Source organism: Ambystoma mexicanum, chromosome 11, assembly GCF_040938575.1.
Source record: "Ambystoma mexicanum isolate Mex_15411 chromosome 11, UKY_AmexF1_1, whole genome shotgun sequence".
Taxonomy (NCBI): domain Eukaryota; kingdom Metazoa; phylum Chordata; class Amphibia; order Caudata; family Ambystomatidae; genus Ambystoma; species Ambystoma mexicanum.
The window spans coordinates 130,307,177-130,379,265 of record NC_090934.1 but is presented as its reverse complement, the minus strand read 5'-3'; positions in this window follow the sequence as shown (position 1 = coordinate 130,379,265).

Sequence of the window (72,089 nt, the reverse complement as noted above, 5' to 3'; positions counted from 1 at the left end):
CAGAGTGCTGATTTGGACCGGGGGCTTCAGGTGGGAAAGGCAGCCCTCATGTACCTGGAAAATCACCTCATCCCTCCTGAAGTCACAAGTCACATCTTCCTTACCATAGGGGCAGGAAGTGTACACCAGGAAGTTCCCCCCATGCCGGGTAAAAATCCTGTCTGGTGTTGCGTTGTCATCACTGTCACTGTCAAAACAGTCCTTGGGGATTGGTCCTAACAGTTCATTTCTAAGATCAATGGAGAAATGTCGGTCATCAACCGCCATTCCAATAATGGTGCCTGCGGCTAGAGAAATACTCTTTAAGTCGCTGTTATCCACCTCTATTGGAATGGTGTCATGTTCTATGTTGACTAATGGAGTTGGGTTTACCCCCAACCCTTGCTGTTGGAGAGAAGCATTTAGATGTATGTAAGCATCAGGGTTTTTCAACTCGTGTCCCCTTTTAACTTTCACTTCCAGGGAGAATTGTCGGGTCCTTTCTGGGATGGTGACTTTCTCTTTAACCTGAATTTCAACTGCATAAGGTAGCAATTGAGCTGACCTAAATGCTTTTTCTGGATCATCAAAGCCCATGGGATTATCCGCTAATCGGGACCAAGCTTTGAAGTTTATTAGGTCCAAACTAATGGCAAAGCGATTGAGAATGTCACTGCCTAAGTAAAAGGCGGCAGTGACGTCTCGCACGACCCAACAATTATGGACTATGCTCTTGTTGCCAATGGAGATTTTGAGCATACACCTGCTTGGCAGGAGATGTTTGGAATTAGGTGCTTCCAGGTCCATTTCCCATTTGTCTATCAGGTTGAAGGTGGGAATGGCTGGATATTTTGGGAGTTGGCGAAACATGGCTTCGCTGATGAAGCTCTTACCGTTGTTCACGCACACTCGAGCGAGAACAGAGTCCTTCCCATCATTTAACTGAACAGGGATGAACAACTGCTCTCCAATTTGCTGAATCTCAGCCAGGCTCTGAGCTGATTTCACATCTTTCTGGACTATAGGAGTGGGAGTTTCAGATTGTGGATTGGTATAGAATTTCAGAGTGTTTCCTTCCAGCGTGGAATACCACCTTAGACTGGAAGGAAGGTTGATTTTCAGAAATAGAGAGGACCCCCCATCACCAGTCTGTTGTCCTACTGCTATTACTGTCACGTCTGGAATTTGGTTGTTCTGGAAGTGAAATTCTACTTGGTCAGATTTTTGTTCAACCATGTGGCATGTGCCGTTTAAACTAACATGGTTGACACTCTGTTTTAATTTTATGGGTCGGCTAGTCTGAGTCCAGAGGACCTTGTTTACGCAGTCTATTAGGGGTGACAACCTTCTCAGGAGGTCATTCCCTAGTAAACAAGGGGTGCCCTCTGGGGTCACAACTATGACCGGGTGTTTCAACTTATGTCGCCCGATCTTAATGTCCAAGTCTGCAGTCCCCTCAACGGGAATTTCCTTCCCGTCAAAGTTCTGCAGTTGTCCAGGAAGAGAGGTGAGAGGAATTTGGTAATTCTCTCCCCTTCCTGCATTCAGTTTGTCAAAGGCCCTTCTGGACAGAAGGGTAGCTTGAGATCCAGTGTCCACCAGTGCCGAGATTGTACCCTGCCCCTGTACTTGTACCGGGGCATAATATCTTCTCCTCCAGGGGGCACAGATAATGTACATTTTTGGACAACTGGTGGGCTAATTTTCTGGTTTTGGACATCACGAGAGAAGAATTTTGGGCAGAATTCTGTGGAGAGCCTTGGGAATCTGAAAGAAAAATTTGGCAACGGGAGATCAGAGCCATTGTGGGTTCCCCTGGTTCCGGTTCTGGGCCGCCCCCCCCTTTTTGGAGGCAGTCACCAGGATGAGTTTGAACCAGGGGATTTTCTTGCTGTTGGTTCTGGGATGAGATGGTGGGCGGCGGTAGCTCAGTCTCCACATCTCCCCAGTCTGGATTTGCATCCCTAGGGACCCATTTTTCTTTGGGAGGAGTTCCCCCCTCTCTGAAGGAGAAGATCCTTTTCCCAGGATCCTCTGAGGATCCCTCTCCCTCAAATTGGAAGATCTGTACCTCCTCCTCAAACTGAGTCTGTTTGGGTCTTTTGTTTCTCCTACCCCCCCTCTGCTCCTTAGGAGGCAGACTTTCAGGGGCAAGAGATTTTGTTTCCGGTTCCTGGGTTTCCAGGGGCTGTTTACAAGTGAGGAAGGAAGCTTCCTCCAAGGCTTTACACCCCCTTTCCCCTTGTGCCTCCTCCCTGGGAACCAGTGAGTTATCGGGGTGCTGCCCCCGTCATTGTTCTGGAGCACCAGGTCCAGAGTTGGGTGCGTTCTGCGCCGGCACGCCCATCTGAGGGTTCTGCTGAGCCCTCAGTATGTGACCCAGATCCCGCGCCATGTTTTGAACCTGGCGCTCTATTTGGGAAACCCGCTCAGGCTGATACGGGGCCCTGTTTTCTCCCCTGGGCTGATCCCGGGAAGGGTAGCTGTCCCTCCTCTGGTAGTACCCCTGGTTGGGAAGATTTGGGTACCCCTCCACCCTTGGCCTCCCCTCTCCCGGATTCAGTGGTCTGGGCTCAGGGAATTGGGGAAAGAAGGATGGATGGTTTTGGGGCTGAAAGTCGGGAGGATATCTGGGGAAAAAGTTCTGCCCAGGGTTTGGTAAATTTCTGCCCTCCTGTGGGAAGTTTGGTGGGAAGTTCCCTGGGTTAGGTGCTTGGCTGGATCCCCCCCCTTGGGCTGGAGGAGTCCACACATAACCCAGGATGGGTCGATATCCCTTGTAACGGGGACTTACATAATCAGGAGAGCGAGGGACCCCATTTGTGGGGCTGCCTCCCTGGCTCCCTGTCTGTGACTGGCCCGAGGACCTTCTGGGCCTAGCATTATTAGGTGCAGGTAGGTTTTTAGGCCCCCCCCATCTCCAAATCCAAAACGGGGGTGACCTTTACCTCTGCCACCTTGGCAGCAGCAGGGGTGCTGTTGGCTTTGGGGTTTTTCTGGGCATTACTTTTGCTATCTATCGGTTTCTGCACCTCATAGATCCGGGTAGCCTGTTCAATGACCCAGTCTAAAGATCTTTTTTCTCGTGAAAATCCCTCACGAGCTGGGTCATGATATATTTGGGCAAGGCATGGAAAAACGTATTAATAAACTCTCTACTATCTGTGCGCACCCTTCTTGTGGTCTGTGCAAAAGCACGCTTTAACTCCTGCACAAATTCTTGTGGGGCCTGATCCTCCCCACATTGCAAATTGTAGGCTGCCTTGCGAGCCTCTTGAGGATTTCTGTGAACAGAAAAATGTTTCAGGATGGCCGCCTTATAGGTGGACCATCTTAAATGATTTTGGTCCTCCAGCCCCGCAAAGAAACTGGAGTATTCCGGGGAGAAGGTCCACTTTACATATTGAATACAGCTTTGGCTGTCCTTCAAATGGAAAGTCTCCATCATTTGTTCAAACAACTCTAAGTGCTCCCAAACAGAATACTTAGCGTTCTTATGGTAAGGCGTGATGACGCTCCTGATCGCCTTAATCTGCTTTAAGGGGTCCTTAAGCAAGGCCCTTTTTGCCTTATTGGCCTTTTTGGTTCGGGTAACCCTTGTCCATTCTTCCTCGGACTCAGAGGCACTGCTCCCAGAGGTTCCCGTCTGTTCTTCCAGGATTTCTTGGATTCTGCGAGCCTGGGAATGGCTGGCAGAATGTGGGGACCTGGTCTCCTGTGTCCTGCGCAGTTCAGAGGAGTCTTCAGATTCCTCCTTGCTGCCAGGATTTGATGGGTACCCCCTCCACTGACCTAACTGGGCAGAGGTTTTCAGGATGCCCTTAATGGGCCTACTCTCCTGGGGTTCCCCATTGAACTGTACTGTACTTGGGTGCCCATACCCGGATGCCCACCCCTCCATTCCTGAGTGGTACTGGCCTATGAGCCCCATACTCTTAGCTGGATAGTAATCTGCCATCCCTGTGGCCCTGTGCTCATGTGCGCCAGGGGACATGGGGGTGGTAGAGTCCAGGGACTGGGGGAGATGAAGGCCCCTGGTGTTAGGGCTCCTGCGGTTATGGTCAGGAGTCTCTCTTTCCCAGCGGACTTCATCTCTATCCGCCCCTGCTCCCTGTTGCAATGCAAGAGCCTGCATTTGTGCTTTCAGTTCCTCTGTTAAGGCCTTACTCGACTCTATCAGTTTCTCCTGCATCGCTACCTGTTGCTGGAGCCTCTCATTGTGCTGGCAGAGAGCCTCATTTTCCCTCTGTGCTTCCTGGTTGGTCCTGGAGAACTGGGCCAGTCTTTGCTGCAGGAGGGTTACCTCCTGGGCAATGTCCCTATTGGCCTGCTCCTTTCTTGCTAGAGCATCCTCCACCCTTCTGGTGTGCTCTACCAAGTTCTGGTTTTCTTTTTGGAGGTCACCCAGCCCCTGGTGGGCCAGGTGATTTTCTTCCATTTTTCTTTTTAAGTGGCAGACTTCCTGGCCTAAGGTATCCCTTTCCTGACTAAGAGCCTGCATCTGTGCCACCAGGTCGTCCCTTTGCCTTTGGAAGGCACCAGCTTTCTGGCGCTCCTGGTCAAACTCTGCCTGGGTATCCAGGTCTTTCAGAATTAGTTTGTTGCTCTCTGCCTTCTCCCTATCTAGGTGGCTTTGCAGGGTGACTACCTGCTCAGCACATGCCCTATTGAAGTCTAGCTGTTGCTCCAGCTTTTTCTGGCTCTGCCGTAGGGAGTCCAAACCTTCTTGGTACTCCTTCTGCAAGGCCAGAAATCTGGTATCCTGTTCTGACTTTTCCTTTTGCAGCACATCCATATCCTCCTTTATTTTAGTGATGTACTGTCTGCTGTCATTTTCTGACTCCTGGCTCCTCTGCAGCCTCTGCTCAGAAGAGACCAGGTCAGATTGGACCTTCTCTAACGCCATCTGTTGCCTATTTGCCAGATTTTGGCTTTCAGCACATCTATCCTGCATGTCTCCCATATATAGGTACAGGTATGCTGCTATCCTGGCAATCTTATTGTGTTCCTCTTTGGCTTTAGGAGCCATATATAGTTCACTCAGGGCCACATGTAATGGACCCTGATCTCTCCATAAGTCTGACCCTGTTTCAGTGACCTGTCGCGTGATGGCCTGCAACCAGGCATCCTGGCCCTGCTCAGCCCATTCACCTCTCACAAATAGTTTGTGTAAGAAGTGCTCTCTGGCTATTTTCATATCTACCAAGGTCGTCATTCTAGAGATTGGTCTCTGTCCTGACTTACAGAAGTTAGTATTTTATTTTTGCAGAACAGAACTTTTCTTGGAGTGTCCCTTTTGAGGAATGCTTCACAGCGTAATGCAGCGTGGTGATCCGACCGGATGTATGTATCCCGTCAGTTAGCACACTGTATTAAGCTGCACAAGTGGTAAATCTAACCCAACATCCCGGACGAGCCCCCAATTTGTAAGAGGATTCAATTCAGCACTACAGCTAAGTCTATGCCTAGTCTAGAATACAGAATGAAAACCCTTATTGATATCTTTATGTCCAGTTCATGCGTTCTGGATGACTACCCCCATATAACACCCCTCTCTTGGAATCCCCCTGACCCCACTGAGCCAAGAAGTAGTTCTGTTTTGCAAGTTAAAAGGTTTATTTGATAATTTAAACAATAGATATATATATCACACTTTTAATAAATTAATAATTGAATATCACACTTAATCTGATATGATAAATATTAACAACGGAGAATCTGGCACTAGCACACTTCTTTATAATCACTAAGGAGTTGACACGAAATGGATAAGATAGCACACTGGTAAATAGGAACAAAAGAAGAAGGTGGTACAGAATGCTTTATGTAAGCTCAGGTGGATGCACTATTCAATGAATGCAGTACAGAAAATAATCAATATGATTTCAACCAAACAATGTAATCACTTTTCTCTGGCTATTCACTCCCCCCTCTTTATGCAATGCAAGGAAATGGGAGGAAATCACACAGTTCTCAGAAATGCAATCAATGTAATTCAGTTCAACCCCCCAGCAAGCTTACACTACAGAAGTTTAAAACACAGGCCCAAATTGCTTTGATATGTGCTGGCAATGGATGAGAAATATGCTGGAAATGCGTTTAATTCCCTTTCAGAGGTTCAGGGTGAGTGATAGCTACTCTCTATGAATTCAGGATCACCTTAACAATGCTTTAGTAGTAACTAGCAGGTAAACAAAGTTTTTGGCAAGGAAAAACAGAACTGCTGTCTTTTTACACGTGAAGAAATTTGCAAATCGCGGCAAAATTCGCGGATGCGCCGAGCGCTATTACAGAGGAACCGCAAGGACTATCTCTACCGTTTTGGGGTCCTAGGAAAGCCTAGGATCTCAGCTTCCAAATGAAAGTTACTGCAAGTCTCTAGCCCAAACGGTCGCGGAGATATGAGCGATTTTGTGATGGTCGTTTTTGGTTTTGCAAATTTTAAAAGCTCAAAATGACAAGTGACAGTTTTACTAGAAATGACAGGTGACAGATTTGGATCTATCAGGCAGTTCTACTTAGGTTAAATAGATTGAATTGGATGAATTTAAACTAAGAGATTGGTTCTACACAGTTCTGCTGGGTACTCACACTATATTCTTGAATTAAATGGGCCTCGTCACGGATCTGGTCAGGGTTTTAGACTGGGCTCTGGTCTCTCTCTGGGCACAGCACTGCTTTCTCTCTGGGTACAGCACTGCTTTCTCTCTGGTCTGGTCTCTTAGTTCTGGATAGATTGAAGTCTCTAGTTTGGCTTTCTGGAGTTTGATGGAGGTAAAGTATGGATCTCTGGATGATGTAGCGTCCGGCAGAGTGCGTTGCAGCAAATGGAATTGAAGGTCTCTACCTAAGTTTCAGTGGTCCATTTATATGTTCTGCAAGTGGGTGGGTGTGTTGGTCATAACTAAACTCGCCCCTCTCACTTATCATTGGTCCAGCTTTCATTCCTTACTTGATTGGCGAATGAACTGTGAGTCAGGGTGATGTCATTTTATGGCTTGCCAAGAGGGCACTCCCCTGTCAGATTGCACACATTCTATATTTGATAATAAAAGACATATTTCACAGTTACACAGTTGCTTGAAATTACATATACATGGTGTGGCTGAATTTAGCCATGTCTCTGTCCAAATCTGCTCTTTCTAGGAGCTTGCATTCAGAGATGGCACATAATTGACTTTTTAACTGATTTTTCAATTTCTGACATGGACCCAACTTTACATACATGTGCGCAGGGAGTATGGACATTAACTGATGAAGTTTCAGATTTTTAACATGCACACATTTAGAGTAATATCCACTTTTCCGCTAACACCCCCCTGAACATACCACCGGTTCCTACCACGTCTTAAACTGTGGGCAGAGAAATCACAAGAATTATGGTATCATTTATAACATTTTCACATGTCCGCTCTATGAATGATCCATCTTTTTAAAGTTATGTTCTGGCTCCAAAGGGGTGTGGTTTCCTCTCAGCACAAGGTAGAAATACTGGTTTATCCAGTTCTGCCAAGCCAGCTTGCTCTCACAGGCAGTGCCCCTCCCAGCTTCTGCCAAGAGGAAGCTACATTTTACGATCGCTGTAATAAAACCTTTGCCTGAGTGAAGAGGGCTTTGTTCAGGGCTCCTGTAGAGCACAGGTAATTCAATTATCAGATAGATGGCATATCCTTAGTGTGGCCAGCAAAAGGCAGATTGTCCTGGGACCACAGTTGTGACTCAAGTTTCACTCCTGATGGGGTAGCTGTCAAGCAAAATCAAGTTCCTTAAACCAGACTTTAGCTAACTGTCATGTTTTTTTTGTTGCTTTTTAAATTAACTTGCAGTTTTACATATGCAGCTAGAATGCTAATTCTAAGTGCAAAACTATGACATTTCAACAGTTACAAAGGCATGTGACACCAAACATAGGTCACACATTTAATCTAAACATTTTCGATTTTAGTGTCTTTAAATCCAGTGCAACTTAAACTGCTGCAATCCACAGCTCAGCCAGTCTTGTTATAAACCTTCAAGTCACTTCAGAATATCACTTTACATTGTACCCACCTCTCAGTAAGTCTTTCTTTGGCCTGTTTTGGGTTCATTCAGTTTTACACAAAAAAGTAAAATCTGTTGTGGTTTTAAAATGCCGGCTTTTGGATAGTGGTGAGTACTGGTACTGCGCCCATTTTTGGGATTTAAGAACTGAATTCCTCACAATTCTAGGTTGCATTTGGCAATCAGCATTGCCATTCCCAATGGTTTCAGACTACTGTGCGGGTAGTCCAATGGTGGTTTAAAGCGCTTTGAAGCTAACCGGCGCTACTGTTTTTCCTTTGGCAACCCATTTCCCTCATGGCAACCCGGCCTTTCATTCTCGCACTGGTGGGTGGCAAGTGAGGCAACCATTTTAGTGTGCGCACAAACTGCGCAGCTTTCCTGGATTTCGGCGCACATGTGGGTTTTCCGCCATCTTGAATTTTCTAGCCCACAGCACCAAATGTTGTGGCATGATAGCTTAAACGTGGGTCAGGACACCCAACACAATATTATGAAGCGTGCGATTTATGTTTCGTCAAAAATGGGCCCCAACTTCCATCAACCATGCTAGACCCTCTGAGGGTGAGGGCCTGGCCATGTGCCCAGCTTGCCTGCCAGTGAAATATCTCTGCTCCTGCTGTGCATCACTCTTACCTAAGTTCATAGAGCGTTGATTGTTGTGCGGGGTCTTCTGAGCCAGTGTTCTGATAGTGAACCGGTGTGCACGTCAGGAATAAGCAGGGAGCTAGCATCAGGTGTACCTCAACGGCTGCAAAACTAAAAGCTTTCCATGTCAGATGTCCTTTCTGCGTTCCTTGAAGAAACAGCAGCAGACTAGCAAATATGCCTCAAAGCAGAACAGAACTACACTACCCAGAAGGCTTGGTGCTCTCAGTGTGGGCTCCTGCAACGTGCCAGTACACACCCAACCAAACGCGTGGGCACGCGCAGCATCCGCGAGAAGGTCTGTTTGGGTTGAAGTGACAGTCCGGCTGGGATGGCATGCTCTCACCGGGTGCAAGCCTGCGTTCACTTTGCTTTAGTATGGAATTTCACTCTAGCTGGCATCAGGTTTACTCTAGTTTGAGTCACTTTACCTTCTGGTAACGAGTCTGTCTGTTTAAGAGGTTGCTGCTTCTCTATGTCAATAGGTTTCTGCATGTGAGCAGTCTGGGGCCAGGTCCCACTCTAGTCAGGGGTCCACTAGGATTATGGCTGGCTTAGTTTCACTCTGAATGGGACAGAAGTGCTGCTATGACCAGATGAGGAGGGCCACTCGAGGCTTCAGTGCAGTTTCACTCCAGTCAGCAGTGCAGTTTCACTCTAGCTTCGACTGTTGATTACTATGCAGGTTGCTATGGCCGAGGGTCTGTGTTAACCCTGTGGTACATTTACAATGGCTTTGGGTGTAGTAGCACTCTGGACTCGGTGCAGCGTCGGTGTGTCTGGGCTATGCAAGCTTGAGTCTCATTTCACTATGCCCAATCACTGATTCCTTAGGTGGGGGGCAGAGCATGATTGCGCCGCATCCGAGTTGCCGTTTTTGTGTGCATGCAGCTGGATAGCAATTGGGTCCATTTTTACAATGGCTGTACTGATTTATTTAGTGTGACGGGCGGCTGGGGGTCTGCAACCTGTGGCTCTCCAGATTTGTTGGACTATGACTCCCATGATCCCTCGCCATTGAGTATGTTGGAGAGACCTGATGGAAGTTGTAGTTCAAAACATTGGGAGAGCCAAAGGTTGCAGACCACTTTCCCATGAAAAAGACTTCAGTTTGGGTGTGAATGCGGTTGGCTTCTCGGAGGCTAGGATTCTGAATTATCACTGTTGGCATCAGAGTTTTTCTATCTATGAATGTACTATCACCCTGGTAGTATTCATCTTGGCGCAATCAATGTTGCACCCATTCTTGCCTCGTTTTTTAAAGCACCTGTTTTCCTTGTTTCTGACATTAATTTCCAAGCCTCTTTTATCCAAAAGCCAAGGGGGGCAGTAAAGTGCTCTACTAGGCTTTTTTGTAAGGGATATGCATTGCTGATCTGACGTGCACCTAGTTGCAATAATCCGGCTTGGTGCGCTATATAAAAGCATCAAATCAATTCATAACCTTGAAAAGATTGATCAGCACCACTTTGTATTCAACACTCCTTCTCAGTTGCTTTTCTGTGATTTCTTTCAATGGGAAATGTAAAAATAACACTGGCCTGCTCGCTCACCATCTTTACACCTCGAGTTACAGGCACAATGGGCCTAAGGCATGCCGCTGGGTTCTCACACAGTCCCGGAAACATACACATAAAAGAATGCAGACACACTGCCTCACACATTCAACTCCTCACAAAACACATACACATATTCTCTTTGCATCACACATGTATACACATTTAAACCAGGGCGCACCGAGACATGGGCAATCTGTGTGGTTGCCCAGGGCCGCGCTTTCGAGGGGGCCTACAGGTGCCTGCCTCAACTATGACAAGTAATATTGTTTTAAATAGGAACGGCGCTGCTTCCATGCGTAATGCCCGCTTTTGTGTTTGTCCGAGTAAGGATAGGTGTCGCCTCCCAACTTCTGGTGATGCTTCCGGTGATGTTCTAGAGAAAAATTACCCCCTCCAATCGGCCAATTAGGCGCTGCAGGCCCCACCCATAACTACTTTAGTGCAGCTTTTGAAGTAGGAGCGATTTATAAATCATGGTTCATTTAAGAGACCATCGTTTTGGACTGGATCTTCTTAATATTTCAATGTTAAGAAATTCAGAGGTGCATTTTTATTCTGAAAGCACACACAATGTTAAGCTAACTACATTATTTCCAGATGTTCATATTTAACGCATCAAAAAGTGTTCATTGTAAGATTTTCATCACATCATAAAGGATGCCTAATTTGTCAAACAGGTAACCTTCTTACACACTACCTTTTGTTATGAGTCTTTAAGTATTGAACGTACATTTTCAAAACCCAAAGGCCATTGATGCCTTCTGCTGAATTGCATTCTGGTATTTGTAGTCTCCCATTCTAGATGGGGTGAATAATGTTGCAACCGTCCACTTTTTGTCTATTCTATAAAGATGTATATATTTCTGTGAGTACCTTTCAGTGTTTGTGTACCTTTTAAGTCATCTTTCAAAGACAGAGGGCCTGATTCACGGAAGTGTTTTATAATGGCGCAATCCCATACAAAAACGTTCCATGAATCAGGCACAGAGTAGGGAAAAGATGAGGGGGCAAATAGTCATGAATATTTGCCCCCGATGAGACAAGAGAGCCTGCAATCATGCTGAGAGGAGAGGTTATCTTCCGAGTTGTGGCTATGTCCCACGTTTCAGGGTACAAGTGGAGGATGCATGTGGAGGGGGGGCGGCGTTGCCCACTTTTTTCAGTGTGCAGACGCCACCTCCACTGGGTATTTATGAGGCTAGCAAGCTTGCTCAAGTTTTTGGCTAGCAGAATTTCACCCAGCTTGTCATGTTCCCAGTGCAGATGCTTACTCACAAGACCAAATACAAGTTTTATAAAACCACATATCTTGTATTGGGCAACATCTCAGCAAAGGTCACCTAACCTGCTGAGTTGCCTTTGCAACATTCTGCTATGGAACGAACGCCCTGCTACTCCCTGCTGCTCCTGCACCCGCCACACAGCTTTGGACTGTGCACACCCTGCAATCAAGGTTCAGAGAGTACATTCATGAGGCTACCCTTCCCATTTTGAAGGGCACAACACTTGATAGTTTTGCAAGATGTGTACTAACATGTCACCAAGCCTTAACCCAGCAGGAGAGATGACAGAAATCCTGCAAAAGTTGGGAGTCTCTCCAAGGTATTGAGCTTACATTGCCTGCTAGTTAAAAAAAAAGCCCCACTTATGATATTGACAGCTAGGTAAATATTACCAGTGACAATGTAGGTACTGGTCGTCACAGTTTACTTGTCTTCGACCTTGCTCATGGCAACACGTTTTTTAAATGTTTCTTCCCATGATACCTTTGAGTATGAAAGACTCATTCTGTTTCATCATTTTCTGTAATATCACTGATTTCATTCTATATGTAAATACTGGGGCTCCACACATCTTCTGCCTAGTACCCAGCAAATCCTAGAGCCGGCCCTGATTCAAACACATCTTACTGGTCCAGAGGGTCAAGGGGCAATAGGACTCGACTGACCAACATACTATCACGCCGCATGAAGTGGAAGCATGAACATGCATAGTGCGCCACATGGGTGGGGATATACTTAGTTCTCTAGCAACTAACCTACAGGCTACAGCGCGCAGCAACAGTATGCCGCATGCTCAGCTCACTCCTATGCATTATTTAAAAATAAAAAAAAATCATCAAGGCAGTGCCAGCCCAATAGGAGAGTTCTTCAGTTGGGTAGTTGCCCACTCTGTACCCCTCCAGCACCACCACTATGTGTGGCATCTGATTTCACCCTGTCTGGAGTGCAGTTGTACTTTGGGTGTTACATTCTCCATTTGGTGTGCAGTTTCACTCTGGTGAAGGCGCAGCTATACGCCTCTTCAGTTGCAGTCATGTGTGGTTCCAGCCATGGGACCACAGTAGTCTCTATTCACGAGTCTGTTGACTCTTCATATCATGGTATGCTCGATATCTAGGTGACCTGCACCTGAGGTTACTTTGTCTCAGTTTAGCTGTGTAGTTCACGCTTTATGAAATCTCTGGTTCAGCTCCACGGGGAGCCACCCATTCTTTATCGTTGTTTGGGAAGTTTCTGTCCTACAAGGGTGCAGGTCTCATCTGTCTAGGCTGTGGTGCTCTAGTTCACTCTGATAAGGGAATCCGTTTCATCCTGATCAGTGTGGAAGTTCACTCGTTAGAGGCTAGCTTCTCTCTGGGCGTCTTTGAGTGCAGTTTACCTTCAGTTGATGAAAAGGTTTATTGTTTGAGGCTATGTAGAACGTTCGGTTTCACTCTGAATGAGACCACAGTCTATTTTTGACCGGGGCAATAGTGGCAATCCGGTCATTCAGCAATTCACTCTCACCAGAGGTAAGTTAAAACTCTGATTGAAAGTGCAGTTTCACTCTGGTTGGGGTTGCAGTTGCACTCTGGTACATGTTGCAGTTTTACTGGTGTTGGGGTTGCAGTTACACTGTGATTGGTGTTGCAGCTGCATTTTGGTTGGGGCTGCATTTGCACTCTGGTTGGCGTGCAGTTAGACTGTGCTTGGCGTCTCAGTTGCATTTTGGTTGTGGATGCAGTTACGCTGTGATTGGTTTCTCATTTGATCTGTAGTTCGGGTTGAAGTTTCACTCTACTTGGGGTTGCAATTACACTGTGTTTGGTGTTGAAGTTGCACTTTGGCTGGAAATGCATGTTGACTCTGGTTGGGGTTGCAGTTGCACTCTGGTTCGTGTTGTAGTTTCACTGTGATTGGGGTCGCAGTTACACTGTGGTTGGTGTTGCAGCTGCATTCTGGTCGGGGTGGCAGTTGCACTCTGATTGGGCTGCAGTTGCACTCTGGGTGGTGTTGCAGCTGCACTCTGGTTGGGGATGCAGTTTCACTCGGAATGGGGCGCAGTGACACTGTGCTTGGTGTCTCAGATGCACGCTCATCAGGGTTTCAGTTACACTCTGATTGGGGTTGCAGCAGTTACACTCTTGTTGGGTTGCTGTTAAAGTGTACTGGGAGTATCAGTTACACTCTGGTTGGGGGTGCAGTTACGCTGTGATTGGTGTCTCAGTTGCACTCTGGTTGGATTTGCAATTACGTTGTGATTGGTGCCTCAGTTGCACTCTGGTTGGGGATGCAGTTACGCTGTGATGGGTATTTGATATTTGATATTTGATATTTGTTTTATTTATATAGTGCACCGAACCCTGAGGTATCTAGGTGCATTTCTTACAGATACAAGTGTTGCAAATTGCATACAGTTGAGATATTAGAAATTTAAAAAATGCACAAAATACAGATACATATATTGCACATTTACATACAATTGAGGCAGTAAGAATTAAATAGGATGCATAGGAGGTGGGTGCAGAAAATGATCACCAGTGTGCAAGTTATTACAACTCCTGTGGATTGAGCCATCTTTTTCCGTTGCTCCTAAAGTTGGAGTAGGAAGGTTCTGCTCTGATGGTTAGAGGCAATGTGTTCCACCTTTCAGCTGCTGTAACCAGGAAGCTGCAGCCCTCTGCCTTCTGCAGCTTAAACATAGGGATCTTCAGACAGTGCAGTTGTAAAGATCTAGTTGGTCTGTCAGAGAGGTTTTGTGAGAATGTGTGCATCAGGCATTTTGGAACTAGGTTTGTGAGACATTTGTGCATTTGTGGGTAAGAGATAAGGTTTTGAACGTTATTCGTTGATTGATAGATAGTCAATGTACACTACATCTCAGCTCTGATATGTGGTGGGAACTGCAGATCTGAGCGCATTGTTGGTTCCTAGATAAAGGGCATTACAATAGTCTAATTTAGATAAGACCAGGGCTCTGGCTATGGTCATGCAATTAGTCGTGGACAAGAACAGTCTACATGCATTTATTAATTTATTAATCTACAGCTGTAGGATGTACTCGAGAATGTCACACTGATTTGTTTAGTCAAGAGGTGTCAAGGTAAATGCCTAGTGTTTTCACTTCCTTAGATACTTTTATAATGTTGCCGTCGTACTTGATGAGTTGGACTGTTTGTCAAGTTTGTTTAGTCCGATTTGGGATCCTATGAGAAGTAACTCTGTTTTGTCATCATTGAGAAAGAGTCTGTGTTTAGCCACCCAGGCTTGAATGACTAGGTATATATCATTTAGATGTTTTGAGTCAATGTTATAGTCGTGATGGGGATGAGAATGTGGGTGTCCTCTGCATAGTTAGTGTAGGAGACACCCAAACGGCCTAAGTCATCAAAGAGGGGCTTCGTGAAAATGTTGTAAAGCGCCGGGGATACACAGGAGCCCTGGGGACTCTGCGTGTGACTGGTGCTGGTTCTGCTGATGCAGTAGGTGTGAAAACTCGGGTAGATCCTTTGTCCAGGAATGACTGCATCCAGGCGGTCGCTTTTATCAGAAAAGTGGGATGCAGTCGAGAGGTGGTGTGTAGCATTTTATGGTCAACTAAATCATAGGCAGCCGATATAAGAGGGCGAGCTTGCCATTTGTTTTTATGTTGTCCATTTGTGTTTTTAAATTAATTAGAGCTGTTTCTGTACCATGTCTGGGTCTAAAGCCAGATTGTCTGAGTCCCAGGAGGTTATTACTTTCCAAATGTTCCTGAATGTGGATGTAGACTGCCTGGTGTATCAGCTGCACTGTGGTTGGGGTTGCAGTTACACTGTGATTGGTGTCTCAGTTGCACTCTGGTTGGGGTTGCAGTTACACTGTGATTGGTGTCTCAGTTGCACTCTGGTTGGGGTTGCAGTTTCACTCTGCATGGGGATGAGGTTTCACTATGATAGGGATGCAGTTTGTCTCTGGTGGTAGGTGCAGTTTCACTATTAGTGGATGCCGATTTTCCCTGTTGTAAGTGGATGCAGTTTCACTTTCATTGAAGGCTCAGTTTCACTCGGATTAATGGATACAGTTTGACTTTGGTTAGGGCTGCAGTTTCACTCTAAATGAGGTTGCAGTCTAGGGTTGGGGATCCAGTTTCATGCTGATTAGTATTGTTGAATAGATGAGATATATAAAGTGCCAACCTTGCTGGGAAGCAACAGAGCAGTCTTCATAGGATAAGGCCCTGGGGGGTAGCCGTAAAGGTGCAGACGTTGCTGAGGGTCTATGATGTATGGGGAACCTTCCCGGGGATAATTAGGTTTGAGTGGAACAGTCTGCGATTGGTGTGATGCTCTTTGTAGAGTAGGCTCTTGAGGTACTTCCTTGAGTGGAGGATGGATGGGGAAGTCTTCTTCCTTCTGATTAGTGAATATATTCCTTCTGGTTGAAGATGCAGTTTACCTCTAGTTGGGGATGCACTTTTTCTTGCACGTTCATTTTGATTAGAGCAGGCAGTTTCAGTCCGATTGTGGATTCATTTGCACTCTAATCTCTCTGGTCAGCAGTGGTGTTGCACACTCTTTAGAAATGCACTTTCACTATAGTTTCTCTAACTTGGGCATGCCATGTCACTGTTAGGCAGAATCCTGTGCAGTTCCCTTGGGGACCACTGCAAGACGATTAAGACTACAGGAGTAAGCAGCAAACCCAATTGGTAGCAGTCTGTACCACCCGGATTTACCTGGTAGCTGTGGCTGAGCAGTCAGACTTCTCTCAAGAAGAGTAGGGCAGTATACAAAGGATACACAATAGGGCTAAAAACACATTTAGAGCAAGCAAACACTGACCAGAGCTTGGTATCAAAAGTATATAATTATTTATTTAGCACACACTTAAGGCAATACACTAGCACTATAAATCAAAGCAAGTTCAAACACACTCAGAAAAGTATACACACCTCTCTTAAGAATTATTAGACAAGTTTAACTCAAAACACCACTATTTGTAAAAACAGATGTGAGCCGTAACTTAGATGGCACTCCAATAATTCAGTTAAAGGGAGAGAAAAAGGCAGGTCATAAAGATAAAACAGTCCCAACACTTTTCTAAGACCAAAACAAGTTAGTGAAGGCAGAGTCTACTGTAGAGCCAAAGTTCATAGGCCAGGTCCATTTTAAATGGAGCAAGGTGAAATGTGCCCAAGATCACACAGTTTAGAAATGCATTCAAGTCTTTGTAAAAATGTTCAAAAGAGGTTGGGTTGATTCAGAAGGTAAAGTTAGAAGGTCTGGGGGCCAACCCAGTTGGAAAGCCAAGGATTTAAGGGTCACCTTTAGCAAACCGTAGAAATGGAGGCCAAGTGGAACACAGTACCTTTAAAGTTGAGGAAGTTCCAGCGGTGGCAGTTGTTCCTGGCAGCAGGTGCAGTTTGTGGTTTCGACCAGGGGAAGAGATGATCTCATCGAGGAGGAAACTTGGAGTCGTTGCACTGCCCAGAGAAGAGACCAGCCGCCGAGTTTGTTCGGTGAAAATGGTGCTTGCCTGTTATTCGCGGTCACAGTGGTGAAGCTTGGCTATCCGGCCGCCAGGGTGCTTGGCACGGGCGTTTCGACCAAGAGACGTCCTGGAAGGTGAAATGGTGAACTGGTTGATCCCACCAGCTCAGAGGAAGAAGACTCTTTCAGCAGAAGATCTTTTCTTGTCGTCGGGAAAGTGATGAGGTCGTTGCAGCAGGGCTCCACCGGTGGTGTCGTCGTTGCAGATGGCTCAGCTTCTCCCCTCTTCGTATTTCTTAGGTCCTGTGGCGACTTCTGAAGTTCCAGTCCCAAAAGCCCTGCTTTTATGCAGAAAAACCCCCATTGAACACCCTCGCTGTCACTAATACACGCTAAGAGGTGAGCCGGGCGGATCACCACTGGGCCAATCAGAACAGAGTGCGACTTGAGTTGCTAAGGCAACACAGTCCAGGGTGCCAATTCCCCCACCCACACATCCTGTGGAACCCAGACAGAGTGGCACCAGTTGGAGGGCTTCTGTGGAGAAGCCCACCAAAAAGTGGAACAAAGGGCCCGACCTTGGTTGGAGTTACAGAGACAGACACGAACGCCATTTTAGAAAAGAGTTCTGGTGAAAAGACCCAACCAGTGATTTAATATTAAATAAATAAACCGGCAGTATCTTTAACATTGCACCAAAAAGTGGTGCATTTAAAATCAATGGGAAAATCCCATAGGAAATATTCCAGTGGAATATTTTGCGTGGTAACCACTGCCACCAGCCAGAAACTCGACAAGGGGGAACTGGACAGTGCCCCCTTGGTAACAGACCCAGGGGCAATCTAATTAACCCCTTCGAGTACTTCCACAATATAATGGTTGGTACTGGTTCTGTTCACAATTTTGGACTAGTAAAGTCAATGATGACTTTACATGCCCTGGGAGACAGTAGTCAGTCCCAGGGTATGGAGTCTATGTCTGAGGGTCACTATGACACCCCTGTGTTACTGCACTGAGGGTGCTGTGTAACACATACACTAAAACATATGATACCCTATGGAGTAAAGAGACCCCATAGCCCATAAGCACACAAAAAGTCAAAGACATACCTCAAATCATGCCTAAGGGTGGGAGGAAAAGAGTCTCACTCTTAGCAGGAGAAAAAAACAAACCCCAAAAATCCAGAAAAGCTGCTGGGGGACTCACTAGGTTTGGGAAATTAGCCTTAGAAGAGAATTCTCCCTAACAGTCACTCTGGCTGGTGTTTGCTGTTTCACTCTGATTAAGGGATATGGATTCACGCTGCTGGAATCCGCAGTTTCGCTCTGCCTGGGAATGCCAGTTCACGCTGTCTGGTGTGGCAGTGCCATTCTGATTAGGGTATACAGTTCCACTCTGGTCATAGATGCAGTTTTGTTTCATTAGGGACCACCATGACTGGGTGTGCCGCTCTGATCAAACATCAGTGATGTGATTTCATTTTGCCTAGGAGTCTCAAGTCACAAATGGCACCTGAAATACATCGAAAACAAGAAACACGATTTAATTAGGAATGGTAATTATTTTTTAGCGTGGTCACATCAAACAGAACTTTGAAAACATGTATTTTTCTTTAAGCGTGCCATCAAAATAATTCTGCCTTTTCTGATTTTTATTACCCAGGAATAGTGTATACCTCCTGTCATGTTAAGTGAGAGGTTCAGCCTTTTTCTGCAGTCAGCGGGAATTGTCTTCATTCCAAAATCCTGTGGGCCCTTTTAGTCTATGGCACACAGGCATGGTTGGGGCAATCGTTAGGCAAATTGCCCAATTTCGTGTCAGGCAGCTCAATTGTGCTATGACCAAAATGGTGTCTCCATGTGTCTCTCTGCTGGTTGCGTCCGAGGCAGTGTCCGAAAACTGTATTCCTGTAGCGTGGTGGTAGACCGAATTCTTCCCCCGTTCTGTCACACTGATAACCAGTGGTCAAAGTGAGCCGGAACGGTCAGGAGCAGTGTTCCACTACTTTTATTTTTTACTGTTAACAGGTCCACTACTTTTTTGCATTAATTTCCACCATTCCGGAACTGTTTTTTATGAACTTAAAGCACACTTCATCACTTTACTATGTCAGTTACAGCTAAACTGAAATCTAGTTAAACTCAATTGACTGTCAACCAGCATGACTGCAACCATTGAACAATGGGTTCTGAGTTGCTTCTTTCCTTCCTACTCTGTCCCCCGCTGGAGTCACAGTTCCACCACTTTTTGGGTACACCTCTATCACTGCTGATGACAGTGCTCTGCAAGCTATGACGCTACAAATGTGTTGGGCTATGACCCCCGTGATCCCTTACCATTGGTTTTGATGGTCATGGTTCATGGGAGTTGTAGTCCAATGCATCCAGAGAGCCAAAGGTTGTGGGCCCTGAACTACAGAGTTTAGTTGATACTGGCCTCTACACATATCCTACGTGCTTTTAAGAAGGCAGGTTTGCCCAGGGTCACAATTAATGAGTGACTACACATAATATGGGTCTGTAAGAATTGAGTCATTAACAATAATATTTTTATGGATCCTTGTTAGGTTTGTGGTTAGGGGGACCACTCTGGCTCGACCCATTGCTGTTTCCAGATTAAAGTAGCTGGTTGTGTGCATTGATAACACATGCAGAAAGTATTTTCAGGCTTTCTAGGTCCCTTTCAAGCTCTGACTGGCGATATTCATGGATTAGCTTTGTCGCCTTGCTAGTTGCTATGCACAAGGTTCCACCAGACACGACCAGGATTCCCCAGAAGCAAACTCTTCCTACACAGCCTGACAGGTCTAGCTTGTGTTTGCATCAATTGTGAGTCACCCCCTTTAACATTCTCAAATCTCTGCTCCATCTCCACTCCCAGCTAATGAGCGGCGTCAGTGTACTTTACTGGGGCTTTATTTAGAGGACAGACTTCCACGCTGTGTGCTCGATGAGAATGCTGTATGCTGACGCAGACCCTTCGACCCTGCAATGACGTTCAATGGATCTGTAAAGTACATTGATGACAGACGGCAAGGCGGATGTAGACTGACGCTTTTCAGGCAGCGCTTTAACAGACTTGGGGGTAGAGTGAAATAGACGGATACATGCAGTGACAGCGGTCTGTCGAGATGACGTCTTGTGAGACGCTAATTCTCGCGAGAGAATGAAAGGGAGAGATTGCAAAGCACGTGCAAGGTTGAGGAAAGACTACTCCTGGCTGCTGCATATAACTGTATAATACAATACCAATATTTGCATGTATATCACAGGGCCTGCAGTAGCCCTGTAGTTATGGTTAAGTTGCTCAACTGAAAGAAAGAGCATTTTTTGGGCAGTTTATAACTTTTCCCCCATCAGACAAATCTTCATCAAACTTTGCAAAAAAAGTATATGGCACCCTCAGCATGATTTTACAAATTTTGGTGTGGTTATGTCCGTGGGGCGGAAGTTATAGGGGGTCCCACATTTTGTGGAAATTCTCATAAGTGCAATGGAAAAGAAATGTGTGCGCCTACAGCCCAAGCTGCTGACAGATTTTTACCAAAATTGCGCTTGGTCGCGAAAGCATGCTTTTGTAAATTTCGTATTAATCAATCCAGTCTTTTTTTAGAAAATGGCCAAAAAGACAAGATTGTAAGCTAGACAGCTGTACTAATCCACAAGTCTGTAACCAATCTCTTAAGAACAATCTGAAACACATGTTTGTAACCAATATCTTAAGTATAAATGCCTACATACCTCTAGCTTTTGTGCGCTCTACAAATGGCTAAATAAGTAAAATAAATAAATAAGTAGGTACAAACAATGTGTGATATCTGGATTCAGTCCGTGGACTGATTTCCGGATTTGGAGTCTGTGGCAGCCTCCAGACCAAACAGGGTCTGGCGTGATGTCCACGGTTGCACCCGCCGATTGGTCAATTAAAAACGAGAGGTGCGTCAAAACTTTTGAAACCAATGCCATGTTGGATTTGCAAACAGCGCCCCGTAGTCCTAGGACATCGCTGTGAACAAATATTACAAAAACACAATATTGCACTCGTCAAACAAATGAAACTATCTCAGGTGAGTTGAGGGTTGATGAGGATGGAATAGGATATCACCATAAAAAGCCAAAAATCAGGTGTTTTGTCTTGTACGAAGTTTGTGAATATCTCAGATGTTTGTAGACATCCATGCATATTTCTGCATTACACGGTCGGTGAAAAGCAGTTTTTGGATGGCTTATAACTTTGGTGCCATTCTTTGAAACTGCATGAGATTCTGCAATGTTTTTTAAACCTGACCTTGAATGGTTTTGCAAGCTTTGGTGCTGTTTCTCCAAGAAGGGTCAAAATTAGAGGGGGGTCCCAAAATATTTGAAAGGCTTATACATTTGGTGCCGTTTTACGAATCTGCACAAATGTTTGCAAACAGATTTTAGACCCTGATTTAGATGATTTTGCAAAGTTTGGTGGGATTTTGGCAAGAGGAGGCAAAATTAGAGGTGGGTCTTAACATTTGTAGATTGCTTATAACTTTGTTGCTGTTTGACAAATATTTTCTGAAAGATCATAGACCCAGTTATGAATGTTTGGGCAAAGCCTGAATGGATTTTTGTCAAGTGGGGTTTAAGTTATGTGACTATTTTCGGTATGTACATTTTGACACTTTTCAAAAAGTAATACATGGATGGATTTGCAGCAAACACGTGCAAGGAGCATTGGCAAGGACCTGAAAGCATGATTTTGCAAATGTGTCAGTGAGTTTATTTTTTGAAAAGTGTCAAAAATAATTATATATCTTTGGTGACTGAGGTATAGCCTGTGGCCATGGGCAGTGGCCAGAATATCTGGGTCAAGGGCTAAGGCTACTGGCCATGACCATGAGGGACATGCAATGGGGTTAAAGTGGGCATTGCCATCAGGGACCGGCTATGTGGTAAAGATTTTCAAAATCAGGATAGGTTTGAATGGGAAAATAAATTCTGCTTGTGGCTACAGCTGGCCAAATTGCTGGACAGGATTGCAGCAAACATTCATGAAGACCACACAGCATGGTTTTGCAAATCTGTCCTGTGTTTTATTGTTTCAAATTTGTCAACATGTAAGTACAAGAAATTGTGATATAACTTTGGTGCCTTGGCAATCGGCCTGGCCCTGAGCAAAGACAAATGTGTACTCTGATTTGCTTATTGGGGGTGTGCAGAATAGCTGCAGCCCTAGGTTTCATTGGTAAAAACCAATTCTACTTGTGACTACATCGTTAAGTGCTGGACTGGATTACAACAAACCTGTGCGAGGACCATCAACAAGGACCTGAAAGCAGCTTTCGCAATGTTGCTTATTTATTTATTTTTTGATCACTTATTAGGCACGTATACAATTAGCAAACCTGTATCAAAGCGCCCACAGGGCAAACGGAGGGGGGACAGGAGAAGGTAGACAATGAATTACAGAAGGATAAATAATTGCATTAATAGTACAAAGAAATAATGAGAATAGAGGGAAGGGGAGACAAACCTACTATGCCTTGTGAGTGTTCAGAATGTGTAAGTATAGAGGCGGAGGGGTGAGAGATAAGGTGCTCATGGAGAAATGCTCAGGTTAAGTCCTGAGAGGAGAAGAATGTAAGTGCAATGATCGATGAGTGGGTGAGCCAAGTAAGTACAGTAGAACAACAGGGGTTGGGGTGAGAGATGCTGTGGGGGGGGGGGGGGTCTTGTCTGAAATCTGTCTTGTGTTTTATTTTTTTCAAATGTCAAATTTTAAGTACAAACAATTGGGATATAACTTTGGTGGGACTGTTGGCCTACACCATGGCAAGGACGAAGGCCTACTGTGATTTACTTATTGTGGCATGTGGCATGCGGAATGGCCAAAGCCCTCGGTTTAAATGGCTTGCCGAAGTGCTGCCGAAGTGCTGGAAGGGATTGCAGCAAACTAGCTCCAGGAGCATCAGAAAGGACCTGAAAGCCTGCCTTTGCAAATCTGCCCCGTGTTTTACTTTGTTTAAAGTGTCAAAAGTTAAGTACAAACAATGGTGATAAAACTTTGTTGCCTGGGAAGTCGGCATGGCCCTCGACAAGGACAATTGTCTACTCAGGTTTGTCTGTTGGGGAATGCGGCATGGCTGAAGCCCAAGCCCCATGGATTGTGATGTCTAGCCACGGCTGCAAGCCATGAGCACTGGCCATTGGTCACATTATGAGGGTATAGTGGACACTCAACTAGGGTGCAGGGTAGGTGCAGTGGATAACGGGGTTGGTTTGGTGGGGCTGGAGTCATGGTCGAACGTCATGCCCTAGGCAATCCAACCATGACTTGCATCCCTAGCATGCAGTGCTGATAATGACACCCATTAGTATGTATTGCAAAAAAGATGTTTATTAAAGGAGGTTTGAAGTTCTTTCATACATGTTAAAAGAGGAATTATTAATAACTCATATACAGTGATGTAACATCATGACTGGTCAAGTGGCACAGCGAGTAGAGTGCTCGCTTTGACATCCATGCAGAGCTTGCTAACGCAGGTTTGAATCCGGGCGGGGCCAAACTCAGCCTTTCATCCTTCTGAGGTCGATAAATGAGCACCACACACCGTGGGTAATAATAAGCAGCGCTCAGATACCTGAGGGTTCGTAGCACTATATAAATGCCAAATTATTATTATTATTATGAAACATTTTCAATTATAAAAACCTATGAAATTCATTGAAAAAATAATGTTAAAGGGGCATTATGGTTAATTTGCACTAATAAAAACCTATGAAATTCAGTGAAAAAAACATTGTTAAATGAATGTTGTGGTTAAGTTTCATTAATAAAAACCCATGAAATTCTGTGAAAAAACGTTGTTAAAGGGACGTTATGGTTACAAGTAAAACCGGAAAAAAAACTACAAATTCGCAAGTTATTGTAAGCTAAGCAACCATAATCGTGCACTCCTAAGACTAACACCCAGGACATCAAAGATGACATCAAAAATGTCATTTAATATATGAAACAATCAATTGTGTGAAGGAGCCATTGTTTTTGCATATGAGAGATTTCCATCCTATTTGGAAATTAAGGAAAGCCAGCCCTAGAAATGGTGGTTGACAGGTTCAATGCCCTTTTCCAAATACTGCCCTCAATGTTTTCACGGGGAGTAACGCGGTTAAATGTCTCAGTACCATAGGTGAGACATGGATCTACCTTCCTCTTGTAATATTTTAGAATGTGCATCAATGGAAATTGTCCATAATTAAGATTTTTCTTTTTTAACTGAGTCGCAAATGTTGTTATTAAATGGCCAAAATCCTTCATATCACTTTTACAGCTCTGGCTATTAATGTTCACACCTAGATATTTTAGCGAGGAAACTTCTTCCAACAGGTAGGATTCTAGATACCACTTAAAATTAATTTTCCTATGTCTTGGTTCCAAAATTATGATTTTATTTTTTTAAACTGTGACCTCCAAATCCAAATCTTCCAAGTTGGACATTACATTGTTTAGGGTTCTCTGTAAAACCACAGGGGATAACCGTCAGCAAAGTGATGTTGTCAGCACATACCATATTCTCTATCCTTGTTTGCCTGAGTTTGGGGGGAAAGCCATGTCCCTCTGCCAGCCTAGTCCCCAAATTTGAGATGTAAATTTTGAAGGGGCTGGTGCAAGCATACAACCTGTTAAGTGACTTCAATTCAGCAATTCCACTAAGTCAGTGCCTCATCTGGGACGCCCAAGGGAAGCCCTTATTTATATATTTTTATGACAAGTTATACTCTGGGTGATAAACCTTTATATAACGCCCCTCTCTTTGAATCCCCCTGACCTCACTGAGCCAAGAAGTAGGTTTGTTTTGCAATTTAAAAGATTTATTGGAAAAATTAAACTATATATATATATATATATATATATATATATATCACACTTAGTTGAATACATTAATATTTGATAGCACACTTAGGCATATGACAGTGATCAACAATGGATGATGTTACACTAGCACAATGATTTAATTACTTGAGAGTTAGTATAGGAAGCAAAAGGTAACTGAGAATGCTTTTATGGTTTCAAGGAAAAACAATGATGGAAAGAATGCAGTACAGAAATAACTGATAGGGTTTTACAAGAGATAATATGTTCACTTTTCCCCTGGTGGTAATTCACTCCCCCCCTATGCAATATAAGAAGATGGAAGTGAAGCACACGGTTTTCAGGAATACAATCACCATACAAAACGAATTTCAGTTCCCCCCTCGCAAGTTTAGAGAACAGGGATAATTTTAAAACACAGGCAAAATACTTTAAATGTGGTATGCAAAGAAGGGAAAATATGCTAAAAATGATTTTAATTCCCTGTAGGAGATAGCTATTTAAGATTAGTTCAAGTCACACTGGCAATGCTCTATGAGGGATTAGCAGGTTGAAAACGAATTTTAGCAGTTCAAGCAAAAATGGCTATTTTGACAGGAGCTAATTGGACCAAATCGCAAATCGCAGCACTTTTTCCGAGTGCGTCGAGCGCGATTAGCTTTAATATGAAAGTTAAATCTCGTTCCTAGCACACGCGGTCCCAGAGATACGGACGATTTTGTGGAGATAGTTTTTCAAAATGAAAGAAAACTTCAGAATGACAAAATGACACTTTTACAGCTTTGAAATGACAGAATGAACACATGATTCCTATGATTCAGTTCTGGACAGGTTCAAATGTTTTGAACCAGATTATTTTAAACTAAGAGATTGGTTTGCACAGTTCTGGCTGAGTACTCACATTATAAATTTCAAATAGGCCATCAAGGTCTGATCAGGTTTGGACTGGACTCCTGGCAGGTGGTTCTGAAGTCACAGCTCTCTGGGTAAGCTCTGCTCTGCACTTCACAGCGGTCTGGTCTCTGGTTCTGCTGGTCTGGATCAAGTGGATTTTGGATACAGCACTGCTTTCTGGGTACTGGCACAGGGTTCTAGCCAGAATCAAACAGCTCAGCCCGGCTGTTTGAATAATTTGCAAAAGATTTTGAGGATTGCTGAAAAAGTTCTGAAGTCTGGATTCTAAGTTCTGGAGATGGTCCTTCTGGATATTGTCTGGTCCGGCAAAATGCTTTGCAAAAAAGTGGAAAGTGAATGTCTTGCCTGTCCAAAGCAGTATCTTTTTATGTGTTTTGAAAATGGGTGTGTGTGTGGGCATAACTAAGCCTGCCCCTCACAACTTATCATTGGCCAAGCTCTTCTCTCTCCGTTGATTGGGGGAAGGAATGGAGTGTATTCAGGCATCAATTTTATGGCATACAGAAAGAACACTCCCTTTGTCAATTTGCACACAAATCTATTTTTGATCCAAATACATATTTATCTATGTACCATTTTTCTAATATTATATGTCCAGTTAACATATTTTCTGTAGCACCAAACCATCCAATCCCTGTCTTTGTAAGATGTTGTGTCCACTTATGACTGAATTCTGCCCTTTTCATCAAGAACACAACCTCTAAACTTTTCCAGAATTTACACAAACACGCACAAGGAATATGGGCATCAGATGATAAAGTGTCTGATTTTTTATCATACAGACATTCAGAGTAATACCTTATTTTCCGCTACTACCCCAAGAACATACCACAGAGTCCTAACACCTCTAGAAATGTGCACAGAAAAATCACAAGAATAATGATATTAATTATATAATTTTGACAAGTCCGTACTATGAATTATCCATCTTTTTAAAATTATGCTCTGGCCCAGAGGGGTGTGGTTTCCCAAAGCACATGGTGGAATTTCTGGTTTATCCACTTCCTCCAACTCAAGTTGCTCACAGAGGCACTGCTCCTCCCAGTTTCTCCCAAGAGGAAGCCATTTACAACCCCCCCTAATTTAACATTTGCCTGAGCTAAGGAAGGCTCATTGTTCTGTTTCCCTGCTCCCAGGTGCTCCTCCCCTGATTCAATCAGAGAGGTGTAATCTCCTTTTGGTGGGAACAGCAGAAGGCATCCAGGCCTGTGAATGCAGTAGCTGAGCAAGTTTCAACTCCTGTCGGGGGTAGTTTCTGGGCAGAATTCAATCTCTTCAAGTAAGGCTTCAGCCAAATGTCACTTTTGTTCCAAGTTTTTCTTCATTCAAATCAAACTTACAATTTTTACACATGCAGCTAGAACGCTGATTCTAAGTTCAAAACTATGACCTTTAAACAGTTGCAACCTATGTGACACTCAAAAGTAGGTCACTCATTTATTTTAAACATTTCAATTTTAGTGGTTTTAAATCCAATTTCAGTTAAGCTGCTGACATCCACAGCTCAGCCAGTTTTGTTATAAACATTGTTTTGGGCTCTTCATCTTTATAGATTTTGTATGCACACAAGACTACATTCTGCCAAATGTCTGCTGGTGTTCAGTGAGATTTTTGAATATCGTGCAATGTTTAAAATAGGCATTTTTAGCTTGCATTTCAGAGAAACAGAGGTGATTTCAAATCGCTTTTTGAGCTAACAGGCACTGCTGTTTTTCCTTTGGCACATTTCCCTCATGGCACTTCTGGCCCATCGCGCTCGCACTGGTGGGTGGTAGGTCAGGCGACCATTTTTGTGTGCGAAAAACTGCACGGTTTTCCTGGATTCTGGCGCAAATGTGGGCTTTTCCACCATCTTGGATTTTCTAAGCCCACAGCACCAAATGTTGCAGCATAATAACTTGAACGTGGGTCAAGACACCAAACAAACCCTGTCTTAAGCCTCTACATATCTGGATCTGCCTTGACATTTCACCCTTCATATTAAGTTGCACTTTAATTTGGGTGCCCGTATGTAGATGTTTAATGATGGAAATGAGGGAAGATGAGTATCCCAATTCAGCTACTTGCCTCCATAATGTACATCAATTGAACCTGTCAAAAACTTGAGTCAAGTAAATCAAGGCCACATAGACTCGTCCTTTGTTATTGTGGGCTTTTGTTGAAGGAGTCAGATGAAATTGTGACGAGAGATGCCCATACGTTTCCAGAATCCTGATTGAAAAGGATCTCTACTTGCAGAGAGCTGAAACCAATTCTCCAGGGTTTACAGGATTAACATAGAGAAGATCTTGCTGGAAGGATCCAGCAACAATATAAGCTGATAATTGCCAGTATGTTCTGTAGCACCTTTTTTTTAAAATGGACATGAAGTGGGAGATTTTGCATGTGACTGGAGTGGTGTGATGTTTAATAATATGAGAGAAAAGGGAGAACAAAATCTTGGCCCACATTTTCAGGTCATCTTTCATTGTCAACATTGCAATGCCAATCTTTTGGGAACTTTTTTCTTTCTTCTAACATTGCAATCCCATCCATACCCTGGAGCCCTTGAAGGGTTGGCTTTACAAATAGAGCAGTAAACATACTCTTCATCAAAATGCAGATACCAGTCTACATTTCCTTTAATAGCGGTCAGTCTTCACCCACCCAAAGGAGGTGAAGAATACATTTCCTGGAAATAAGTTTCTCTGCTGCCCTAAAAACTCTTCACTGACTCCCAGTTGCGGCACAGATCAATTTCAAATCCCTCTGCATCATCTACAAGGCTGTCTGAGACCTGGGACCACGCTATCTGCAACTTTCTCTTACAAAATACTCTCCCTCTAGACCTCTACGTTCCTCTGGCACAACTCTCTGTGTGTAAAGCGTTTTCTTAAACACAGGGCCAGTGGCCGATCACTTTCTTCAGCTGGCTCTGTCTTATGGAACAGCCTCCCCTTCCTCTTAGTCTTGAGCAGGACTTCCTCAGATTCCGGAAGCTCCTCAAGACTTTCCTCTTCCCCTCCTCCTTCACTTCTTCTCTCCTCTGCTAATCTCACAGTCGTTGTTATTGGTGACAAGGACCCTTATGTGTCCCTGGGGACCTGGCCTCCCATACCCAATTACCCCAGACTCTGCCTTCCTCGTAGCACTTGCCTCGGCACCCACCGGCCTCAATGCTGTAGGCTTGTACTTTCTACCCAATGCAGCTACAGGCCGCATAGCACCCACCTTACTATGCGCTTCATTTGCTGCTCACCCACGAGCACAGACATTCCAACACATACCCCACCCCCCACTTCCCCTCTTCTCACTGCACTTGCACGTTCTGAGTACTCACAAGGCATAGTAGGGTTGTCTTTATCTTTCACTGTACTCATTGTGTTATATCCCATGTTCTCTCCCTGTTGCCCTGTGGGCACTTTGAAACAGAATTAACTTACTGTATAATTGCCTAACAAATGTACAATACATAAATAAACAATAAACAAATAAGCTTTCCAGACCTGCGCTATGATGAAATTAGTCTGGGCATGGGCTTGCCACCCTCCTCTGTTATTTATAAGGCCCCAAACATGGTTTGTCTGCTTAGCAAAGAGGATTAACAACATATTTTCTGACTCTCTCTGAAGCATTGTTCATTTGTGCACTCTTAACCACTTCTTGATTTTTTTTTCCCTTGTAGTTTTAGCGCAAAAGCGCACAAAGGGTAGTTTTTTTCGTAGACGTCTCAAACTCCGCCTTAAGAACCGTTTCCTGTTCTGCACCTCTGCATCGTATCCATGCGAATTAAACTTCCTGGCCCAGGTGGGCCCTCTTCTTTTGTTTTCCTGAAGTTTTGTAGTTAGTATATGGGTTTAATTTGCAAATATTTTTGCTTTATGAAGTAATACAGGATTATTGTTTAATAAAGCATCAATATTATTGTTCTCATTTCTTATAGAAAGTTGTGCCTGTATTAACCTAGAGCCCTGGTTATTGGTTTCCAGTTTATTAGTATATAATGCATTGGGTACACCTTGCATCTTAAATAAGATTTTCAAAAACACATGGTTACGCGACACATATGTCCCCCACAAGAAGGTTGTGACGTTGTGCACACAGGTTTGAGGATGCAAAGGTATAGTCTATCACTGAGGTGGCATTGCCAATATTCTGTGTGGTGCGAGCAGTGATATCACACTTCATGTCCTCATTCAACATACTTAGCCCCCAAGCACGCACACGATTAACAATAGCCTGGCCACTCTCAATAACCTTGCTTGATCTTCGTTTCTGCACACAGGTTGCGCTAAGGTCTCCTGCAATTATTATGCCCACCCCCAATAGAGAGAGACCGGTCTACTAATATGTCGTTGAGAGAATTATGCATTGCTTCTGTGGAGATTTCTCAACGTTTCGAGTAGATGTTAAACATCAGAACATTTTTTTAACCAAATTCATATTGGCCTGGTCCCATTCAATGGCAGTTGCCAAAATGCGATTCCCCAAAATGGGCCAAGGATCATAACTTCATAACACATTTGGTGTTGGTTTAATTGCAGTGAGAAGAACTCCTATAGGTCCCCCATGTGCGTCTTCAGTTGCAGGCAGGTGAAGCAACATGTACCCATGAAAAATGGGCTTCTCAATTCACCACGTTTCTTGTAGCAGACATATGTCACACTGTATCAAATGAACACCTGAAGAGGAAACCATCTGTAGAATCTCTTCTGGGTGCTGTTCATGCAATGCCCACACAGCCTCACTCTTGCAATCAGCATGAAAATGAGGCAGAGACAGGAGAATGAATACGCATCTAACTCCTAACAGTAACTGATCTATCCCGCCTCCCGCCCCTCCCCTTCCCGCAACTCCCTGTCCCTTCCCACGTGAGGTGGGACTTATCAGGAGGTGACAACGTCACACTCCTCCGGTACTAAACACAACGATGCCTCTAGTCCGTTTCCTCAATCAATTCGTTGAGGTCGATTGTGACCTCTCAGAGGTCGGCTTGTGAGTCTCTCAGGCCCAAATCCCTCAATGTCCATTGAACATGGTGGGGCTTGTTCATCGCACTCTCCATCACCTTCGTAGGATGGATCCCACCCTGAGGTTGTGGCATCTAGATTGGGGGCGCTGTCCGGGATGATACCTGGCATTCACCTGAAGTGTGATGAATTTCGGGTGAGGCTTCTTCTGGCGCCTTCTGCTGTGATGAGAGACCCCTTTACATGTGTCACCATTAAGGGTTATTTATCAAAGGCTGCCATAGCCTTTCGGCTTTGTGGTTGTCCCGCTATAACGACGTCTCCAGGTTCCATGTTGTTTGGTCTCGCTCTCCTATCTTCATCCAACCGTTTCTTCATGTTCTCCTTGCTCCTGGAGTCTTGTTCTCGCATTTCAACGTCCCCTTTGTTTCTTTCTTCGGGGTTGGTTGCATGGGGTACTCTTGTTTGTATATTTCTGCCGAACATGACACGGACGGTGTCTTCCCTAGAGTGCTATGCAGGGTGTTTCGATAGTCTCGTAACAGTTGGGTAACAGAGTAGTAGCGATTTGTACATTCCTCTTTATGTTACTCATGAAAATTCTTCTGTGCCGTTTGCTTGCGGCCACAGTGGTGTGATGTGTCGATGTGCAAATCCCATGTGTGTTCGCCCCCTTCCAATGGTCCAAAGAAGTCCACTGCGGTTTGGTCCCAAGCTTTTTCCGGTAGTTCTATCATGCACAGGGATTCTGGCCAGGTATGTGGGTTGATGACCGCACATGTGGGGCAATGCTTGAGGAGGTCTTCCACTTTAGTGTCAAAGTGGGGAAACCATACCTTTTGTCTGAGCATCCTTTTTGTGGATATTATGTCTCTGTGGCCCTCGTGAGCTAGATCTAACACTTTGCGGCATAGTTTTAGGGGAATCATTATTTTTGTTCCTTTCAGCAGGATTCATTTGTTTGTCTTGGTCAGCTCGTCCATGAAGGCCATCAGGCAGGCGATGTCTCGTTTTGTCATCTCTCAGGCGCCCTTCCCGTCTGTTTAGTCTGTTTCCATTGCCCTGTTTCAATGCAACAGAGGATGACTTGTAGTCCCTGGTTGTTCTCCGTTTCCTGTGCTATTTGATGAGGGTCCAGCCCTTTTGGCATGTTGTCATGAATGATGTGTTGGGTGTCTTGACCCATGTGCAAGCTATCATGCTACAACATTTGGTGCTGTGGGCTTAGAAAAGTCAAGATGGCGGAAAACCCACATGTGCGCCGAAATCCAGGAAAGCTGCGCAGTTTGTGCGCACACCAAAATGGTTGCCTCACTTGCCACCCACCAGTGCGAGAATGATAGGCCGGGGTGCCATGAGTGAAATGTGTGCCAAAGGAAAAACAGTAGCGCCGGTTAGCTTCAAAGCGCTTTAAAACCACCCTGTGTTTCTCTGAAGGCAGGCTCAAAATGCCTATTTTCAAACATTGCAACACATCTAAAAACTCACTGGACACCAGCAGACATTTGGTAGAATAGAGTGCTGTGTGCCTACAAAATCTGGGAAATGAAGAGCCCAAAACAATGCTTATAACAAAACTGATATGGAGTCGGCAGTTTAAGTTGCACTGGATTTAAAGACACTAAAATCGAAATGTTTAGATTAAATGAGTGACCTATGTTCGGTGTCACATGCCTTTGTAACTGTTGAAATGTCATAGTTTTGCACTTAGAATCAGCATTCTAGCTGCATGTGTAAAATTGCAAGTTAATTTAAAAAGCAACAAAAAACGTGACAGTTAGCTGAAAGTCTGGCTTAAGGAACTGAATATTGCCTGGCAACTACCCCCATCAGGAGTGAAACTTGAGTCACAACTGTGTTCCCAGGCCTATCTGCCTTTTGCTGGCCACACTAAGGATATGCCATCTCTCTGATAATTGAATTAAGGGGAGCCCCACAGAATACAGGGGCTCTGAATAAAGCCTGTCCTGACTCAGGCAAATGTTTTATTACAGAGGTCGTAAAATGTAGCTTCCTCCTGGAAGAAGCTGGGAGGGGCACTGCCTGTGAGAGCAAGCTGGCTTGGCAGAACTGGAAAAATCAGTATTTCCACCATGTGACCTGGGAAACCACACCCCTTTGGAGCCAGAACATAACTTTAAAAAGATGGATCATTCATAGAGCGGACATGTGAAAATTTTATAAATGATACCATAATTCTTGTGATTTTTCTGCCCACAATTTAAGAGGTTTTTAGAACCGGTGGTATGTTCAGGGGGGTGTTAGCGGAAACGTGGATATTACTCTAAATGTATGCATGTTAAAAATCTGAAACTTCATCAATTAATGTCCCTACTCCCTGCGCACATGTATGTAAAGTGGGGTCAATGTCAGAAATGGCAAAATCAGTTAAAAAGTGAAATATGTGCCATTTCTGAATGCAAGCCCCCAGGAACAGCAGATTTGGGACAGAGTATACCTCATGTGATATGTGACATGGGTATGTAATTTCAAACAACTGTGTAACTGTGAAATATGGATTTTGATCATATATAGATTTGGGTGCACAGATGACAGGGGAGTTTTTTCAAGAGATCATAAATGGCTGACATCACTCTGACACAACTTAGTTCCCCAATCAGGGGAGGAATGAAAGCTGGACCAATGACAAGTGAGAGGGGCAAGTCTAGTGATGCTGCATACACACCCACTTTCAAAAAGACATAAAAGCAGACAGTGAGGACTGATAGGGACCGTCATTTCCATCTGCAGCTGGAAGCTCTGCCGGAAAAATCCATACTCTACCTCCATCAATCTCCAGAATCCAGAAGCAGTGCTGTACCCAGAGAGAGACCAGAGTCCAGTCTAAAACCTGACCAGATCCGTGACGAGGCCCATTTAATTCAAGAATATAGTGTGAGTACCTAGCAAAACTGTGCAGAACCAATCTCTTAGTTAAAATAATATAATTCAATCTATTTAACCTAAGTAGAACTGCCTGATAGCTCCAAATCTGTCACCTGTCATTCTAGCTGCAAAAGCTGTCACTTGTCATTTTGAGCTTTTAAAATTTCAAATCTGAAAAACAACCTTTACAAAATCGCTCATATCTCCGCAACCGTTTGTCTTAGAGACTTGCAGTAACTTTCATCTGGAAGCTGAGATCCTAGGCTTTCCTAGGACCTCAAAACGATAGTGATAGTCCTTGTAGTTCTTCTGTAATAGCGCCCGGCGCATTCGCAAATTTTAGCGCGATTTGCAAATTTCTCCACGTGTAAAATCTGCTGCTGCTTGCCTTCCATTTGCCAGAAATTCGTTTAACCTGCTAACTATCCCTGCATCATTTCTAGTGTGAGCCTGGACTAATATTAACTAGATACCACTCACCCTGAACCTCTGAAAGGGAATTAAAAGCATTTCCAGCATATTTCTCATCCATTGCTAGCACATATAAAAGCATTTGGGCCTGTGTTTTCAAAACTCCTATCTGTTTTCTTTAAGCGTGCTTGGGGGGGATTGAACTGAATCACATTTGATTGCATTTCTGAGAACTGTGTGCCTTCCTTCTATTTCCTTGCTTTGCAAAAAAAGGGGGGGGGGTGAATTGTCCAAGAAAGTGATTACATTGTCTTACTGAAATCCTATCAAGTTATTTTCTGTACTGCATTTCATTCCACATTGCATCCAATTGAAACCATAAAAGTATTGTTGCTATCTTATCCATTTCATGTCAACTCCTTAGTGATTATAAAGAAGTGTGCTAGTGCCAGATTCTCCGTTGTTAATCTTTATCATATCAGATTAAGTGTGATCTTCAATTATTAATTTATTATAAGTGTGATATATATATATATATTGTTTAAATTATCAAATAAACCTTTTTAACTTGCAAAACAGAACTACTTCTTGGCTCAGTGGGGTCAGGGGGATTCCAAGAGAGGGGTGTTATATAGGGGTAGTCATCCAGAACGCATGAACTGGACATAAAGATATATCAATAAGGGTTTTCATTCAGTATTTTAGACTAGGCGTTGACTGAGCTGTAGTGTTGAATTGAATCCTCTTACAAATTGGGGGCTCGGGCCGGACGTCTGGGTTAGATTTACCATCTGTGCAGATTAATACAGCGTGCCAGCTGACCAGATACACATATCCAGTCGGATCACCACGCTGCATTACGCTGTGAAGCATTCCTCAAAAGGGACACTCCAAGAAAAGTTCTGTTCTGCAAAAATAAAATACTAACTTCTGTAAGTCAGGACAGAGACCAATCTCTAGAATGACGACCTTGGTAGATATGAAAATAGCCAGAGAGCACTTCTTACATAAACTATTTGTGAGAGGTGAATGGGCTGAGCAGGGCCAGGATGCCTGGTTGCAGGCCATCACGCGACAGGTCACTGAAACAGGGTCAGACTTATGGAGAGATCAGGGTCCATTACATGTGGCCCTGAGTGAACTATATATGGCTCCTAAGGCCAAAGATGAACACTACAAGATTGTTAGGATAGCGGCATATTTATATTTATATATGGGAGCCATACAGAATAAATGTGCTGAAGGCCATGATCTGGCAAAAAGGCAACCGATGGCGTTAGAGAAGGTCCAATCTGACCTGGTCTCTTCTGAGCAGAGGCTGCAGAGGAGCCAGGAGTCAGAAGATGATAGTAGGCAGTACATCACTAAAATAAAGGAGGATATGGATGTGCTGCAAAAGGAAAAGTCAGAACAGGATACCAGATTTCTGGCCTTGCAGAAGGAACACCAAGAAGGTTTGGACTCCCTACTGCAAAGCCAGAAAAAGCTGGAGCAACAGCTAGACTTCAACAGGGTATGTGCTGAGCAGGTAGTCACCCTGCAAGGCCACCTAGATAGGGAGAAGGCAGAGAGCAACAAACTGATTATGAAAGACCTGGATACCCAGGCAGAGTTTGACCAGGAGCGCCAGAAAGCTGGTGCCTTCCAAAGGCAGAGGGACGACCTGGCGGCACACATGCAGGCTCTTAGTCAGGAAAGAGACGCCATAGGCCAGGAAGTCTGCCATTTAAAAAGGAAAATGGAAGAAAATCACCTGGCCCACCAGGGACTGGGTGACCTCCAAAAAGAAAACCAGAACTTGGTAGAGCACACCAGGAGGGTGGAGGATGCTCTAGCAAGAAAGGAGCAGGCCAGTAGGGATGGGACTCATGAGGTAAACCTCCTGCAGCAAAGACTGGCCCAGTTATCCAGGACCAACCAGGAAGCACAGAGGGAAAATGAGGCCCTCCGTCAACACAATGATAGGCTCCAACAACAGGTAGCGATGCAGGAGAGATTGATAGAGTCTAGTAAGGCCTTAACTGAGGAACTGAAGGCACAGATGCAGGCTCTTGCATTGCAACAGGGAGCAGGGACGGATAGAGATGAGGTTCGCTGGGAAATGGAAACTCCGGAGCATAACCTTAGGAGCCCTAATACCAGAGGCCCCCAGATCTCTCAGTCCCTGAACTCTGCCACCCCCATGTCCCCTGGCGCACATGAGCACCGGGCCACAGGGATGGCAGATTACTATCCAGCCAGAAGCATGGGGCTCATAGGCCAGTACCTCCCAGGAATGGATGGGCGGGCATCTGGGCATGGGCACCCAAGCATGGTGCAATTCAGTGAGGAACCCGGGGAGAATAGGCCCATTAAGGGCATCCTGAAAACCTCTGCCCAGTTAGGTCAGTGGGGGGGGGTACCCAGCAAATCCTGGCAGCAAGGAGCAATCTGAAGACTCCTCTGAACTGCGCAGGACACAGGAGACCAGGTCCCCACATTCTGCCAGCCATTCCCAGGCTCGCAGAATCCGGGAAAACCTGGAAGATCAGACAGGAACCTCTGGGAGCAGTGCCTCTGAGTCCGAGGACGAATGGACAAGGGTTACCCGAACCAAAAAGGCCAATAAGGCAAAAAGGGCCTTGCTTAAGGACCCCTTAAAGCAGATTAAGGCGATCAGGAGCGTCATCACGCCTTACCATAAGAACGCTAAGTATTCTGTTTGGGAGCACTTAGAGTTGTTTGAACAAATGATGGAGACTTTCCATTTGAAGGACAGCCAAAGCTGTATTCAATATGTAAAGTGGACCTTCTCCCCGGAATACTCCAGTTTCTTTGCGGGGCTGGAGGACCAAAATCATTTAAGATGGTCCACCTATAAGGCGGCCATCTTGAAACATTTTTCTGTTCACAGAAATCCTCAAGAGGCTCGCAAGGCAGCCTACAATTTGCAATGTGGGGAGGATCAGGCCCCACAAGAATTTGTGCAGGAGTTAAAGCGTGCTTTTGCGCAGACCACCAGAAGGGTGCGCACAGACAGTAGAGAATTCATTAATACATTTTTTCATGCCTTGCCCAAATACATAATGACCCAGCTCGTGAGGGATTTTCACGAGAAAAGATCTTTAGACTGGGTCATTGAACAGGCTACCCGGATCTATGAGGTGCAGAAACCGGTAGATAACAAAAGTAATGCCCAGAAAAACCCCAAAGCCAACAGCACCCCTGCTGCTGCCAAGGTGGCAGAGGTAAAGGTCACCCCCGTTTTGAATTTGGAGATGAGGGGGCCTAAAAACCTACCTGCACCTAATAATGCTAGGCCCAGAAGGTCCTCGGGCCAGTCACAGACAGGGAGCCAGGGAGGCAGCCCCACAAATGGGGTCCCTCGCTCTCCTGATTATGTAAGTCCCCGTTACAAGGGAAATCGACCCATCCTGGGTTATGTGTGGACTCCTCCAGCCCAAGGGGGGGGATCCAGCCAAGCACCTAACCCAGGGAACTTCCCTCCAAACTTCCCGCAGGAGGGCAGAAATTTACCAAACCCTGGGCAGAACTTTTTCCCCAGATATCCACCCGACTTTCAGCCCCAAAACCATCCATCCTTCTTTCCCCAATTCCCTGAGCCCAGACCACTGAATCCGGGAGAGGGGAGGCCAAGGGTGGAGGGGTACCCAAATCTTCCCAACCCGGGGTATTACCAGAGGAGGGACAGCTACCCTTCCCGGGATCAGCCCAGGGGAGAAAACAGGGCCCCGTATCAGTCTGAGCGGGTTTCCCAGTTAGAGCGCCAGGTTCAAAACATGGCGCGGGATCTGGGTCACATACTGAGGGCTCAGCAGAACCCTCAGATGGGCGTGCCGGCGCAGAACGCACCCAACTCTGGACCTGGTGCTCCAGAACAATGACGGGGGCAGCACCCCGATAACTCACCGGTTCCCAGGGAGGAGGCACAAGGGGAAGGGGGGTGTAAAGCCTTGGAGGAAGCTTCATTCCTCACTTGTAAACAGCCCCTGGAAACCCAGGAACCGGAAACAAAATCTCTTGCCCCTGAAAGTCTGCCTCCTAAGGAGCAGAGGGGGGGTAGGAGAAACAAAAGACCCAAACAGACTCAGTTTGAGGAGGAGGTACAGATCTTCCAATTTGAGGGAGAGGGATCCTCAGAGGACCCTGGGAAAAGGATCTTCTCCTTCAGAGAGGGGGAAACTCCTCCCAAAGAAAAATGGGTCCCTAGGGATGCAAATACAGACTGGGGAGATGTGGAGACTGAGCTACCGCCGCCCACCATCTCATCCCAGAACCAACAGCAAGAAAATCCCCTGGTTTGAACCCATCCTGGTGACTGCCTCCAAAAAGGGGGGGGGTGGCCCAGAACCGGAGCCAGGGGAACCCACTATGGCTCTGATCTCCAGTTGCCAAATTTTTCTTTCAGATTCCCAAGGCTCTCCACAGAATTCTGCCCAAATATCTTCGCTAGCGATGTCCAAAACCAGAAAATTAGCCCACCAGTTGTCCAAAAATGTACATTATCTGTGCCCCCTGGAGGAGAAGGAGGGAAGATATTATGCCCCGGTACAAGTACAGGGGCAGGGTACAATCTCAGCACTGGTGGACACTGGATCTCAAGCTACCCTTCTGTCCAGAAGGGCCTTTGATGAACTGAATGCAGGAAGGGGAGAGAATTACCAAATTCCTCTCACCTCTCTTCCTGGACAACTGCAGAACTTTGACGGGAAGGAAATTCCCGTTGAGGGGACTGCAGACTTGGACATTAAAATTGGGCGACACAAGTTGAAACACCCGGTCATAGTTGTGACCCCAGAGGGCACCCCTTGTTTACTAGGGAATGACCTCCTGAGAAGGTTGTCACCCCTAATAGATTGCGTAAACAAGGTCCTCTGGACCCAGACTAGCCGACCAATAAAATTAAAACAGAGTGTCAACCATGTTAGTTTAAACGGCACCTGCCACATGGTTGAACAAAAATCTGACCAAGTAGAATTTCACTTCCAGAACAACCAAATTCCAGACGTGACAGTAATAGCATGTAGGACAACAGACTGGTGATGGGGGGTCCTCTCTATTTCTGAAAATCAACCTTCCTTCCAGTCTAAAGTGGTATTCCACGCTGGAAGGAAACACTCTGAAATTCTATACCAATCCACAATCTGAAACTCCCACTCCTATAGTCCAGAAAGATGTGAAATCAGCTCAGAGCCTGGCTGATATTCAGCAAATTGGAGAGCAGTTGTTCATCCCTGTTCAGTTAAATGATGGGAAGGACTCTGTTCTCGCTCGAGTGTGTGTGAACAACGGTAAGAGCTTCATCAGCGAAGCCATGTTTCGCCAACTCCCAAAAGATCCAGCCATTCCCACCTTCAAACTGATAGACAAATGGGAAATGGACCTGGAAGCACCTAATTCCAAACATCTCCTGCCAAGCAGGTGTATGCTCAAAATCTCCATTGGCAACAAGAGCATAGTCCATAATTGTTGGGTCGTGCGAGACGTCCCTGCCGCCTTTTACTTAGGCAGTGACATTCTCAATCGCTTTGCCATTAGTTTGGACCTAATAAACTTCAAAGCTTGGTCCCGATTAGCAGATAATCCCATGGGCTTTGATGATCCAGAAAAAGCATTTAGGTCAGCTCAATTGCTACCTTATGCAGTTGAAATTCAGATTAAAGAGGAAGTCACCATCCCAGAAAGGACCCGACAATTCTCCCTGGAAGTGAAAGTTAAAAGGGGACAAGAGTTGAAAAACCCTGATGCTTACATACATCTAACCGCTTCTCTCCAACAGCAAGGGTTGGGGGTAAACCCAACTCCATTAGTCAACATAGAACATGACACCATTCCAATAGAGGTGGATAACAGCGACTTAAAGAGTATTACTCTAGCCGCAGGCACCATTATTGGAATGGCGGTTGATGACCGACATTTCTCCATTGATCTTGGAAATGAACTGTTAGGACCAATCCCCAAGGACTGTTTTGACAGTGACAGTGATGACAACGCAACACCAGACAGGATCTTTACCCGGCATGGGGGGAACTTCCTGGTGTACACTTCCTGCCCTTATGGTAAGGAAGATGTGACTTGTGACTTCAGGAGGGATGAGGTGATTTTCCAGGTCCATGAGGGCTGCCTTTCCCACCTGAAGCCTCCGGTCCAAATCAGCACTCTGACCAGGGACTTCTCCACCCAGCTGGAGGAGGCCGCGGAGATAGCTAAACCAGAAGTCTTTCCAGGCTTCAGGCAGATGGTGGAAGAGAGAGTCAACCTAGCTGATGCCTGTGTGACTCTGGAACAAAAGCAAAAGTTGAAACAAGTTTTCTTGGATTTCCAAGATCTCTTTGCGGTAGACTCGTATGACTGTGGTCGCACCGACATCCACACCACAACAATCCCCACGGACCCTGACATGACTCCTGTGTTTGTGAAGCAATATCGCTTGCCTCTCGCATCAATGGAGTCCCTTACTGAAATAATTAAGAACCTTGAGTCCCGGGGAATAATCCGTCCAGTCCACAGCACCTTCAATAATCCGGTGCTGGGAATATTGAAGCCGAACGGCCAGTGGAGACTCTGCGCCGACCTCAGGGAGCTCAACAAACGGGTCCATAATTCCCGATGGCCTCTTCCCTACATTGACCAAGGGCTGGCCCAGATTCAGGGGTCACAGGTATTCACTGCAATAGACCTGGCCAATGGATACTGGACCGTGCCTGTCAGCAGGGAGGACCAATACAAACTGGCTTTTACCTTTGGGGGCCAGCAGTATACATGGACCCGGACTCCCTTCGGATACCTCAACTCCGGCAATGAATTCAACATTTTTCTACACAAGGCCATGCCCGACTTGGGTGCAAGGGGTAACCTGGCTTATGTAGATGATGTCCTCATCAAAAGTTCATCTGTGGAGGAACACATAGCGGAGATCCGTTATGTTCTGACACAGTTGAGGGCCGCCGGAGCAAAACATTCCTTTCAGAAAGCATAGTGGTGTAGAACCCGTGTTAATTTCTTGGGGCATGAGATTACTCCTCAGGGTCTCCGTCCCCAGGAAAAGAAAGTGGAAGCAGTTCAGAAACTGAAAGACCCCACAACTCTGCGAGAACTAAGGAGCCTCCTTGGACTGACTAATTACAGCAGAAAGTTCATTGAGGGCTACGCAGAGATCACCAGACCCCTGATTCATCCCCTGAAGGGGGGGGTCAAGTGGGAATGGGGTCCAGAACAAGCCGAGGCAGTAATAAAACTCAAGAGAAGCCTCTCACAAGCGCCTTGCCTAGCTTACCCTGTCAGAAACAAGGAGTTCTTTCTGGAGACGGGGTTCTCTAATACATGCTTGACGGCAGTATTATATCAAAAGCATGACAAGGTCAATAAAGTAATCTCCTATGCGAGCAAAACTTTATCCTCTGTGGAGGAAAAATTCAACGATTGTGAGAAGGCACTCCTGGCAACGGTGTGGGCATTGAAGAATTACCGCCCGTTTATCCAGGGGGAACACATCATAGTGGAGACTCCACACCAGCCTCTGCAATATATCCAAAGTGACAGAATCCGGGCCGGAAATGTGAGTAATTCCGGAATTATTTCCTGGATTCTGTCAATGCAAGGCTTTCCGGTGGAGGTCAGATATGGCCAAAACAAGAAGAGTCCCCTCGCGCAAGGTCTGGCTGACTTGCATGATTGTGCCAGAGAAAACTGTCTCGAGGACGAAAGTCTAAAAATCAAGGACAACATGGAGGCATACCTTAATTCCCCACACAAAGTCTTTGAAGAGGACAAGTGTGAGGGAATGCCCACTGTCTATGTGGATGGATGCTCTTACCATGTTGACAACAACGGGGAGAAAGAACTGGTGGCCGGCGTAGGGAATGCATGGGTGAATGAGTCCCCAGAACCCTCCGCTGGATACAAAATTGGTCCCCGAAGTAGCCAAGTGGCAGAATTGATGGCTGTGCATCAGGCAATCCTCACTGCTGTCCAGCATCAACTCCACGAACTGGTCATAATCACAGATTCGGATTATGTACGGAACGGGTTCGTGGAGCACCTGGTTAATTGGAAAACCAGAGGCATGTTATGTGCTAACAACAAACCCTTGAAACATGGGAAGTTGATCCAAAACATTGATGATCTGGTCACATCGAATGAGATGACCATCTACTGGAAGAAGATCAAGGGTCATTCCAAAGTAGAGGGACCAGACAAAACTGGAAATGACTTAGCTGATCAGCTGGCCAAAACCGGGGCCATCCAAGGGGATCTAATTGAGATTGAGTCCCTGTTGGGGGAAATCCAGGTCACTGCCATCACTAGGTCCCAGACAAATGCTCACAACGACCTTTCAATTGCACAATGGAGTAAGGAGACCCCTGATGCTGATTTGATTACCGCTCAGAAGGGGGATCCAATAATTGGTAAATTTTACCAGCACCTTGAGGACCCTGAGAACTTTCCCCTGACGGATACCGATTACATTGGGAAAGAGGACCTAAGAGTGTTGATGAAATGTCCAAAAATGTTCCGAATCCAAGACGGTTTGTTGGTAAGGAAATCCAAAGCTGGCCACGATCAGTGGGTGGTTCCTACCTCATTCCGAAGCCTGATGTTAAGTCACGCCCATGATGCGGCCACCGCCGGTCATAGGGGGTTTCACACAACACTGGAAATCTTAAGAGAGGTTGCATACTGGCCACACATGGGGCAGGACCTCGACCAATACTTGAAGGGGTGTCTTGTGTGTGCACAATTTCAGCCATCATCCCTCACGCACCGCGCGTCTCTCCAAAAGAGGGGGATGACACTGCCATGGTCAGATTTACAAATCGACTTTGTAGGCCCTGTGATTCGCTCGGCTAGGGGGAATAAGTACATGTTGACTGTGACATGCTTGTTTACCAAGTGGGTGGAATGTCTCCCAGCCCCAAACTGCAAGGCAGAAACGGCAGCTGCCTTGATGATTAACCACATCTTTTCCCGTTTTGGTCTACCTCAAAGGATTGAGTCAGACAGGGGTAGCCACTTCACCAGTGAAGTAATGACAAAGATGTGGGAGAGACTGGGGGTCAAGAGAAAGCTGCATATTGCTTATAGACCAGCTTCTTCTGGGGCAGTAGAGAGATATAACCGGACAATTGTGAGCATATTAAAGAAGTTTGTGGCAGATTCTGGGCCAAGTTGGGATATCCGATTACCTCTGGTCCTAATGGCCATCAGATCTACCCCTTCATCTGCAACCAAAATGTCACCATTTGAGTTGATGACTGGGCGCAAGATGGTGCTTCCTCAGCATTTGCTCTACAGGACCCAAGAGCAGACACTGATAAATGCCTCCACTACTCATGAGTATGTGGAGAATTTAAGGAAACACCTCCAACATGCTTTTGCTTACGCTCAGCGGAATCTAGAAAGATCGGCTGATAGCATGAAGACCCATTATGACCTGAAAACTTCCAGGAAGGAATATCAGGTGGGAGACCGGGTCTATCTATACAACTTCCAAAGGAACCAGGCCAAGCAGCGCAAATTTTTGCCTACATGGAAGGGACCCTTTGAGATCATCGACAAGATCTCCCCTGTGGCCTACAAGATCCGCATCCCCAAAGGCGGTTCGGCAGGGGGGGAAGACAAGTGGGTCCACATAAACCAGTTGAAGTGTTGCCATCCCAGGCACGCTCTGCAACAACTGGAGGAATCCTCTGGAATCCTAGCGGGTACTGTCTCAGACTAATTCAGTTCCAATCATAAAACATACCACATCTAGTCTCTAAAATATTGTGATTTGCATGAAACTGTCTCTTAGTTATACTGTTTTTTTTTTTCAAAATAAGAATGTAATGTTTCGTGATGATGAAATGCATATGCTGCCCCACTATCTCAACAGTGGTGGAAAAACGTCTATGAGTAGGTATTGCCGCTCTTCCTTTGTCGTCCTAGGAGAAAGAAAACCTGGAGACGGGCCAAGGAGGACGATCCGGAGACCGGGAACGAAGATCCAATGGGCCCAGTGGACCGCCCAATATTCCCATCAGGACCGACGAGGCGAACCGATCGATCAATACCGGATGGAGGAAAAGATGCTGAACTGTGCCATCTACAGAATTGGAAGAAGATTATGCGGACAGACCGGTGCGTGGGTCAAAACCCTTGTGCACCCGACTCCCCATCGACTCAAATTCAAAGTGCAGTCGGGCGGGTCTGGCTTGTTGGGTGTCTTGACCCACGTGCAAGCTATCATGCTGCAACATTTGGTGCTGTGGGCTTAGAAAAGTCAAGATGGCGGAAAACCCACATGTGCGCCGAAATCCAGGAAAGCTGCGCAGTTTGTGCGCACACCAAAATGGTTGCCTCACTTGCCACCCACCAGTGCGAGAATGATAGGCCGGGGTGCCATGAGTGAAATGTGTGCCAAAGGAAAAACAGTAGCGCCGGTTAGCTTCAAAGCGCTTTAAAACCACCCTGTGTTTCTCTGAAGGCAGGCTCAAAATGCCTATTTTCAAACATTGCAACACATCTAAAAACTCACTGGACACCAGCAGACTTTTGGTAGAACGGAGTGTTGTGTGCCTACAAAATCTGGGAAATGAAGAGCCCAAAACAATGCTTATAACAAAACTGCTATGGAGTCAGCAGTTTAAGTTGCACTGGATTTAAAGACACTAAAATCGAAATGTTTAGATTAAATGAGTGACCTATGTTTGGTGTCACATGCCTTTGTAACTGTTGAAATGTCATAGTTTTGCACTTAGAATCAGCATTCTAGCTGCATGTGTAAAATTGCAAGTTAATTTAAAAAGCAACAAAAAACGTGACAGTTAGCTGAAAGTCTGGCTTAAGGAACTGAATTTTGCCTGGCAACTACCCCCATCAGGAGTGAAACTTGAGTCACAACTGTGTTCCCAGGCCTATCTGCCTTTTGCTGGCCACACTAAGGATATGCCATCTCTCTGATAATTGAATTAAGGGGAGCCCCACAGAATACAGGAGCTCTGAACAAAGCCTGTCCTGACTCAGGCAAATGTTTTATTACAGAGGTCGTAAAATGTAGCTTCCTCCTGGAAGAAGCTGGGAGGGGCACTGCCTGTGAGAGCAAGCTGGCTTGGCAGAACTGGAAAAACCAGTATTTCCACCATGTGACCTGGGAAACCACACCCCTTTGGAGCCAGAACATAACTTTAAAAAGATGGATCATTCATAGAGCGGACATGTGAAAATGTTATAAATGATACCATAATTCTTGTGATTTTTCTGCTCACAATTTAAGAGGTTTTTAGAACCGGTGGTATGTTCAGGGGGGTGTTAGCGGAAAAGTGGATATTACTCTAAATGTATGCATGTTAAAAATCTGAAACTTCATCAATTAATGTCCCTACTCCCTGCGCACATGTATGTAAAGTGGGGTCAATGTCAGAAATGGCAAAATCAGTTAAAAAGTGAAATATGTGCCATTTCTGAATGCAAGCCCCCAGGAACAGCAGATTTGGGACAGAGTATACCTCATGTGATATGTGACATGGGTATGTAATTTCAAACAACTGTGTAACTGTGAAATATGGATTTTGATCATATATAGATTTGGGTGCACAGATGACAGGGGAGTTTTTTCAAGAGATCATAAATGGCTGACATCACTCTGACACAACTTAGTTCCCCAATCAGGGGAGGAATGAAAGCTGGACCAATGACAAGTGAGAGGGGCAAGTCTAGTGATGCTGCATATACACCCACTTTCAAAAAGACATAAAAGCAGACAGTGAGGACTGATAGGGACCTTCATTTCCATCTGCAGCTGGAAGCTCTGTCGGAAAAATCCATACTCTACCTCCATCAATCTCCAGAATCCAGAAGCAGTGCTGTACCCAGAGAGAGACCAGAGTCCAGTCTAAAACCTGACCAGATCCATGACGAGGCCCATTTAATTCAAGAATATAGTGTGAGTACCTAGCAAAACTGTGCAGAACCAATCTCTTAGTTAAAATAATATAATTCAATCTATTTAACCTAAGTAGAACTGCCTGATAGCTCCAAATCTGTCACCTGTCATTCTAGCTGCAAAAGCTGTCACTTGTCATTTTGAGCTTTTAAAATTTCAAATCTGAAAAACAACCTTTACAAAATCGCTCATATCTCCGCGACCGTTTGTCTTAGAGACTTGCAGTAACTTTCATCTGGAAGTATATAGTGATAGTCCTTGTAGTTCTTCTGTAATAGCGCCCGGCGCATTCGCGAATTTTACCGCGATTTGCACATTTCTCCACGTGTAAAATCTGCTGCTGCTTGCCTTCCATTTGCCAGAAATTCGTTTAACCTGCTAACTATCCCTGCATCATTGCTAGTGTGAGCCTGGACTAATATTAACTAGATACCACTCACCCTGAACCTCTGAAAGGGAATTAAAAGCATTTCCAGCATATTTCTCATCCATTGCTAGCACATATAGAAGCATTTGGGCCTGTGTTTTCAAAACTCCTATCTGTTTTCTTTAAGCGTGCTTGGGGGGGATTGAACTGAATCACATTTGATTGCATTTCTGAGAACTGTGTGCCTTCCTTCTATTTCCTTGCATTGCATAAAAAGGGGGGGGGGTGAATTGTGCAAGAAAGTGATTACATTGTCTTACTGAAATCCTATCAAGTTATTTTCTGTACTGCATTTCATTCCACATTGCATCCAATTGAAACCATAAAAGTATTGTTGCTATCTTATCCATTTCATGTCAACTCCTTAGTGATTATAAAGAAGTGTGCTAGTGCCAGATTCTCCGTTGTTAATCTTTATCATATCAGATTAAGTGTGATCTTCAATTATTAATTTATTATAAGTGTGATATATATATATATTGTTTAAATTATCAAATAAACCTTTTTAACTTGCAAAACAGAACTACTTCTTGGCTCAGTGGGGTCAGGGGGATTCCAAGAGAGGGGTGTTATATAGGGGTAGTCATCCAGAACGCATGAACTGGACATAAAGATATATCAATAACGGTTTTCATTCAGTATTTTAGACTAGGCGTTGACTGAGCTGTAGTGTTGAATTGAATCCTCTTACAGATGTAATGAATGTACTGATCTGCAATGGACTGAGTTGTTCAAGGTTCCTTGCAGGGGGTGACGCAACAAAAAGTCTGCCACGTTGAGCTCCTTCCGGGCCCTGTGTACTATGTTGAAGCTGTAGTCCTGTAATCTTAACGCCCCTCTGGTGATTCTCAGTGGCATCTTGGGATGTAGGTTCCCATATATGAACAGTAGTGCCTGTTGGTCGGTGACTACTGTAAACGGTTTATCATACAAGAAGAGGTGGAAATGCTCACAGGCCCACACCACTGCTAGTCCCTCCTTTTCTGCCTGTGAGTAGGCCTGGTCAGTTTTCGGAAGGCCCCTGCTGGCATCGAATACTGTGGGATGTTTTTACCCATGCATCCAAGCCCTACCATAAAACTGTGCAGTACTGGCATGGAAAACATCATGATGGCCAGAACTCCCCAGAGAGTGCACAGGGAAAACATGAAGAATAGGCTGCCACCCATTTTTGACTATGTTGTGAGCACAGGAGGGCACTGCCTAAAACCACCATTGGGCTACACACACAGTAGCCTGAAACCATTGGGAATGGCAATGCTGATTGCCAAAAAGCAACTCAGAACTGTGGGGAATTAATTTTCTTAATCACAAAAATGGTTGCAATACCGGTACTCACCACTATCAGAAAGCCGGCGTTTTAAAACCACCAGACTTTTGTGTAAAACTGAATAAATGAAACAAAACCAGGCCAAGGAAAGACTTGCTAAGAGGTGGATACAATGTAAAACTATATTCTGAAATGACTTGAAGGAAGTAATTATTTAATGTATATGTACAAATTGTAAGTTTGATTTAAACTGGGAACAAAAAGTGACATTTAGCTGAAACCTGGCTTAATGAAACTGGATTCTGCCTGACAACTACCCCCGACAGGAGTTGAAACCTGCTCAGCCACTCTTCCCAGGCCTAGCTGCATCCTGCTGCCCCTTGCCAAAAGGAGTTGACACCTCTCTGATTGAATTAAGGGAGGGGACCTGCAGCCTGCAGGAGGTTGAACAAAGCACTGTCCTGGGCTCAGGCAAATGTTATATTGGGGGGTCGTAAAATGGCTTCCTCTTGGGGGAAACGGGGAGGGGCAGTGCCTCTGCTAGCAGCTGAGCTTGGGGGAAGTGGATAAACCAGTTATTCCACCCTGTGATGTGGGAAGGCACACCCCTTTTTGACCAGAGCATAATTTTAAAAAGATAGATAACACATAGTGCGGACTGGTCAAAATTATATAATTAATATCATTGTTCTTGTGATTTTTCTGTGCACGTTTTAAGAGGCGTTAGGACCCTGTGGTGTATTCTGGGGGGTTGCTAGCAGAAAATAGGGTCTCACTCCAAATGTATGCATGTTAAAAATCTGACACTTTATCATCTGAAACCCATCGCCCTGGTGCACATTTGTGTAAAATCTGGAAAGGTTTAGAGGTCGTTATCTGGATGAAAAGGGGAGAATTCTGTCATCAGTGGACACGACATCGTACAAAGACAGGGGTCGGATGGTTTGGTGCTACAGAAAATATGTAAACTGGACCTATAATATGAGAAAAATGGTACATAGATAAATATGTATTTGGATCAGAAATAGAGGGGAGGTTCCTCTGACCATAAAAACTACAGCATCACTCTGACACTCCATTTCTTCCCCCCAATCAAGGGAGAGAGGAAAGCTTGGCCAATGATAAGTGAGAGGGGCAGGCTTAGCTAGGCCCAGGCACACACCCATTTTCAAAACACATAAAAAGGGCCACAGAAACCCAGGTAGAGGGCATTCAATTCAATTTTCAGTGGGATGCTCTGCCGGGAGACTCCAGACTTCACATCCATCAATCTTCAGAGACCAGAAATTTACTTCAGAACTTAAAGCAAGGGCCTAAACCCACAAACTGAGAACGCTTCTCAGCAGGCCTCAGCATCCTTAAAATCATCTGCAAACTATTCCACAGCCGGGCGAGCTGTCTGAAGTCCATGCCAAGAACTTTTGCCAGTACCCAGAAAGCAGTGTTACATCCAGAATCCACTTGATCCGGACCGGAAGCAGACCAGAGATCCAGAGAACCACAGGCCGCTGTATCCAGAGAGCTGACCCAGATCGCTGTGAAGTGCCGAGACCAGAACCGGAGTCCAGTCCAAAACCTGACCAGATCCGTGGCGAGGCCCATTCCTGCCCAAAATATATTGTGAGTACCGCCAGAACTGTGCAGAACCCAATCTCTTAGTTAAAATAATCTAATTCAAGCTATTTTAACCTAATTAGAACAGCCTCCTAGAAATCGTGTCATATGTCATTTTTAAAGCTGCACAACTGTCACCTGTCAATTCTGCAGCTGCAAGCTGTCACCTGTCATTTTGAGTTTTACTTTAAATCTGAAAATCTACCTTTATTAAATCATCCGTATCTCCGGAACCGTTTGTGCTAGGAAAGAGATCCATCTGAAAGCTTAGAATCTAGGCTTTCCAACGAACCTAGAAACGACTTCCTACTCCCTATACTTTTTCCGTAATCGCGAGACACGCACTCGCGAAATTTACCGTGATTTGCGATTTGGCCCGATTTCTTCATCTGTAGAAATCAGCAGCTTTTTGCTTCTCTTTGCTAAAATTTGTTTGCAATCTGCTAATCATTCATAGAGTATTGTTAAAGTGAGCCTGAACTAATATAAAGTAGCCATTACCTACCCTGAACCTCTAGAGGGAATTAAAAGCAATTTTAGCACCTTTTCACTTCCTTGCAAACCACATTAAAGGGATTTGCCTGTGTTTAAAACTCATCCCTGTTTTCCCTAAGCTTGCTGGGAGAACTGGAACTGTGTATTGCATTATAAAGTGTGATTTGCTGGGATTCTTGAAGACTGTGTGCTCTTCTTCCACTTCTTGTATTGCATAGGGGGGGAGTGAATAGTCAAAAGAAAAAGTGATCATATTACCTTTTGCTAAAATCATAACAAGTTATTTCTGTACTGCATTTTATTCCACCTTGCGTTTCCTTGAACCATATAAAGCATTCTTTCCCACCTTATTCTTCTGTTCCTATTCATAAGTTACCTCTTGCTGATTACTGCTCATATTCACAAGTGTAATATCCATTATCAATTTATTTATAGAAGTGTGATATATATATATATATATTGTTTACATTTTCAAATAAACCTTTTAATTTGCAAAACAAACCTACTTCTTGGCTCAGAGGGATCTGGGGGATTCTAAGAGGGGGGTGTTATACAAGGGTTGTCATCCAGAGTACTGAACTGGATATAAAAATACATCAATAAGGGTTTTCCTCAGCATCCCAGATTAGGCATTGACTTAGCTGTAGTGTTGATTGAATATCGCTTACAATACTATGTGCCTCAATTTGCTGTCCTTGGTGTCAATTTGCGTTAGGATGGCGCCCAGGCCAATGGGATTAGCATCCACCACCAACTTCGTTTCACTTTTAGAGTTGAAGTAGGGAGTCTGATATGGGTTGTTTGATTGACTGAAAGGCCTGTTGACACTCGTTTGTCCATGTGAATTCTGCATTTTGTTTTGTTAGGGCTCTGAGGGGTTCGCTGACAGAGGCAAAATCTTGTATGTAGCGGGTGCAGTAGCTGGCAAGTCCAAGAAATGAGCGAAGATTGGATGCATTTCTGGGTGGTTCTGCTTCATTTAATATTGTGACTTTTTAGGGATCTGAGGTCATGCCATCTTATGAAAATATGTGTCCAAAGAATCGGGGGGTTTGTTTTCTAAATTCGCCCTTGTCTTTGTTCAGAGTGAGTTGGGCTTCTTCTAGGGCCATGCAGACACACGTGAGTGTGTTGTCGTGCTGTTCCGGATCTTGCCCGAAGACTAAAATGTTGTTGCTGTAATTCAAGCAATTTGGTATGTGCTTGATTACGTTGTGTATTTCAGATTGAAACATTTCAGCAGCAGAGGTGAATCAGAAACTGAGCCGCTTATACCTGTATAGTGCTAAATGAGTGGCAAAAGTGGTGATGTATCTGGAGCTTTTGTTTAGTTCCAATTGATGATATCCCTTGTTGAGGTCTAGCTTCGAGAAAATGTGTGCGCCATTCAACAAATGCACCATATCAGTGATACCGGGTGCCGGGTGGCTTTCTCGTAGGATGGCTTCATTAGGCCTATGCATGTCCATGCAGAAGCGTATGTTTGTTGAGTCCATCTTTGGCACTGGTATGATGAGGGACACCCATGGGGTGGGCCATTCTGAGGGTCCAATGATCTTTGCTTCAAGGAGTTTGAAGAGTTCTTCCTCGACTTGTCTCTGTATATGTAACGGAATTCCTCGATAATGCTGGGCTACAGGAGGAAAGTGATTCACAGTTGTTCCTGTATTTACTAGGAACTCAGCAGCTATCTGGTATACTTGAATTATGAGGGTAGGGATGTGTTCCTTCGCCGTGGGTTGCCTAATGCATACAGATAGCCCTTCTTTTTTGGTTCCTCCCGGTGCTTCTCACTCCTCCTTGCATCATCCTCGGAGGATGCACTCGACATACTATCTAATTGAGACTGCTCAACTGAACAGCGTATGTATTTCCGGTGTCGTCTTCTTCATCTTAATGGTGTTGGTCTGTTGTCCCGCCAGTCGCTCGATTTTCTGTCGTAGGGTCTTGTCTCTGATTTCTCTTTCCTGGACCTGTGCTGAGAAGGCTCAAAGGTTTGGCCGGATACTCTGGGGGGGCTCTGCACCAGTCTATCCCTCCCTTGTGGCTGTTTTCCTTCACCCCTCATCTGACTCCTATACATGCGGCACACCGCTTCAAAGTGATTGTCTTCCCCGCAGGCAGAGCGCTGTTGGCCGATGGCAGGGCATGGGCCTTCATGTGGAAATTTGTAGCCACATCTGTAGCAAAACAGTTCACTGTTGCCTCTGGAGGTGGAGTCCAGCTTGTTGATGCCTTCCCATTTGCCATGGGTTATTTTGATCTTGCCCAGACCTTCAACTTGGGAGGCCAGGTCTGAGTCTGAGCGTGCGAGGCGCAAGATTTCGTCTAGTGTGCATGGTTTCTGCGATAGTCTCTTTCTAAAGTCTGTACATTTGCAGCCTACTATGATTTGTGATCTAAGCGCTTCATCATTTGAGTAGTTGGTGAAGTTGCAATGTTTCATCTTCACCCTTGGCCTCATGACAAAAGCATCCATGGGTTCCCCTTTTGTTTGCTTGGTTGTGTGAAACAAGTGCCTTTCGTAGTCCACGTTTGTGTGTTGAGTGAAATAGTCTGTTAGAGTCAACTTTAGGCTTGTGTAAGTGTCCGTGGCTTCACCAAGGAGCTCATCCACGATGTGAGCAGGCTGTGTTTCTTTTCTTCATCCACAGGCTCTAGTGCCTTAATGCACAACTTAAATTCTGATCTATCTTTTCCAGTGAGGCCCTAGACTACTGGTTTCTGTTATGTCGAAGTGAGTGGGCAGCTGTGTGATGAGGCTATCCTGCATTCTGGTGGGTAAAGTTGCTGCAGGTGTGAAGGGCGCGTGAGTTTGTCATCCCCAGACATTTCCTTATTAGATTGTGTGCACTCTTGCCCTTCTTATGCCTTGTGTTGATGATAAGGCCACCCACAGTCTGGTGGTATGCTTTTTGTGCTTTAAAAACTTGGTGCCACTGACCTTGGGGAGGAGGTGTTCCTTGGTAGCAGTAGCAGGGGTTTACCAGGGAGCGAAAGAGAAAACATGTGGCAGGGACGGTGCTGCATGTTTTTCCAATGGGCGCTCTCCAATGACTCTGCAACTGCTGCGTAGTGTAATGCGCTGTTTCTCCAGCCTTTTCAGCAATGCGCGAGCGCTCAGGCGCAGTCCGTGCTCCACGCTCTTGAGCTGTTCTGCACAACCTTCGACAGGCGGAGGAAACACTCCACAGGCCTCCACTGACCCAGGCTCCTCACACGACTCTTCACAAGAATGGGCCGACGCTTCCGTCCGCCGAATCTCCTTGCTGTCCTTTCCTCCACTCGCGCCACCGTGAGGAGGGACCACAGGCACTGTGGATTCTGGGGCCTCGTCGCCAGTGTAGAATCTCTGCGAGGTGCTGTGCATGCAATGCCCGGAAACCTCACTCGCAATCAGCATGAAAATGAGACAGAGACTGGAGGATGAATACACAGGTCTTTATTCATCTAACTCCTACCAGTAACTGAACTTTCCCGCCCCTCCCCTTCTTGCAGCTCCCTGTCCCTTGCCCCGGGATGTGGGACTTATCAGGAGACGACAACGTCACACATTCCAAAGACGGTGAAGCTCCCGAGTATTCAAAGACAGAATGGAAATAACAGAATTTGGAGAGGTTCAGGCTTCGCTCTTCTTACACAGTGTAAAGCGTTATTTGCAATCACCTTCGATGTAAGTATGTTGACAATTCACCTCAGTCAATTGCACTGTCCTGATGTCCGAATTGTTTCTTTAAAAAGTTACAGCCAAGGCCTGACATTTGTCTTTCCCCATATTCGTGTTTAAGGCCCATTTTTGGAGTCTTGTGTTCGTTCGACTCTCATTTCCTGGGACATAGATTTCGTAGCCGAAGGACAGAAGCATCTGTTCTTCTTCCAGAACAATTGTTGCAATTAATTCCGAGCTAAAATGAGCGATAACTGTATCATTCCGAAATTCAGAAATATATTCCACTTGTAGGATGTCTTTTGGCCAAATAGTTATTAATCTTAAAACCTCTTGTATGAGGGTAAATATCGTTTGTCTGTTTAAAGTTATCATTTGATCATTGCCGAATAGCTGCTCAACGCATATACCCGTAGCCCCGTTTTTTCCCGCTTTTTTTGTGGAGTGAGTTGTCTGGCCAACCTTTGTCCATGTTTGCCGCATGCGATGCAAGTTGCACCCTTCGCTTATCCTCCAAGGTACGCAAGCAGCTTCTTGCATAAAGGACTCTGCAACTAAGAGCCAAGGATTTACCAGATCACAATGATCATCTTCTGGATCTTCTGGATATGTAGATAAAGCGCTTCCGTTCAGAATGCCCTGCTCACCCTTGTTGCTCCCGGGTGCATCATATAGTGTTTCATTGAACCACTGTGTCCTCGATTAAGTTTCTCCTTTCCAACAGTCTGATGGCGATCGCACGACCGCCTGCGTACGGTCCTTTTTGCTCATATCGTATTTTGCCATCGTGGAAGTGTCTTTGTGTTGGTGGACAGCACAGGGGATGAAGGATAGCTCATGGGCAATGCGTTTGTCTTGGATGCAAGACAACGCAGTGCTGCAACACAGGTTTGAATGTTGATCCTGCGCTTAGAAGCCACATGGTGGTATTAAGCACCTTATAAAAGAACAAATATAATAATAATTATAATTAGCATTTGCTTCCCATAGGGATGCTTTAGTTTCCTCCGAAAGTTTCCTTGATGGCCTATTTTACGTGCCGTAAGGTTTTTCATATTTTTAGGCTTTTTTACATTTATTTTTGTAGTGTATTCTCATATTTAGGTTCACTTAAGTTGAGCACTTCAAACTTATTGGATTTAATAAGATGATCCTCCAGCTCCTTACAAAATGTCATTTTTCTTATGTTGGGAGAACAGAGTGGACAGAAGGGGGTGGTTTAAGGGTAGGAAACAAGCATTTGTCTTCTTAGAGTTGCGGAAGGGAAGCGTCTCTGTAATCCATTGGTAGTTTTGTACATATAAATTCCTCGAGAAAATTCACTTTGCCATTTATTTCTTGCAAAATGGCTTTTTGGTCCTTAAACTCTTGATTGTTATTCTCATATAATTTTACCAATGAGTTTGGGACAAAATTGAGGGCTAGCAATTAAGAGTGTCCTCACACTTCCACATTCTCATTAGAATTCAACAGTTACGGGGGAATAAAGTTGCATCAGTGTTGGTTCGTAAGAATAAGCCGATGCTTCTAGGACATTCGAATTATTGGTTCTATCTAAAGAGGGGGTGCTGATTGGCTTGCTAAGTTAACTCTATTGACTGGAAGAGGCAACCGCTCCATTACTCGCCTCGGCAGGCTGGAACGTGACACTGTTATTAGCAGTTTCCCTCCTACCCCAGAGTAATTCTTCCTTAGCAACATCTACCACAACTATCCTCACCTGTTCTGCCATCAGAAAGGATTCACCTGGGGCTAATTTAAGGTGCATCTGTAAAAAATCCTGAGGTTTGTTTCTCCTTCCCAGGTACAGTGCAAGAGCTGGGCGTCTCAGCTGCAACAGTTCCACCATCGAGGTCAATGTCAGTGATGGATTTGTAGCACCTTCTGAGTTATTACCTTCCCGCTGGAGCATTTGGTGAAGTGCCGAGTCACAAGGCTGCTTGTTAAAAGCACCATTGCTGCACAGTTCACACATTAGAAAGGCTTTAGTATTTTATTACCACTCAGACTGCTCAACACTGAGTCTCTGCTTACTTTGCAAAAAACAGCAAAGTGGACGCTGATCTGGCTTTTCTGTAGAGGCAAGCCTTCTATACTCAAACTGCCAAGACAGCACTCCAGGCTGGTTTGGAGGGTTACCCAGAGCAGCGCCTGTGGTTATGATTAACTCAAAACCTTCCAGCCATCACCTCTTTTGGTTTGCTATAGTCACCCTGAGTGGGACGGGTATGCCCAGATGTGGGTCCCAGGCCTGCTGGTCCTAGAGACCCAAGATACTCCTCAATGATGAGGTCCAACAAGGTTGAAACATGTCTGGGGATGCTTCTGGTCTCATGCAGAAGGGATGTGACTTTGCAGTTTGGGCTGGACTGACCCGTTTTGGGGTGGGGCCAAGCCTGATTTGCAAATGGTCTTTCCCCTTCTGTATTGGCTTGGTAGGCTGAAAAATGATGGTCTGGATGCTTGCCCAGAGCTACGCCTGTGGTTATGATACCCTAGACATCACAGACCTGGCACTGGCGTGGCTGGCCTCCTTCCTTTTCAACCGGCTGTCCCAAGTGCAATTGGGCCCTTTCCTTTCCTCTACCTCACTTTCTACCTGTGGCGTCTCCCCAGGGCTCTATCCTATCACCATGGCTCTTCAACATCTACCTTGCCCCACTGGCCCACTTGATCACAACCTTCTCGCCTCACTTTCAGTGTTATGCTGATGACAACCAGCTTTCCTTTAAGCTTCCATCCTCTACGTCCTCCCCTTCCTCTCTCATTCCTGACTGCCTGCCAGCTATTCTGGCGTGGTGCTATGCTAACGATCTGTACCTTAATGCCAGTAAAACAGAGATCCTTCTCATTGGGACACCTGCTCCCTGTTTTCCCCCCACTCTCTGGCCACCCTCCTTGGGCCCACTCCCATCACCCACTTGTAAAGCTAAAAATCGTGGGGTCATCTTTGACTCCTCTCTCACCTTCTCTCCGCACACCACAGACCTTGCCAAGAAGTCCAACTTTCAGCTCCACCTGTCCAGAGGTATTCTCACATTCCTCACATTCCCCCAGAAGCTCAATGTCTCCAGAGCTCTGGTCCTCTATAGGCTGGACTACTGCAACAGCCTCTTCCTAAAGCTGCTTCGCTCTTCCCTTCACCCTATTCAACTAATCCAGAATAAGGCTGCAAGACTTATCCTTGGCCTTAAGCACAAGGACTGCATCCCTCCAGCCCTAAAATCTCTTCACTGGCTCCTCGTGACCCCATTTATCATATGCAAGGCCCTTTGCATCATCCACAAGTCTGTCTGGGTCCTGGGACCTCTCTACATCCATCTCTTTCTCTCCCTAAATACCTCCCTTATAGAGTTCTGCGGTCATGTAGCTCCAACTCTCTGCAGGTCAGACGCTTCTGCAAGCAGAGGGTGGGTGGCAAATCCCTCTCCTGGGCAGAAGCCACCATCTGGAATGGCCTCCCTAACCCCCTCAGACTTAAACAGGTTTTCCTTAACTTCTGGAAACTTCTCAATACTTTCCTCTTCTCCCCACCCCTACCGTGCTAATGTCCCTCAGTTGCTGCAACTGGTCGCCTGGTCCCTTCTTAGTCTTACAGGGGCCAGGCCCTCCTTGACCAGACCTGACCAGCACCCCTACCAGCACCCTTCCCGGACTAGCCTGATTCTGGTCCACCCCTCCTTTGCACTTCTCTTTTTCCCACCTCCCCTACACTTGCTGTTCGTGGCTCCCCTCAGCACTTTCTCAGCCCTGGGCTTCCCACCCCTGCCTCCTCTCCCCTTCCCTTCTCTCCCCAGCCTTGCTCTCTTTTCCTCCCTCCCTCACTCTTTTTGTCTCTGCACTACAGTAAGAATGTCACAATGGCTAGTATGACTGTTACTGTTGGTTTTTCCCTATGCCCACATTTTTATCTTGTGGCGCATGAAAAATCTTGTGTATAGTCCCCACACAAATGTCCAGTACATAAATGAATTAAAAATGATTCATTTGAAACCTTACAGCAATAAAGTTTTTGTTTTGCAGACTGCACTCCTCAGCACTCGGCTTTGGCACTGATAAGCGTCCCAGTGGTGACTGAAATGGTTTCTCACTGCAACACGGAATTCAGCCGCAATGACCGTCCCAGACAGCACTCTCCTTCCAAAATTAGTGGAAGGGGCCAGAGTTCAGCTGCTGGGATACATCTTAAGTTGGTTGTAATTCAAGTGGAAAAGTGCCAGAACAAAGATATATTTCTTGGAGAAAAGGCCAGCTAGGAAGATTAAGCACAATTAGAAATTAAGTTTGGTCCGAGTACTATCGATTAACTATTGTCACTAGAATAAGTTAAGTCTTCCTTCTTCTGACAACGCCTATCCATAACTGTTCACCTCTCTGGGGTGCATTAAGGACTACATGCACAAGAAGCAAATAAGACCTCTAGCTGTTACCCTGTACTGGCCATTGCACATTGCACACTCAAAGAACCAATACAGGAAATGCTGACTGAAGGTACCATATAACAGTGCATACAATGGAGTGGCCGCGGCCAGAGGTTCTAATACAAAAAAAAAACAGTATCAAAAGCACTGAGAGTCTGCTTCGACTTTCCCCACCTAAATCAAGAAGTGATTACAGACATCATGTACCCCTTACCAAGCATAAAGCAGTTGATACTTATGAAGAAAGAGAAGATTCTCAAAATTGCACATGTGAGATGGTTTCCTTCAGATTTGACTAGGTTGCTGACGGCTTTCATTACAAAGTTTGTAACTTTCCAGTACGTTTGAATTCTGTGTGGCTTGCCCTCTACCGAGTCATTCTTTCAACGGATGATGGACTCAACGTTGGACAGAGCAGGAATGTGTCTTATTTCCAGGGTGACAGACTGATGTATGCTACAGATGAGCAAAGGCACGGCAAAGTGCTGGGAGAAGTATTGGAACGTCTGCAGTGGCCATGAGTGAATTGAAAATTGATATGTGCCAGATCAGGACTAAAGACGGCGAGTACTTGTGATAGACAATCCCAACCACAAAAGAATTTACTAGAAGTGACAGTAGATGAACCGGCCCAAAGGACAAAGCGGAGCCACAGATGCCAGTCACTACGGCATAGGGGCCCTGTTTACTCAAAAACAAAGCACCATGCATATCGTGGCATTTGCCTCCAAAGTGCTCACAACCTCAGAGTAGAATTATTCAACAATTGAAACAAAAAATCCTAGCACGCACATGAGCAATGGAATAATTCTACACATATGTGTATCGGGAGGATAGCTCAGGGGCAACATGCTCGCCTTGGAAGCAAGATGACACGGAGCACCACAGGTTCGATCCCCGGGTCCAGGCTCAGAAACTTCTGGGTGTTAAACACGTTATAAAAAACCAATCATATCATGTCATAGGGAACTACATTTTGGTTAGTTGGTCACAAACCAATGATTCATGTGTTTAGCTCAGGAGTTTCCAAGACGTCCACTCCCAGTCTAGCCCATATAGCCTAAAGAAACGCAGGAGAACACATTCACCACGTTGTATATACCACATGCGAAGAATTCACAAGCATACTGTATATCCAACATGCTATTGAACACCAAGGGCATCATCATGAGTTTGGCGGTAACCCTTAAATCCGGCGGTATCGCTGTTACCACCGGATTTAAGGGTCCGCCAAATCAGGGCTTCAGCGGATTTCTCCCCAGCTCTGAGTTGGGGGGAAATTGGCCTAAAATTCATGCTCATACTGCCGGCAGGAAATCCGCCAGCAGTATGAGCGCGAAATTTCCCCATTGAGCCCGATGGGGAATGGGGCATACCCGAATGGGCTCAATGGGGAATGGGGATTTCCAAATCCACCAAACCCGTGATCCGGCGCTAACAGTGGGTTTGGGGGTAGGGCAGATAGCGCCAGCGTTATTAGTGCCGGCGTCACCGCCCAACTCGTGATGAGGCCCCAAGAATGACGAAAACCTTCTTCAGGACGAAGGTGTCATGGCGTAAGTGGAAGATAGGAATGAAGAGCTATTTCAGAAAATTAGTGAGAAACATTGAGAGGAAGCAATGAAAGACCACATTATGACGCAGATAAAGACATAGTTCAAATATCACTGGCCAGATGAAAAAGCTTGGCCCGAAGGATTACGGTCATATTGGAAATCTTCAGTGGAACTGTATATGGTGAATTAACTATTATTTAAAAAAAAACAAGAAAGTGATTCCACGCCATGGTAATTGAAACAGCTAATTTGGGGCACTTAGGGATCAACATGAACAAGAGAAAAGACAGAGGCATGTTGGCGTCCTGAAATAGACATGGATGTACAGGTCAACCTTGCAAATTGTCATGAGTGTGCAAACAGTGACAACTGACCTTTAGTTAGTCAAATACCATTACTTCCCACTGAGATTCTGGCAAGTGCATTGGAAAAAGTTGTGTTGGACTTCTTAGGACCATTCGAAGTCATGCAACTAGATAATACATTTGGAATAGTCCTAGATCACTTGTCCATAAGGATGAGGATGGTGATTGCGATACTAAAGAAAATATTCAGAAAAGAGGGGATTCCCAAAAGGATGATTGTGGACAATAGTGTACAAATGATGTTGGCGGAAATGTACTTGTTCCTGCAAAACCACATCAAAGAAAAGACAACAGCAATGTATCATCCCAAGACAATGGGCTTGTGGAGAGAGCCACCAGAATCATTGAAGGTTCAATCCAATCAGCAATGGCCTCAGAAACGGAACCCCACAAGTCATGGCAGTAGAGTGACTCCAAATACAGTGGCTGGAGTATCTCCCTTCAAGAATGGTGAGAGGTAGGAATGGGACCTCTACCTCATTGCCCACCTGTTTACCTATGATAAGGGAAGACACATGTACATGCAATAACTAATTGGTCTGGAGAGTACAACAGGACAAAGAAACGATGAGAGATTGGTACAATCAACAGCAAGCAGTAGGAAGGACACTGGTAGAGAAAGAGGTGATATGACAAAAAAATAATTCCACACAAGGCTAGAGTGACTGGTTTCAAGTACAGCCAACCCCTGACAGTAGCAGCCACAGGGACAAATAACGCATGCATCCAGGATGGATAAAGGTGCAATATGGCGAAAGGGCCAGAATACGCAACACATCCTGGAGAAAACACCATGCAAAGATATTTAGTCTATTACAGACCAAGCTATCTGGCCCATGTGTGAGGAGGACGATGAAGAGTTAGCAGATGAACCAATCATGTAAATAACACATGAACTGGGTGCAGAGAATGGCAGACCGTCTGAGTCTTATGAAGAAAGCAGGCGGGCATCACTGAGAGAAGACCAAGAAGATTCCAGCAGGGATTCAGCAAGTGACAATGGTGAGAGTAATCAGAACAGCCAGGATGAGAAGAAAGACTTCTGGATACAATGACATTGTCATGGACTAGAGTGCCAGTTGTCTGAAGAAGAGGCAGTAAGTAGAGATGACGTCTCGTGAGACACGAGGTATCATAAGAGGGTGAGAGGGAGAAAGCGCGAGCTGTATGTGCACAGGGACATTACAGAACATGCCCAGCGGAGATTGGGGAAAGACAAATGCTGTTCTGCTCTGTACAACTGCATGATAGAATACAATTATTTGCATATATATATATATATATATATATATATATATATATATATATATATATATATATATATATATATATATATGTATATGTATACTCAATAAACTACTATTTTACTCTCAGCCAGTTGTGTGCTAAAATATATGTTGTGAGGGCACAACACAGTGACGTCAGATCAGGAAGTCTGTTCTAAGAGCAAGTTCACATTCCCAAAAGGCAGGCTTACTAAGAGGCTACATAACTAAAATAGAGCATTTTACCACAAATAGAAACAGAAATACCCCTTCCGTTACCAAACCACTCAGCAGAGGACCTAATTGATGCAGAAAAGCAACACATGTAACAGACACCTTGATTGCTTACCAGTAGTCTTAATATTTATATATGAGGGGCCCGCACACCAGACAACAGTTTTTTTTTATTATTGTTATTATTTCTTTTGTATTACAAACTTTCGGATCCAGAAAAAAAGGCGTCTCATATTTTACCAAGACGTTGAAGTGTGATCCCGAACTTCATGGTGTGGGAGAGGCGAGTTGCTGTAGTGTGATGAAGAAGAGTAGCACCACGATAATGAAGATTACAGTTAAGTAGCAAAGGCAGTAACCTCGTGTCCCTACTCCTCTTCTCAGTACCCCCATATAAGACATACCTTATACAGTAGGATAGCTCTGAGAGCTTAGATCCACGCTTATACAGTGCAATTGCAGCAGACACCCAATTTTACTGACTGAAACAGAACCAAAATGTAACGTGTATGGCCCTTACGGTACCCTCTCCCCAATGGCTGAGAGTCGAGAATCCTCATCATTATAACTCTTTAATAATTAGCACAGGTCAAGGGATTTGCCCCTGCCTCAGCCGTGCAGAATCCATGAAGAGAATCCCCTTGCTCCCCAACCCAGGATACTGGCATGTCCCTGGTGGATCTATCCTCAACGTTGAAATCTTGTAAGAAAAGCAGATGGCGTCAGAGTCCAATCTGCTCACTGAAATGATTGATGCCTTCTGACCGGAAGAGAAAGTGCCAAAAGCCACCACGTCTCGTGAATGCAAGCTGTCCTGACCCCATCCTTGAGGAGTACTCTCCTGGCATCCGGGATGTGAAGGTGTTCCTTCTCCATCAACTCTTGGGAGTTACGAAAGGAGGGAAAATGAGTTCTTGACCATGATGGAAGCTGGAAATAACCTTGGGCCTGAAGGCAGATTCGAACTTGAACATGACCAAGCCTTGGACGGACGGGAGAATGGGGGAAGTGCTTCCCGAGGCTCTTGGCTGACATAATGCTGATGTAAGAACATTGTCTTCACCATAAGAAACCTGATATTGACTGTGTTGATGGGGTCAAAGGCAAGGAACGGGGGGGCCTGGTGGAAGATCTTATAGGGAGACCAGTTCCCTCGTTGGATGGCGAACCAGGCATTAACTGTATAAAATGACCCTCTAGCAAGTTACATTCTGATGCCCCTCCCCAGGATCCATAAGACTTTCATAGCAACATATTAGATGCAAAGGGAAGAGTGAACCAACCCCAGGTTGAACCCATCCTGCAAAAACTCTGCTGGAAAGCACGTTGATGACTTCCCGGCGTCATCACTCTGCGAACGGGGAGCATGGAGCAAACATAGCTGCTTTGAATGCAGGCGCAACACGCGCAACACGCTAACAGTACGTGGCGCCGCGCCACGCCAGGACCGGCACCCTCCATAGTCCCAGGCCCCCCTTCTCACCAGCACCACAGGGCACCAGTACACCGCACGGGCCAGCCTGTCCTACATTGCCCCTAGACAGCTGCATGTGGACCGGAACCCCTGTCACCAACCCGCTGGGCACCCGTAAGGGGAAGCAGTCTCACTCTTCACGCTTCCAATGATAATTCGCCTGCGGACTGGAGTGGAGGCAACAACCAGCACCATCCAGCCTGCTGGCACACCTCCAACCCTTTCTCTACACTCCGCACACGGATGTGTGCTACACTTCTTCACTGCAGGGAGCAATTGTGCGCTCTGGATAAGCTAAACGCTGTGTCCTTCCTCCCTCAACGTCGCCTGATATGACGCCTCTCCGCGCCTTATGGAAACCGGAATGCACACCATACAGGGCACGGACAGTCAGCCTGATGGTCTGGTGAGGGCCCCTCAGCCATAACTGTCCACTGAATGCCTTTCCAGCCCAGCGCTGCACACCGACCTGTGTGCCGAACAACTACGCACAGCCACAGCTACCCACAGCACCACCCGGCCACTGGGGTCTGGTGGTCCCTTAGTGCTGCCGTGCCAACATGCACTGCACACTGACCTGCGTGCCAACTGGGCTCTTCAACTCAGCACCACCTGGCCTGCTGAAAAGGATACACAGCCTAGTCAAAACAACTCTGGGCCCTGGCCTACTGGCAGCTTGACACTGGGACATGGACTCACTGGAGGGCAATGTTTCCTGGCTCTGGACTGTCCCCTCCTCGACAGGATCCCATCCTCGTTGCCAGTGTAATATCTTGGTACCTGAAGTAACACCCGGACCAGCAGGTAAGATATAAGTAGTTTTATTGTAGTTTAGTTGCCAGGAACAACATTGGCATGTCCCCTCAAGCCAGCATAGTTCTCAACTGATAATCTTAGAACCCAGCTTTCAGAGCATAACATCCCGACACTCCACTCACTCTGACATCACAACATTACATGTAACAATGATGTCACCACCTCACCTCAGATGCACATTACAACAGAGAACTCTCCTGGCATCCGGGATGTGAAGGTGTTCCTTCTCCATGAACTCTTGTGAGTTACAAAAGGAGGGAAAAGTAGATATTGACCCTCATGGGACCTGGAAAAAACCTTGGGCCTGAAGGCAGATTCGTACTTGAACATGACCAAGCCTTGGCCGGACTGGAGAATGGGGGAAGTGCTTCCCGAGGCTCTTGGCTGACATAATGCTGATGTAAGAACATTGTCTTCACCATAAGAAACCTGATACTGATTGTGTTGATGGGGTCAAAGGCAGGGAACTGGAGGGCCTGGTGGAAGATCCTATTGGGAGACCAGTTCCCTTGTTGCATGGCGAACTAGGCAATAACTGTATAAAATGACCCTCTAGCAAGTTACATTCTGATGCCCCTCCCCAGGATCCATAAGACTTCCATCGCTACATATTAGATGCAAAGGGAAGAGTGAACCAACCCCAGGTTGAACCCATCCTGAAAAAACAGAAGAAAAGGCAGAATAACACAGTCCATTGGTGAAATGCCTCTGGGGTCATCACATAAATCATAATACCATCAGGTTCCATCGTACACTTTACGGGTGGATGGACATCTGGCCTGTTGAACAATGGGGCTAGATCTTTGTTGAGACCCCGACATTCGATGCCAGCCCCACAGCCTCCAGACTGTCCATTTCCACGGTGGCCATGGGTAGGGTACTTGGATATGACAGAAGTCCGTGAGGCATATGACGGTGCTCTTGACATGACATTGCAGTACCTAGTCATATTACTTTGTGACATGATGTATCTGGTGTATGATAGCAGTGTATGAGGTGATGAAGATGGTCCTGCACTGTTGTCCCTCGCCTTCTTTATAAAAAAGGGGTCTAGTAGGAGTATTTAGCTGCCAAAGTAGTAAGTGCCATACGTCACAATTAAGATGGCCGATGGCTGATTCCCGCAAGATAGTTTTGGGGTGGGTCTAACGTTGGTGTTCACGAAACTAGGCTCACATATCAATTCCAAGTGTTGGCATTTATTCATTGACTTGCAAGTCAAGGAAAACAGCAACATGCATGTAACGGCACCCAACCTGACTGACCTGACCCGCCCTCCAACCCCTGAGAGGACAGTGGTCACCTGACCTATGAAGATTCGAGAATATCACTGCTAGGCATTTAGGCACATCTATTATGCCTCCCGCCTAAACAATGACCCCACTCATAAATGGATTGTCTGGTCACAATATGAATTTCAGGCTATGATGTTACTTGATGTCTCCTAGTTGTATGATCAGATTGGAGAGGCGTTGGACCTCCAAACCCACGACAACTTCCGGTCAGGAATAAGCTGTTCCATTGTCAGTAACTGTTTTAGCCGGCTTTCTCTATCACGTGGGTGCCGGCGACATTGGCACTAGTTTCTGCTGAACTCCTCTTTTTGGTCTATTGGTGAGCACATCTTCATTAGAGTTCCTAGAGAGAATAAGCAAGGGGGAACCCTATAATGTCATATGGAAATAGAAACTATGGGGATACGGGCGATATGATGTCATATATGATGTCATGGGGGCAAGGCAATATCATTTTGATTCATATTTCAGAGTCCAACTGCAAGAGAAATTCCAACCCCTCTTTCTTTTTTCAAATATGCATTTATTAATTTATTTAAAACAATTGACTTCCACAGCGGTATGTGATGCAATGCGGAATGGCACTACTGCAGTCTATATTTGACAACGTAGGAAAGTGGGCCACCGCGTGGATATGTGTCGCAGGAGAAGCGGGGAGGTGATACAAGGGCATACGCTCCTGGAAATCTGAAAATGAAGGCAGGGCATTGCCATAAAAGACTAACGTTACATATTAATATTGCAGACAACACATCTACAGGAATTGAAATAATAAACAATGTTATCACTTAACAAAGAGGACACGCTTCACTGCTGCACCCATCCCTCAGTATGAGGCCATGCAAGCGCGGGACTCGGAGGGCCAACCCATACGCCATATTTCTCTTCCCCTGGTGTCTTCACCACATTCTCTTTACACACAGTCCACTCTGGGCCCTGCCACTTCCGAGAGTCATCGGTGGAATCTCAGATTTAACTCTCTGGGTCTGACAGGTTACTTAAACACCTACCAGACAAACATGTCTCCACACTTCCTGGGTTCACTTGAGCACATCTTAAGCCTATCACGGAACCACTCAGCAATGCATTTCAGCTCAATTCCTGGTAGAAGGAACCATATATACTGGCATGCTCTCATTCACAGGAGTATTAAGCATTTGGCCTTTTCTGATCAGCACTATGCTTTGGTCATTCTGCACTTACTCTACGGGCATGTATCAAACTACATTCCAAATCTTCATTGCCTGGCTTATTTGCCAAAGTTTTTCATGTGTGTTTAACCTTTCACTCCTTTGCCTTTTTCACCCTCCTCTAATGCACCCTTTTTTTAATCCCTTGGAGATCAAAGTTCAGATATCTATGGTAGAGACTCAATACACTGCTTCCCGGACAATCATATGTGCTGCTAAAATGTCTCAACCTTCACGGTGCGTCACCCTTTCTCATGGTGGCCCTGAATCATGCTGTTCCATCTTCATCTTGTATCCTGGCTTGCAACATTATGTGTTACTAGTGACTTCTGCAATTGTATTCGCTCTCCCCTATTGCTTCTCCATTCTTTTTGACTGCCTACTCTCTGTTCTCTCCTCCTCTCCCTTTCTCCCCTTTCCTATCTCCTCCCCTCCTCCCCTTACTTTCTTCTAGGAACTTACTCTAGCAGATTTGTCCCTGGACCTAGCATGATAGGAAACTCGTCTGTCTCCTCCACCCTCCGCTTAACTGCCCCCCCCCCCTCCCGACCACACTATGTGAAAAGTCGGCAGGCCTAGTACGATAGTCACTTGTTTTGTTCCTCCCCTCCCTTTCTGCACCCCTCTCCCTCACCTGTTGTTTTCTCTGACTCTACCACAAATGTCATCAGGCCTAGTACGGTAGTCGCCTATCTGTTTCCATTTGCTTCCCACTCTCCCCCTTCATTCCATATCTATGTCTTAGCTTGTGCATTATCTGAAATATCGTCAGGCCGAGTACGATAGTTAATTTCACATCCTTACTGTTCATGGCCTGTAAGAATGTCATTGTATTTTCCCTTGTTCCCTCCCTTGCCTTGAAGCGCTTTGAACAACATTGTGTATAGGTGCTATATAAATAAACTATCATATCATATATCATATCATAACATAGCATAACATATGACATGCATATTTCAGAACATGTGCTCTGACTTCAAGTCCTGGTATCGACTGAACACTGGACTTGTGCTGTTCCGAATGTAGATCCATGTGCACGGGTCATCCCCACTGTTAATAGTTCACCAGCTTAAGTTAACAGACTACCAGCTGAGGCAACTTGTTGGTATGGCTATGCCGGCTATCGGGGCTCACGTCAAGCAGAGACGAGCTAGAAATGGAAAATTGCCCATTTTGCTTACTCCATTCCAAGCACTAGGGGTGACTGCTGGGATCCCTTTTTTTCAGGTAGAGCAAAGGACTTCTGCTGTTCCTGCGGATGGTTCATTCCAATGAATTTTCATGGCCGGCCACACTCAAGTAAACCAAGAGAGTATTTTAAGCACTTGCAATGTACTGCACATAGATGCGGGTCTTACAGGAGCCTTCCGACTAGTCTTTACCCATCTGCACCTGGATATTCCCACAGCAGTCATAGTAGTTAGGTCTTGGTCCACTGTTTCCTTGATAAGTGTAGGAGTTGGATTTGCTCATTCTTGTAGCCAGTTAGGCTGGGTGAACCTTGCAGTGTATGGTATTTGGACATAGGAACACCTACAAGATATTGGGGTTTGCAGTGAACATTCCCCTCTCCTGCTTTGGTCTCCTTCAATCTCACAGTATAATATGGAGATTCAGCCTTGTTTTGTTTCAAACAACATCCTCGCTCCAACCCTGAATTTTTCAACTTCATAAATATTAGTGTTTGCCACATGTTTGCTAAATGAGTTGCGTTGATTCTTCGATCTGTGACACTGGACAGTCCACTTCCTCGTCTTTGCCCTGTCGCTGTGTTACTACCAACTCCTCATCAACTCCAAAGGTGACAAAGGCATTGTGAAGAAACACTCTAGTCATTCTGAAATAATTCCAATATCACCTTCCTGTATTAAGTCAAGTGTTGCTGTCCATTTCTCCCCAGACAGATCTTCCACCTCTGACACAAGTGCTTTCTAAACAGTCACTGCTTCCTCCACCGCCCCATGTCCTCTCTCCTCCACTAGCAGTGGCAAACTCTCCTTAGTCAATCCAGCATTCGCTCATCTTCTTCAGCCATTTCCCAATGACTCTCCATTCTCAGACAATACCAGCTGTGGCTGTGTGCGTTGGCACCTGCCAGACCCCCAACCACCAGCACACTGTTTATTTATTTATTTATTGGTTTGTATTGCGCCGAAAGCCCGCAAGCATTGGGGCACCAACATAAACACAGTGAAGACAAACAAGAAAGACAGGACACTAGGGAAAAATACCGCCTAAAGAATCCTGACCTGCCTGGGAACTATTGTTAACTTGAAAAGATGAGTTTTAAAATGTTTCCTGGAAGCTATATAGTTAGGTTCAAGTCTTAGTCGTAGAGAGCGGTTGTTCCATTTGTTTGATGCCATCACGGGAAAAGCCCTGCCAATACTGTTAGATCGCTTGTAGGCCACAACAGTGATCTGGCACAGAGCCTCCGATCTCAGGAATCGTCAAGGAATGTATTGAGCGATCTGATCCCTCAGATAAACCAGGGCTTTCCCTTACAGACATCTATGAACAAGAGTTCAGTTGTCCTTAGACATCTCCACTTATCAATTAACATCCTACTCCCAATGGCAGGCAACGTACTCTTGCTCTTCTTCTTCCTCTCCCTTCTCCAAAGAAAAGCCCTTCCCCACTACATTGTTTTAGTTCCTTCTTAAGAAGGACCAGCACAAGACAATGGGCCTCATTACGACCCTGGTGGTAGGGGGTTAATGGGGCCGGTAGAGCTGCCGGCCCCGTTAACCCCCTACCGCCTCATTACGAGGTCTCCTTGCGGGATCCGCTAAGGACGCCTGGTAAAACTAGGCGTCCTGTTGGGTGTCCTGACCCACGTTTGGACTATTATGCTGCAACATTTGGTGCTGTGGGCTTAGGAAATCCAAGATGGTGGAAAATCCCACATTTGCGCCAGAATCCAGGAGAACAATGCAGTTTTGCGCACACCAAAAAATGGTCCCCTGACCTGCCACCCACCACCCACCAGTGCAAAGAAAGATGGTTCTGTTCAAACCCGTTTTTATTAATGTCAAAAATTGCTAAAATCATGGGCCCGAAACCACCAAACAAAAAACCAACTATGGTTGAGTGTTTTACTTTACTCTACTACAGATCCACATCAATGCTATGTCAAGCAAGGATCATATACTATCAAGTAAAATCCTTTCCTTTTGAAATGTATTAATTCAAGACTGCTGTCAAAAATAGGTGCAGTACCGGCATTGGACACTGACCGGCGCTGGCGCTCTATAAATCCTGACAGGAGAGCTGTCTTGCAGAACTGGGCAGTGAACAGAAGGGGGTCTTATGTAATTAAAAGTTCAAAAGACTGGCCTTTCCTGAGAACTCTTAACACCCCAGAGACCCACACCAGGAGGCAGGATATCACATGGCCCTGTTGATTGAGAGGGAGGGGACTTCCCTGCAGCCTGCTGGACCCAACACAGTAGACCCTTGCAATTGAAAGGGGTATGCTGATTTTGGGTGTGGACTGTAAACAGAGCTCTGCCTGGAAGTAGAGACATGTGATCCCTGACTCCCCCAGTTCCTAGGGGCGGGTCCGGCAGGACTGTGGATTCATATATGCAGCAAATATATGTTTAAGTTAAGTGTTTCTAAAATCTTGTATTAAGCTCACAGAAAAGTACAATTTGGGGATCATGAAAATGAAAAATGCCCTCATGATTTGAGCCCAAATTCCACTTTGTACGGTGTTCTGGGACCGAACCATGCTAATTATTAATATTGCAGACACTGTGTTTAGGATAGAGACATAGTAATTTCCAGTATTATGCTCAGGGAAGGGGTGCAGGTCTGTGTAAATTTTGAGGAAAAACCAATATGGCGAAAGTCACTAAAAATCACAAAATGTTGCCATTTGTGAACCCAGGCTCTGAGGGGGATCAGAGTTGGGCGAGAGTGTATCTTAAATGAATCTGTGAAATGTGTATGTAATTTCAACGACGTGTGTATCTGGGAAACCTGTTAGTTATGAAAAATTAATTTCCTAAGTAAAAGAAAAGGGGCTTTTCTTCAATAGACTGTAAGACTCTGACTCACTCTGACACACTATCACTTCTCAAATCAGGTCACAGAGAATCCTTGACCTATCAAATCATGAGAGGGTTGGCCATGCAGAATGAGCCGACCCACCCACTTTCAAAACACATAAAAAGAGACTGCTTGGACAGGCAAGACATTCACTTTTCATTTTCTTGTGGAGCATTTTGCTGGACCACACAACATCTAGAAGGAACATCCAGAACTTAGTCTCAGATAGACTACAGAATTGAAAGCAAAGGCCTAACCCACAAGCTGAGAACTCTTCTCAGCAGGCCTTCAGAATCCAACAATCCAACCAAACTATTCTACAGCCGGGCGAGCTGTTGGATTCTTTGCCAAGAACTTTTGCCAGAACCGGTAGCAGACCCAGAAAGCAGTGCTGTATCCCGAATCCACTTGATCCAGACCAGCAGAACCACAAACCAGACCACTGTGAAGTGCCGACAGCAGAACCACAAACCAGACCAGCCCAGAACCAGAGATCCAAACCAGAGAACCAGTACCATAAACCGCCCGGAGTCCAGTCCGAACGTGCTGACCAGACCCTGACGGCCTATTTCAAATTCATAGTGTGAGTACTCCGCTAGAACTGTGCCAGAACCAATCTCTTAGTCTAAAATAAACTGATCCAAACCATTTAACCTGTCCAGAACTGCATCATAGAATCGTGTGTCCCTTCTCCGATTTTAAACCTGTAAAGTGTCATTTTGCCATTTTGAATCATTATTTCATTTCTGAAAAACTACCTTCATAAAATCGTCCCTATCTTTGCTAGGAACGTGGTTTAACTTTCATCTTAAAGCTAACATTCTAAGCTTTCCAACAAGCCTAAAACCGACTTGCTACTCCTTATAGTTCCGCTGTAATCGCGATCGACGCACCCGGAAAAAAGTGCCGCGAATTGACAGTTTGCTTCATTTCAACCACGTGTAAAAATATCTGTCTTTTGCTTCCATTACTGAATCCCATTTTCAACCTGATAACCATCCCTGAATCATTGGTAGGGCTGACCTGAACTGATTTAAAGTATCTCTCACTCACCCTGAACCTCTAGATGGAATTAAAAGCATTTTCAGCATATTTTTCACTTCATTGCCACCACATTTAAAATGATCTTGCCTGCTTTAAAATCATACCTGTTTTCCTCTAAGCTCGCTGGGGGGGAACTGGAAATTTGTATTGCATTTTGTATTCCTGAGAATTGTGTGCTCCCCTTTCATCTCCTGATCTTGCAAGGGTGGGGAGGGAATTGTCAAAGAAAAAGTGATCATATTATCTTTTGTTGAAATCATATCAAGTTTATTTCTGTGCTGCATTTTTCCCTCATTGCTTTTCCTTGAAACCATAAAAGTATTTTCTGCTACCTTATCCTTCCTATACTAACTCCTCATTGATTGTAAAGAAGTGTGCTAGTATCAGATTATCTATTGTGAATAAACTTTATATTCATATGCCTAAGTGTGATATCAATTATTAATTTATTCACAAAAGTGATATATATATATCTTGTTTAGTTTCTCAATAAATCTTTTAAATTGCAAAACACACCTACTTCTTGGCTCAGTGAGGTCAGGGTGATTCAAAGAGAGGGGCGTTATATAAGGGTTTATCATCCAGAGTATAACTTGTCATAAAAATATATAAATAAGGGCTTCCCTTGGGCGTCCCAGACGGGATTGCTTAATTGGAGTCACTTGACAGATTGGGGGCTCGTGCTGGGGATTCTGGATTAGAACTATCACTTGTGCAGATTAATACAGTGTGCTAACTGACAGGATATATAAATTCTGTTGGATCACCACACCCTGTTACACTGTAAAAACACCCCTCAAAGGAAGGCTCTAAGGAAACGGTCTGTTTTGCAAAATAGAATACAAACTTCAGTAAGTCAGGAAGGAAATCAATTTCAAGAATGACGACCTTGGTAGATATCGAAATAGCCAGAGGACACCTCTTACATAAGCTATTTGTGAGAGGTGAGTGGGATCATCAGGACCAGGCGGTCTGGTTGCAGGCAATCGCACCCCAGATCACTGAAACAGGGTCAGAC